This window comes from Hyperoodon ampullatus (genome assembly GCF_949752795.1).
Source record: "Hyperoodon ampullatus genome assembly, chromosome: 1".
NCBI classification, from domain to species: Eukaryota; Metazoa; Chordata; class Mammalia; order Artiodactyla; family Ziphiidae; genus Hyperoodon; species Hyperoodon ampullatus.
In genome coordinates this window covers 127600837-127668221 of record NC_136914.1, presented here as the reverse complement: position 1 = coordinate 127668221, position 67385 = coordinate 127600837, and the positions used below count along the sequence as shown (strand labels likewise).

Here is a 67385-nt window from a genome sequence, read left to right as displayed (position 1 = left end):
CTGGGTTCAAATCCCAGCTCCCCACTTAGAGGCTGTGGGGTTTGGGGTGAGAAGGTTTATTTCTCGGAGCCCCAGTTTGGTCGCAGCTAAAGCGAGGCTGATAATCCCTGCATCTGGGTTGAAGTGAGGATTTGAGAAGCAGAGGGCTCAGCACGGTGCCAGGTCCAGGGCCAGTAGTGGCCTGTTTCCTATTAACGGTGCTTATTGCTACGGGAAGAGCTCCAGCAACCGCAGGCTACAGAACCCTGAACCAAAGTTTGAGTCACTCTGATCAAGTCGCTTAACCTCTCAGACCCTCAGTCTCTTCTGCATCTGTAACCAAAAACAAACCCTACCTCAAGGTTCTGAGCATGAAGAGAAACTGTGTGCCAGCACACAGTAGGCACGCAGAACAGGGTGGCCAGCCCCCCGTTTGTGGCCAAGGGCGAGGAGCAGGTGGCTGGAGGCCAGTGCTTGTCTGGCTTGGGCCCCAGGCCAACTGGGCTCCAGTCCAACTGGGCTCCAGTCCTTCTCTGTTCCTTTGGTGGCTGGGGCCCCGGGCAGCAAGGCCCCAATCTCCTCTTTCAGCAGAGTAGGCGTGAGATGGGCATGCGTCTAGCACACAGTAGGCACACAGCCCAGAAACCCTGCTGCCCCAGTTTTAGAAACAGTGTCTCCACTGGGTCCATCCAGTCACCTTCTCACTCAGGTTCACTGCACACTTACTGTGCACATGCTCAGTAACGACCGCGGGCCAGACGCAGGGCTGAGCCATGTGCAGAAGTGGGGCCAAGTGGCCCCTCCTGGAGGAGTCCCTGGGGCTGGGGATAAAAATCGCTCCTTGTTGGGGGGGGGGTCCCTGAAGACTCTCCCACCTACTTTCCCAAACAGAGAAGGAAAGCAACCTGCCCAGGGTCACACAGCACCCTTCCTGACTACGAGGCCCTGAAGCTCCCTGTCAGCACGCTGTCTCCACCCTTGGAGAACCAAGTCCAGGTTGGCCCCTAGCTTTTTTTTTTTGTGTGTGTGTGTTTTTTTTTTGTGGTACACAGGCCTCTCACTGTTGTGGCCTCTCCCGTTGCGGAGCACAGGCTCCGGACGCGCAGGCTCAGTGGCCATGGCTCACGGGCCCAGCCGCTCCGCGGCATGTGGGATCTTCCCGGACCGGGGCACGAACCCGTGTCCCCTGCATCGGCAGGCGGACTCTCAACCACTGCGCCACCAGGGAAGCCCTGGCCCCTAGCTTTGCATGAGGAAACTGAAGCTCAGAGAGGGAGAGTGACCATCTCAAGATGCACAGCATCTGTCATCTTCATCATCATGGTGGAGCCACAGCAACCCATCGCCTCCAAACAACGGGCGGGTGGGAGCTGCAAGGAGGTGGGTGTGTCTCGGCATGAAGCTGAATTCTCGGGCTGAGTTCTCAAGAGAAGGGGAAGCTTACCTCAGGGAGAAGGGAGCTCTCCATCAGCAGAAGGGTTCAAGCAGGCCACGGAAGGTCTTCCTCCTGAGCGGAGGAGAGGTGGGTCTAGGCAGCTCTGAGAGTCTTCAGGGGATGTAAGATGCCCCTTGGACTAGAGTCTGCACCATCCGTGATCCCACTGCATTTTGGGGGAGCTTGAGAGCAATCAGCTTGTGCTTCCTTGGATGTCCAGCGCCTGGCTGGGGAGGGGCTATCAGTCACAGGCTGTGTAGGTGGTGGGACCTGTCGGCAGTTGGGTGGGGGTCTGTTTGTGCAAGGTTAAGTCCAGGCTTTACCCCCCTCCAACCTGGTGTGACCTGGAGCACCCAGCAGAAGGCACCCTTCATGTGCCCTTCATATGCCAATGTGCTTTGAGCCTCATTTTTCTCATCTGTAAAGGGGGTATGTTCCTCATCAGACTGTTAATAAGATTAACAACAGCATAAACACCTAGCATTTTCTCCAAGGTTTAAGGTCACCAGGGTTGATGTGAAAATGTGAATGAAGACGATGATGTGCTTTCACCCAGAGGGAAGGCAGAATTCCATCTTTTTTTTTTTTTTTTTTTTTTGCTGTGCCGCATGGCGTGTGGGATCTTAGTTCCCTGACCAGGGGTGGAACCCGAGCCCCCCTGCATTGGGAGCGCAGAGTCTTAACCACTGGACCGCCAGGGAAGTCCCAACGCAGAATTCTAAAAGGGCCAGTATAATCTGAGTGAAACCAGGAATGTGATGGGATTTCACTCTCATAATTAGGTAATGTATGTGCAAAGGTGAAGACTTTGCAGATGTAATTAAGGTCTCTAATCAGTTGACTTTGAGTCACTCAAACAGGAATTACCCTGGGTGAGCCTGACCTAATCAGGTGAGCCTGACCTAATCAGGTGAGCCCTTTAGAAGAGGGTCCAGCCTTCCCTGCAGGGAGAGATTTGAAGCTGCAGAAATTCTCCTACAGGCTTGAAGAAGCAAACAGCCATGGAGTGAAATTCCTATAGAGGGGGCCACATGGCAAGGAGCTGAGTGGTCCCCGGCTGGCAGCCCTCAAGGGTATGGGGGCCTCTGCCCTGCGACCACAGGGAGCCGAATTTTGCCAACAACCACGTGGCTTTGAAGGGGCCTCTGATTCTCAGATGGGGTCACAGCCCAGCTGACACCTTGAATACAGTCTGCTGAGACCCTGAGCAGAGATCTCTGCCAACTCCTGACCACAGAAAGTGTGAGATAATAAATGGATGTGTTTTTAGCCACTACGTTTGTGATTATTTATTATAAAGCGCAGATAACAAATACCAAGGCCACGCCCCAGGTGTCCCTGCAGCCTGGAGCCCCACCTTGAAGGACCCATGTTCTGGCCTCCCCTCAGACCTCCATCCTCACCCTCCCACAACCCACCTGCCCATGCTCTCCAGCCTCTACAAGTCCATGTGTGAGGGCTTGAAGTTCAGCTTCTGCACCAGGAGTAAAGGAGGAGGCGGGGGGCCCGGGTGTCAGGACCCCAGGCTCTCAGCCACCCTCCAGCACAGCTGCAGCCCCCGGGGCAGCCTGGGCTTCAGGGCCTCCCTCATGGAGCACAGAGCAATCTTCTGGGGTGGGCCTGGATCCATGGGCATGAGGGGCTCTGAGGGGCATCCCTTACCCCCAGGCGCAGTCGCTTCTGGCGCAAGCATGGCCCTTGCTTGCCCAGGACTGTACTCAACAGGCCAGCCCCCTCCCCCAGCCAAAACCAAAATTTCACAATCTCTGTGGCTTCGGGCTGAGTTTGCCCTGTGTCCCAGGAAGGGGGAATGCAGGGTAGGGGCATCTCCAGGAAACGGGGGCTGTCCCTCCGGGAACACACAGACAGGGTGGGCTCCACGTCTCTGATGGATCCGGGTGCCCCATCTACAGGGTGAGGAGACCTCTCCAGGGACCTATCAATCTGGGGAGGCCGTGAGGCTAGGGGAGGGCGGGGCTGGGATTCCAGAGGAGTCAGAGGGAGGGAGAAACAGCTCTTACAACACTGGTATCTCAGGCTCCGGCAGGCTCGCCCCTCGGGGAGGGCAGTGGGAGAGGCAGGTCCCCTCACCAGGACTGGGACAGGCCCAGGATCAGGACCCCTTCTCCCCTCCACCCCGTGGGGCAGCCCCTGCCTGCATCGTGCATCCCGCCGTGAGCCGGCTGCTACCCAGGCGGCCGGGTAGCCTCCTTGAGGCCAGCAGGGAGGACCCCACAGAGCGCGGTCACAGCGCACACCACAGGCTTCGCTGCCCAGCACGAGCAGACACGCCTGTTCCCGACATGGCCTGGATCCGGGAGCCGAGAGCCGAGTGGGAGGATGGGCGGGCCTGGACGTCTGCTTTCCTGGACATGGCCAGAGGGCCCCACCTGGGACGGGGTGGCTGAGATGGAGAGGCCCCTGGGGACAGCCCTCTGTGTGCGGATGGGTCCTGGCTAGAAGGAGGCCAGGGCCTCCGTGAGCTCAGCTGCTCACCTCGTGGCCTTTCACAGGCCTTGATGTCTCACCCCAGTCTCCAGCCGACAGAGCAAAGGAAGACCCCCAGAGCCACCGCAGCGGGTGCAGGAAACGCATTGCATGTTCTTTTTAAAATTTTTTTTTATTAGTTTCTGCTTTATAACAAAGTGAATCAGTCATACATATACATCCGTTCCCACATCCCTTCCCTCATGCATCTCCCTCCCTCCCACCCTCCCCATCCCACCCCTCCAGGCGGTCACAAAGCACCGAGCTGATCTCCCCGTGCTCTGCGGCTGCTTCCCACTATCTATCTACCTCACGTTTGGTAGTGTATACATGTCCATGCCTCTCTTTCGCTTTGTCACAGCTTACACTTCCCCCTCCCCATATCCTCAAGTCCATTCTCAAGTAGGTCTGTGTCTTTGTTCCCGTTGTACCCCTAGGTTCTTCATGACATTTTTTTTTAATTCCATATATATGTGTTAGCATATGGTATTTGTCTTTCTCTTTCTGACTTACTTCACTCTGTATGACAGACTCTAGGTCTATCCACCTCATTACAAGTAGCTCAGTTTCGTTTCTTTTTATGGCTGAGTAATATTCCAGCATTGCATGTTCTTTCACCCAACCCGCGATAAATCCTCTCAGCAAATAAGAAGCAGACCCCCTCGACCTGAGAACGGTTTTCTACCATGTTTAGTGGAGCCTAACACGTGTTCCCCGTAAGTTCAAGGATGAGGCCAGGTGGCCTCCGCCACCACTTCTAGTCAATATCACTTTGAAGGTCCCAGAAAACGCAGCAAAGCAAGGAAAAAGAAATAGGTTCAAAGGTTGTTAAAGAAGAAACAAATGGCCATTATTCACCAATGATAATTGTTTACACAGAAAACCCCAGGCGAGTCTCAGACAGCTTTTAGGATTATTACGAAGCCAAGTTTCCTGGGAAAAGAGTGAACAAAAGTCAATTTCGTTCTTACAGACTAGCAACCATGAGTTAGGAAATGCCATTTGGAAAATCATACAGTTCAGAATCCTTGCCCTATAAGATCCAATGGTTTATTACAAAGTTACTTCATGGATACAGGGTAGTATTGGGACAGGGAGAAAGAAATAACTATGGAAAAAACCAAAAGCCTAGAATTGAACTACCCAGCATGTGGACATGGTATAAAGTGTGCAGATCTTCAGGGTGAAGTTAGATATTTTAGTTACCACCTAGGGACACTGAGTTGCCTACCTATGAAATGTTATCCCTACCTCACAGTCTCCTCAAATACCCATTCCTGACAGATTAAAAACCAAAATATGGAAAGAAGAAATGATGTGAACTTCTTAAAAACAAAACAAAAAAAAAGATTATTTTCATGAGCCAGGCTAAGGAAGAATGTCTCCAGCAAGACACAAATAGCACAAGAGGAAAAGATTGATGTTTGTTTACCATTAAAATTGTAAACCACTGTGCATAAAAAGACATCTCAGAAAAAAAAAAAAACAAGCTTGGAGAAGATGTTTGCAATGCATGTATCCAGAGCAGTGGTAACAATCTGTGTGTGTGTGTGTGTGTGTGCGCGCTATGTGTAATGCACATATATGTATATGCACATGTATATAATACATAATAATATATAACTATATACACATATAACTGTATATAAAGATAGATAATCTCAAAACATCATATATAACCAAACACACACACACACACACACACACACACACAGAGTCATTTTACATAAAGGGACAAAAATAGAAGCAGACAAACTATGGAAGCAGAAAGCAAATTGGCTAATAGCATTTGCAAAGCCTCAACCAGCAGTCCTGTCAATGAGCTCCAACCAGTGAGATACCCGCTCATCCCCGAGCACAGGAAGCACTGGCGAGGTCACGGACAGGGTAGTGTCTATACACTGCTGCTGAGATTAGGACAGGCACAGCCATTTCCAAGAGCAATATGGCACCTTCATATACAGCAAACCTCACACAGGCCCCAGGGACGCGTAGGATTGCACAGAAGCGCCTTCATGATGGTAAACGTGGCAGAAGGTAACGGACACAGTTCTTCCCTCCCCTCAAGAGATGGAGTCTCCTTCCCGCACACTGAATCCTGATTGGTCAGGGGAGTGGCTTTGGCCAGTGGGCATTAGCACGTGGGATGCAAGCAGAGGCTTGAAAAGCGCTGTGCACGGGGGCTTGGCTGCAATGACTCTTTCACGCGAGAAAGCTGAACTTCCTGCAGAGCAAAAGGCCACAAGGAGGAGGACCCAGGTACCCTCATCGATCGCTATCCCCGTGAGCAGGGCCATCCTAGATCATGCGATCATGCAGCTGCCAGCAGGCCACCGGGGCATGAGAGAGCTCAGCGGCCATCAGCCAGGCCAGCCCAGTCAGAGCTGCTCAGTGGCTCAGGGACACCTGAGCTACATAAAAGGGTCATTGTATAGACCCACTAAGTGTTGAGATGGCTTGTTACATTGCATCTGTCAGCAAAAGTTGACAGATACAATGAAAAACTGAAGACTTCATCAACATCCAATGGGAGAATTAAGTGCATCCTGATCTGTGCAGTGAGATGCCATCCAGCAGTGAAAGTGAAGGAATTAGGGCCATTATTAGATGAATCTCATAAATACTGATTAAATGAGAAGAACAAATTACACATGCTGTACACAGTCTGACATCACTGATATGAGGTTTGTTATCTTGAAACACTGGTTCAGGTGGTGCAAATCCTCCCATCCCGGCCAGTCTCCGGGGTTATGTCCTGCAGTCCAGAGCCTGTCCCTGCCCCGACGGCACTCCTCTCGCCCCCCGCTCTGCCCCATCTTGACTCAGCGGCACTTGACATGGAGCAGGCTTTGTTTTTAATCCCAGAAGGGCTTGGCTTGCATGGTTCAGAGCAAAGGCTAAAGGGATGAAAACAGTTTTACAATTATGAGCCTAGATTAACAGATGGGAAAAGGTGCCACAAAAAGCAGTTTCCTACGAAATTTGGATTAGGGCACCACAGACCTATCAGAATGACCAAAATCCAGACCACTGACAGCAGCAAATGCTGGTGAGGACGTGGAACAACAGTAACTCTCACTCACTGCTGGTGGGAATGCAAAATGGTGCAGCCACGTTGGAAGGCAGTTTGGCAGTTTCTTACAAAACTAAACATACTCTTAAAAACAGGCATAATCAATTCATAGTGATTATCCTTAGCACGTGGGGGACAGTTAGTGACTGAAAGGGACTCAAGGAAACTTCTGGGGTGCTGGTATTGTTAGGTGTTTTGATCAGGTTGCTGATTATACGAATGTGTTTGTGAAAATTCATCAAACCGCCTTGCTTACAATGTGTACACTTTTATGTATGAATGTTACAATTCATAATAACTAAAATGTGAAGGAAAAAAAAGTAAACATTAGACTTGATTGGACTATTCACAAGCCCAGTGTTTAAAAAAAAAAACACAAAACATATTCTTACTATTTGCTCCAGCAATCAAATGGTATTTACTCAAAGGACCTGAAATCTTATATCCCCACAAAAACCTGCAGACACATGTTTATAGTAGCTTTATTCATAATTGGCAACACTTGGAAGCCACCAAAATGTCCTTCAGTAGGTGATGGATAGATAGATAGCTACCATTCAGGGCTAAAAATAGGTGAGATATCAAGCCACTGAAAAACATGGTGGTGGTGGTGGGGACCTTAAATGCATATGACTAAGTGACAGAAGCCAATCTGAAAAGGCTACGGACTGTATGATTCCAACTATAGGACATCTGGAAAAGGCAAAAACTGTAGAAACAGTAAAAAGTCCAGTGGTTGCCCAGGGTGGTGGGTGGAGGGATGAAGAGGTGGCACATAGGAAGTTTTTAGGGCAATAAAACTACTCTGTGTGGAGCTTCCCTGGTGGCGCAGTGGTTGAGAGTCCGCCTGCCGATGCAGGGGACACGAGTTCGTGCCCCGGTCCGGGAAGATCCCACGTGCCGCGGAGCGGCTGGGCCCGTGAGCCATGGCCGCTGAGCCTGCGCGTCCGGAGCCTGTGCTCCGCAACGGGAGAGGCCACAACAGTGAGAGGCCCGTGTACCACAAAAAAAAAACACAAAACAAACAAACAAAAAAAAAACTACTCTGTGTGATCCTGTAAGGATGGACACAAGTCATTGTACATTTGTCCAAACCTATAGCGAGCCTAAGAGTGAACTCCGACGTAAACTGTGGCCTTTGGATGATGACGATGTATCAATGTAGCTCATTGACTGTGACAAAGGTACCACCCTGGCGGGGATGCTGACTCTGGGGAAGCTGAGCATTCTGGGGGGAGGAGGTATATGGGAACTCTCTGTGCCTTCCCCTCAATTTTTCCGTCTTTTTTAAAGTCTTTTTTTTAAAAATCGATAAAGGGTCCACTGAAGGCAGGCGGTGTGGTGGAGGTGTTGTGAATCAGAAGAGGGTGACAATTCCGAGGAACGCCCCACGCCCTGCCCTCTGCAAACTGAAACCCATCAAAGTCTCTTAGGGGAACTGGAGCAGGGGGGAGAGAGGAAGGTGGTCCAATGTGGCTCCCCGCGGTGCAGTGGCCATGGCTGGGATGATAGCCAGTCAGAGGGCCCCGGACCCCAGTTTGGGGGCCAGGAAGTGCTAAGAGGCCCCCTGAGGGGTGTGAATGGAGTGGGGGTCTCATGTCGGGTGACCTGGGCAGGAGAGTGGCCGCCAGCCGTGTGACATCCAGGACTGGGGTGTGGGTCTCCTCAGCAGCTGAGGTCCTCCCTGACAGTAGAGTCATCTAATAGCCCCCGAGAACTGAGGGGAAGGGGGAGATACCTCTCCAGGTGGCCAAGTTCAGATCCTAAGGCTGCCACGTTTAAAGCCGAGAGTAACACAGTCACGGGAATGGAGCATGGTCACTGCCCTGAGTTTCTCGTTCATTGGTTCAAAGTGGGGACCTGGCAACAGAATTGGTTAAAGCTGGGACTTCCCTGACGATCCTGGTTCAGACTCTGCGCTTCCACTGCAGGGGGCCCAGGTTCGATCCCTGGTTGGGGAACTAAGATCCCGCATGCCACGCGCTGTGCAGCCAAAAAAAAAAAATTGGTTAAAGCTCCCTGATGACTCTGAGAGCAGCCTGAGTGAGAACCTGGATCTTTTCAGCGCTCAGGGCCATGATTCCCACGTGGTGGGCTCAGAAGCATGAGGTCTGCCCTCCCCATACCCATACCTGCCAGCTTTGCCAGGGCCCATAGGTGACTTGGGAGTGCTCCAAGCGTTGGTTCAAAGCAAGCCCTTCTCCTCTGCAGGCTTCCAGTGCAGGGTGGGCCCTTCTGGAAAAATGCAGGGGACGGGGCAGGGGCACAAGGAAAACACACCAGGCGCGCACAGGAATCTGGACTGGTAGCCAGTCCTTCCTTGTAACTTTTCACTCATTTATTCAGGTATAAGAACCTATTAGTTTCCTGTGGCAGCTGTAACAAATGCCCACAAACTGGATGGGTTAGAACAACAGAATTGTATGCTCTCAGTTCTGGAGGTCAGAAGTTTGAAATCCAGGGTCAGCAGGGCCCCCCTCCAAAGGCTCCAGGGCAGAACGGCTCCTTGTCTGTTCCAGCACTGCTGGCTGCTGGCCTTCCTTGGCTGTGGCCATGTCATGCCAGCCTTCAAGGGCAGCATCTTCAAGTGACCCTGTTCCATCTTCACATCACCATCGGTCTACCTCCCTCCCATAAGGACACTTGTGAATGCATGCAGGGTCACCCAGATAAGCCAAGAGAATCCCCCATCTCAGGGTCCTTAAGTAACCACATTTGCCATATAAGGTCACAGAGTCCAAGGTTAGGGAGTGAGCATTTTAGAGGGCACCATCCTGCTGCCCACAGCCATCTAAGGCAACTCAAACCCTATCGATGGACATCCAGAGCCAGGTGAAGGAGATGGGGATGCGAGTGCAGTTTTCAACAGACCCTTGTCTGTGTGCACCCCCCTGCCAAGCGCCAGAGGGAAGTGGGCAGGGGCGGTGGTCCCCTCCACACCAGCAGCCTGGGACAGGCAGTCTGAGTGCCCCAGAGGGAGGGAAAGGGGGTGGCCTGGAGCCTGGGAATGCAGATCCTGTGTGGGCACCGCTGGCTCTGCAGGAACACAGGTGGGGGCTGGCAGGTTCCTCCAGGAAAGTGTAAGCCCTCCGGCTGCTGTGTGTGAGTCCCTTCTGCCCTTGAGGGCTGCTTTGTGCTGGGTCTGGGGTCTGGATTCTGAGATCTGGGTTTCTTTTCCTTTGAGAGATGTGTGTGTGTGTGTGTGTGTGTGTGTGTGTGAGAGAGAGAGAGAGAGAGAGAGACAGAGAGACAGAGAGACAGAGAGAGGCAGAGAGAGTGGTGGGGGGAAGGAGGAATTAGGGGGAGGGAGAGAATGCAGCCGAACAGTGTTCCCACCCAGGTCTGCCCGGCTCCATTGCCTTCCTTGAGGGCACTGACCTTGTCTCTAATTCAGGAAGCGGCAACCCCCAGAAATGCATGCCCACGTGGACAGACAGACCTCAGAACAGAGCTGTCAGGGGCGTCTGGCACTTTTGACAATCGCACCAGGCATATGAGAGACCATGTGGGACCTGTCCAAGGCATAGCCCAGAGCTCAGAGCTACCTACACCTGTGATCAACTTAACCCCCTTGGAGTCTTGGTTTTCTCATCTGCAAAATGGGGGTAATGATGTCGATTTCAGGGGTTACTGCAAGGATCATGTGAGGGTGTGTTTGTAAAGTACAAACCCTCAATAAATGGCACTGTTCTTATCTTTTTCTGGGAAAAGCATGTCAGGGATGACCCACATGCACTGGGCCATAATCCACCCATCACACCTCCTTTGCACATGCGTACTCCCTCCTCCACCTGGTGGGCTCCTACTCACCCTTCAGGACCCACTATGAATGGCCCCTTCCGTAAAGCCTTTCCCGGCTACAGGGCTTCCTCGCCAGGCCACCACTTTGCTCTCTACACCTCACTGTGCAGCAGTCTTCACACTAGACTGTCACCGCCTGCTTGCCCGCCGGGGTCCTGCTCACTATGGGGCCTGGGGTGGGTCCATCCACCGTCTTTGTCATGCCCAGCACGGGGCTGGTTCCCAGGAGGCTTAGCACAGGAAGGCATGGGCATGAGACCTCCTGACTGAAGGCAGGTCCGGGAGGAGTAAGCCTCCCATGAAGATGGTCAGGAAGCGGGCAGAAGTGTCACCAGGGGTTGGGGTTTGAGGGATCCTCTCAGTCTCCCTGGGACACGGCAGCAGGTTTGCCTTGCATGGCTGAGAAAGGGCTTTGAACCCAAGTAGAGGGAGATTCGGAGAATTCCTGCACAGAACAGAATGTTCTTTTCTCTTCTCAGAAATCCCTTAAGCGTCTCTTTCCCAGGCCATATTTTTCACCATGAGTTATTGTCATATATATTTTCCCACCGAAGGACGGGCCAGGCAGATTGTTGTTGGATTTCCTGCTGCAGAGACTTTGCCAGGCTACTTCTGTGAATTGCGTGTTTGACAAATGCACGTGTGGGAATTTCTGTTCTGAACTACGGCACATGTCCTGGCTGGATGGTTGGAGCCGTGGCTTTTTCAGGATGAAGCACCTGCAGAGACCGTATGACCCCAGCCGCTTCTGGAAGCTGAGGCCCAAGGAGGTGACGTGGGTTGGGAAGGACAGAATCCAGACCCAGCCTGTGGTTCCCAGCTACCCCCGACCTGCACCCTGGGTGGCGTGTCCTGGTAACCCTGGGGTGGTCAGCACATGGGGGTGGGCTTACCCTTATGGGAAGTGGGCTGGAGCTGGAGCCTGGATGGTGTCCAGTAGGGGCTGTGAATGTCACAGATCTCCCCTCATCACCTGTGTCAGTTTCAATGCTTTGCTTGTCCCCTTAATGGTTTATTTATTTAACTGTTGCATGAGGGCCCTTGGCCTACAGCTTGGGGAATAAAATGGCACTGCGATTCAGGGTAAAAAATTCATGGCAAGTATTATTTGCCTGTTGGTCAGGCTCAAAATGTAGCTATAATCTCAAGGAGGCTGGGAAGGCCCTGAGGACAGGTAGTGGGTTGAATAGCACCCCCCAAACTCAGGTCCACACGGAACCTCAGAAAGTGACCTTGTTTGGAACGCGGGTTTTTGCAGGTGTAATTAGTTAAGGACCTGGAGATGAGATCATCCTGCATGATGCAGATGGGCCCTACATCCAAAGACCAGTCCTTATAAGAGATAGAAGAGGTGGTGACAGATGTGGAGGTTGGGGTGACGTGGCCACAGCCCAGGAACTTCTGGAGCCTCCAGGAGCTGGAAGAGGCAGGAAGGATCCTCCCCTGGAGCCTTAGGAGGGAGCGGCCCTGCCAGGATCTTGATTTAGACTTCTGGCCTCCAGAACTGCGAAAGCAAACAAGTTCTAAGCCCCCAGTTCGTGATAGTTTGTCTTGGCAAACAGTGAGGGCGATAGCTGTGTCCATTCTACCTGGACTCTCGGGGCCGGTAAGCCCCGCCCTGGCTTCAGTAAAGGAGAACTAGGGCTGGTTGCCACCTGCTTCTTGCCCTGGTGGGGGGATACGGGAGGGTTGTCTGTGAAAATCCATCCAGCTGTCCCCCTAGGCCCTGTGCCCTTGGCCGCAGCGCGATGCTGCACTTCAGTGAGAAGACGTAAAACTGCTTCTCACTTCCCTGCAACTCACACGCTCCTCCTTGTCACACATGGGCCCTTCCCTCTTCTGAGCCTCAGTTTAAACACCAGCCACACGGGAAGAGAAACAACGGCCCCCCGCCCCAGGGTGTGGGAGACCAGAAGTCTGAACTCCAAGTTCAGCGAGTGGTGATTGGAACTTGGGGGGATGTTTGTCGACTGCCTCTCGTGGGCGCCCCCAAGCTCCGACAGCCTCTGACTCAAAGCCCAGCCTCCCCTACTCCCATGGGGGCTCTTTCAGTCCAGGGACATCCAGCCCGGTGTCCCCTGCACAGAATCACAACCTCCTGCAGATAGCAGGACCGGGGGAGGGCACTCTGGCCTAACCTCAGGTTGGAGAGACACCTGCCAGCTGTGGGCCGGGGGACCAGCCACTCCCCTTTGGACCCCGGGTTCTCATCTATAAAATGGTGATGGGAGAAGGGGTGAACACGTTTCAGAGCGACAGGAAGCGGGCGGGCTCCAAACAGTGTACCTGAGAGACCTGGGTCCCATCAGTGAGGTGAGGGGTTCACGGAGCCCCTGCCGGGTGGGTGCTGGGTCTGGGGTCCCCTTGGGGCCGCTGGGAGGAACGATGCAGCACATGCTGGGGGTAAAGGCAGATGCTTCTTCCTCGAGCCATCAGATGAGGCAGACAGAAAGCAGGAAGTGGGCGCAGAAAAGGGGCTGGGCATCCCGCCTGGGGACTAGGGAGGGTCCCACAACGGGGAAGCATTTAGGAGCCTGACTCTGTGTGACAGCCAATGTCTCCAGCTCTCAATGCTGTCTATGCGTCCCCAGGATGCCATGTGTGGATGGGTGAGTGCGCATGAGGCAGCAGCAGGTAGAGGGACGGCCAGGGCAATTCCAGGAAGAGCCACGCCGGGGCCAGGGCCAGGGCCTGGGACCAGGGCTGCAGGGATGGCCCAGCAAGCAGCCGCCAGGTGGGAGGGTTTTGAGGTGAGCAGCTGCCGGCCAGACCCCAGGCGTCATCCCCGAGCACAGGCGGCTCTCCGGCCTTCCGTGCTGGACACCCTCCCCGTCACCTTCCGAGGACACTCCTCAGGCAGCAGGAGCTGGGCTGCAGGGGTACCGTGCGCAGCAAATATTCTTTTAGAGATAAGACTCCAGGATGGCCAAGGTGCACCAAGACGGGCCCTCCTGCTGGAGGAGGGATGAACCAGTAGAACCTTTCTAGAAAGCAAGTTGGCTTTCAGTGCCAAGTCTTAAAGGAGTTTATATCCGTGACCCCGTGACTACTCCTACAGGACTTCCCTCCAAAGACACCATCACGATGCCTGCAAACATTCACGCCCGGGACATTCACGTGCGAGGAGGCGGGGTTGACTGAACAGATGACAGCACCCACCCGGCTGGGTGACACGTGGCCACCTAAAGCATGCTTTTGAGAAGGTTTAACGAAGGGGAAAGTGGCCGCTCTGTGATGTGAGCCGATAAACGTGACGCACAGCCACGATGGGAGCATCCACTACGCACACCCTGCACTTCACTGACCCGGGCTTCCCCAGCGCCCCTTTGTCTTCCCTATATCCACCCTACGTCTGGGGGAGAAGACCCCTTCAGGGCTGCCAGCTGGCTTCCGGCTGGGCTCAGCTTCCGGGAGAGTGGGGGAGGGACAGGGATCCCCAGATCTCCCCCAGCTCCGGCCAGGGGACCCCAGAGCTTGGGAACCCCCTTCCTTCCTCTGCTGCCAGGGGTGGAGTTGGCTTCGTGCACTGTTGCAGCTTTTCTGTGCCTCCATTGCTGTCCCATGACCAGTGCCTGTTATTCATCACCTGTTTGAAATGCCGAGACTGGTGTCTGTTTTCCCAGGAGGATTTTTTTAACATTTTATTTTGAAATAATTATTGATTTGCAAGAAGTTGCAAACATAGTACAGAGAGGTCCCATGTACCCTTCACCCAGCTGATTGCATCTTATGTAACAACGGCACAGAAACTGGTGTTAGAAGGTGTGTGTATGTGTGTGTCTGTGACACTTTATCATGCAACCACCTTGCAGTCAAGACACAGAGCTAGTCCTCACCCACGGCCATTTCCCTACGTCACACCCTCCTCACCAGCCCTAAACCCCTGCACCCACGAATCTGCTCTTCGTCTCTGTGATTTTGTCCTTCCAAGAGGTTTACATAAATGGATCACACAGTATGTGAAGCTGTGACACAGACTTTTTCCCTCCACCTGATGTCTTGGAGGCCACCCAAGTTGTGTTTGTCAGTGGGTCCCTCCTTTGTGTTGGGAGTGGCGTCCACGGTGTGGATGGGATGGACGGACACACACGGTTGACTTAGCCATTCATGTAAGTCGTCGCTTTGGGCCACTACCCAGAAAGCGGCTCTGAAGGATTATGTGCAGGTTTTGTGTGAACACGAGTCTTCATTTCTCTGGGATGAACACCCAGGAATGTGATAGCTGAGTCCTACGTATAGGTTTAGCTTAGGTTTCTTTTTTTTTTTTTAAGAAACTGCCAGATTATTTTCCAGAGTGGCTGCAACACTTTACACGTCCTGACAAGATTTTGAGCGAGGTGCACGCCTCGGAGAAAAGCACAAACATGATTGTTATCTCTGGTTACCATCGTCAACTATAATGTTTACTCCTTATGTGTATATTTCTGTATCTTCCAAATTGTATGAAATACACACGTATTTTGTAATATACATTTGGTCGTCAGAAAAAAGTACATTCTGTGAAAATTACTGGATAAAATGAGAAATTTTTCATGAAACCCTGTTTTTTAAAATGAAGATACTACAAAGTCTGTCAGTAAGATCTAAATTACATAACAAACTCACACACACATACATGCCTCAAGACTCAAGGCCAGAGGGCAACACCCCACCTGTCAACCAGGGTCCACCCTGACTGCTGGGGTTGGAGTCAGTATTCATTTCCTGGACCTGCCATAACAAAGTACCATAAATGTGGCGACTTAAAAAGATAGAAATTGATTCTCTTACTGCTTCAGAGGCCAGAAGTCCAAATAAAGGAGTCTACAGGGCCGGGCTCTGTCAAGAGGCTCTCGGAAGGGGCCCGCCCCCTCCATCTTCTGGGGGCTCCAGGTTTTCCTGGGTTGTGGCCCCATCACTCCAATCTCTGCCTCCCTCTGTGTGGACATCTCCTCCTCCTCCTCTGTGTGTGTGTTTCTTACAAAGACGCTCGTCACTGGATTTAGGGCCATCCCAGATAACCCAGGGTGAGCTCATCTCAAGACCCTTAGCTCAATTACATCTGTGAAGACACTATTTCCTTTTTTTTCTTTTTCTTTTTTTTTGACTTAGTTTTTGGCCCCATCAAATGGCATGCGGGATCTTAGTTCCCCGACCAGGGATCAAACCCGCGCCCCCTGCATTGGAAGTGCAGAGTCTTAACCACTGGACCACCAGGGAAGTCCTGACCCTATCTCCAAATAAGGAAGTTCACTGTCACAGGGTCTGTTGTTTTTTTTCTTTTTAATTTTTATTTTATATTGGAGTATAGTTGAATAACAACGTTGTATTAGTTTCAGGTGTACAGCAAAGTGATTCAGTTATACACACACATGTATCTATTCTTTTTCAAATTCTTTTCCCAGTTAGATTATTACAGAATATTGAGCAGAGTTCCCTGTGCTATACAGTAGATCCTCGTCCGTTATCTACTTTATATATAGTAGTGTGTGTATGTCAATCCCAAACTCAATTTATTCCTACCGGTCTGGGGGTTAAGACTTGGCTATACCTTTTTCAGGGCCACCATCCAACCTACTATGATGGGGTAGCTTTAAAAACTGTCTGCCCTGGTGTCACAGTGGTTAAGAATCCGCCTGCCAACGCAGGGGACACGGGTTCCATCCCTGGTCCGGCGGGATCCCATGTGACTTGGAGCAACTAAGCACATGTGTCACAACTACTGAGCCCGTGTACCACAACTGCTGAGCCTGCACTCTAGAGCCCACGAGCCACAACTACTGAAGCCCTTGTGCCTAGAGCCCCTGCTCGGCAACAAGAGAAGCCACCACAATGAGAAGCCCACGCACCGCAACCAAGAGTAGCCCCCACTCGCCGCAACTAGAGAAAGCCCACACGTAGCAACGAAGACTCAACGCAGCCAAACATATATATGTACATATATCAATAAATAAATTAAAAAAAATATTTTAAAAAACCAGTCTGCCTATTCTTTGCTACTTTCTAAATGATCCACAATAATATTTTATTATTAGAAGCACCAGTAGGAATTACAATACTATAAGAAATGAGTTGCACAATAATAACAGTTACTTTTCCCAACTTGAGAGAGAGACAGAAACAGAGAGACAGTTGAGAAGGATGGATAACAGAGGGCCAGACCCTCCCGGGTGTGCAGACATGCCCGTCCCCCCCTACCCCCGGCCCTCCCCGCCCATGGCAGAGGGCTGGACACTGCCTGAGTGAGTGGCTGTGTCGGCGTGCCCAGGTGACATCATCACACAGGCATTTCCCCAGCGTGCAGGAACAGAGCGGGGGCCCCGTGGCCCGAGAGGACGGGGACATGGCGGGGTAATGCAGGTTGTCGGGGAGCAGCAGATGGAAGGCCGTGAGCGTGTTTACTGAGCACTGTCCGGGCAGCACTCTGGGGAGGTCACCCTTGACCCCACTGGGGAAGGTCAGCATAGTCACCCCTGCTTTACAGGTGAGGACACAGCATCTCAGACAGTTGGATCGTTGCTCACAGCTGAGAGCTGGGGAGTGGCGAGCTGTGACTTGCACAGAGCACGTGGTCTCAAGGACAATTTCCAATGCAGACTCTGGCCAAATGCAGACTGGAAACTTGTCCCTTGGCCTGTCCCGGTGGTGTACGCAGCGGTGCTCAATAAATGTTCCTGGACCTACCTCCTCGAGGGCAGGGCTCATGTCTATTTTGTTCCTGTGCAGCCAGCGGCCGGCCTGAGGGGGAAGGACCCCTTGGGGGTGGTGGCTGAAGGGGCAGGAGCTGTAAGGCTCTGAGCCGGGAGTCCACGTCCCCACTGTGCAGCTCACTCGCGCTCTGATTTGGGCGCAGTTCATGCCCTCCCTGGGCCTCAGTTTCCCCACTTGTACAGTCCGGGTGGGTGCTTTCTGAGACCCTGCCAAGCTCTGCTCTTCTGGTCTGTGATAGCAAAGGGAAAAGCAAGTTTTTGTCCCAGGGAAACTGACCAGCACTGCGCTCTCAGCATCCTGGCCCCTGCCCAGACCCTGCTGGAGGCCATGGGCCTCCCCGCTTCTCCTCCTCCCCTCCGGAATGAGTCCCAGGACAGGAAGTCTGGGAAGAACTCTCTTCCTGGTCCTGGGAATGCACCTTGGGGACCAGGACTGTCTGCCGGGCGGGACAGTGGCTAGAATGTAGACACCAACACACACCCAGGCAGAGCATGCCCACACACACTGCACCCAGCACACACACCCTGCACACGCACACACACGTACACACATATGCATGCATCAGCACACATAGGTGGGCACCTGCACACCCAAAGCAATACACACATCACATCAACACATACACACACGTGCACACACACACATTGCACATACCTATACATGTGCACACATGTGTGCATACACACATCTCCATGAAACAACTATTAAAAGTTATACCCTCTATAGGCGTCAATGGAGAGAAAGGCAGTAAGTCAGAAAGAGAAAAATAAATATCGTATATTTATGCATATATGTGGAATCTAGAAAAATGGTACAGATGAACCGGTTTGCAGGGCAGAAATAGAGACACAGATGTAGAAAACAAACCTATGGACACCAAGGAGGGAAAGCGGGGGTGTGGGGTATGGGGGGCGTGAATTGGGGGATTTGGATTGACATGGATACACTAACTAATATGCATAAAGTAGGTAACTAATGAGAACCCGCTGTATAGTACAGGGAGCTCACTTCACTTCTCTGTACAGTAGAAACTAACACAACCTTGTAAAACAACTATACCCCAATTAAAAAAAAAAAAATCACCAGGGTCCCTCCACCATGGTGCACATGTTAGATAACTTCCTTCCAGATTTTGATAGAAAGATGTATAGGCATACATCCTGTCTAAGTTTTACCAAAATGGCATCATAGGGCCCCTCTGGGGTGTGACCTCTTTTGTCACCCTAGGAGGTAAAGTGACACTTTCCACTTGCTCTGAGTGGAAGCCTGCATACCAGTGCCGTGCCCCATGGCACACCATCCCTCAGACCCCCTGCCACGTGGCGTTAAGTCACGCCTGGTTTTCAGTGTCATAAATAGCGCCGTGGGAAGTATCACAGCTCAGAATTTGTGCAAAGTCTTAACTGTTCATGTCCTCGGGATACATTCCTAGGAGCCTGTTGTGAGCAGCATTTCGCCTGTACAAGAATCCGTCCCTGTCCATCTGTCTGTCCAGGTGTCCCCGTCCCCCAAAGACACCCTGCACAGGTTCAGGACACAGTGGGCACTCCCAGATGAAGCGGGCGCTCCACTTGGAGGGAAAGCAGTGTGGGCAGAGGCCTGAGGGTGAGCACTGCCAGTCAAAATCTCCCTAGGTGGCGCAGAGGTGACAGACATGGGATGGCGGGGGCTGACTCCATCATAGCATGAGGCCCTTTATTACCAGTAAACGAGGGTTGGGTCTTTTCAATTTTGGTAAAATAGATATAATATAAAACTCACCTTTTAGATCATTTTTAGGTATACAGTTCAGTAGCATTAAGTAATGCATAATGTTGTGCAAACATCACCACCATCCATCTCCAGACAGATATGTCACTGCAGGGAGCCTGGCCAAGCTGGGAGGCAGAGAATTGGGGGCTGCAGGGCCCCAGGAGAGGGAGAGGAGGGGCCTGAGCTACACCCTGAGGAGGCCCTGGAGCCCAGTCCACGCACTGGAGCGCCAGGCCTGGAGCGGGAGAGGGGGAAGGGGTGCGGGCAGGGGGCATGCCTCGGAGGTGAGGTCACCCAGGATGGCTGGGCCAGAGCAGGAGCCCAAGTGCTGTGTCTGCACAAAGTCAGGGAGGGCTGGGGGGTGATCGGAGCTGGCCTAGCGCTGGGGCCTAGCGCTGGGGCCTCACAGGGGACAGGGAACCTCGGGCCCTGAGGCTGAAGCTCCAGGCCCATCCTGCAGGGAAATTATAGGGGCCCCCGGCCGCGCGCAGGATGGGAACAGCCTGGCAGGCTTTGCACGGACCGTATCCCCACAGGGTGCTAAGGTTGAAGGGGCATCGTGTCTGCAGCTCAAAGTGCCACAAAAGTGCCGAGCCCAATGCTGGACACCACTGGGACGCAGCCTGGATGGGCACGATCCTCGCTCAGCCCTGCCTCGCCCCTCCTGGCCACACAGCGGCCAGTGCCACCCTTCAAGGACATACCTCAGCTAACCCTCCAGCCCCTGTCCCCCAGGAGCCCTGCTTGGAATCTTCGGCCAGAGCCCACCTCTCCATCCCTGCCCACACTCTGGCCACAGAGAGCCTCCTTCAGGCTTCTCCAGGGGGTGGGACATTCCAGCTATGCTGGTGGGGACGTCCACGCCACCATCAGTGCCCTCTGGCTGGGCCTGGGAGGCAGGAGCTGCGTCCAGTCCCAGGCAGCACGGCCCTGGCCATGGGCACTCTGCACAGAGTCTGGATCCTGGGAAGCACCTGGTGCCCCCGTGCTATGAGCAGCACCTCCGTCTCTCTGCACCTAGACTCCCTCGCTGGACACACTTACTACTAACAGCCACCTGGCAGCTCACAGGCAGAGCGTCGCCAGGTGGGAAGGCAGGTGTGTACGGTGGGGCGGGGCAGTGTCCCTGCCTGTCTGCCCAGCTGGTGGGGAGACACGCTGCAGACAGTGACACGAGCCTGCCACGGGGAGGGCGAAGAGGCTGCCTGGGTCCCAGTGCCGGGGTCAGCACCTCTGTCCCACCCCTGTAAGCTGCAAGCCTCGAGGGCAGCGTTGCTAATGAACCAGTGTCCCCAGGGCGCTGCAGAAATGCTGTGGATTCTTCCTGGTTTCAGATGTCAACCCTGCCCCTTCCTGGGCTGGGTTCTCAGCCTCACCTCAGGCTGGACACTCAGACAGTCTGACCTCTCACCTCAGCCTGCCTTCGGTCGGGTTCCCCAGAAGCAGACCTGAGCCTTTGCTCACTGTGTTGTGGATATGCAGGGGGTGCCCCTGTGCTTAGGACACGCACGCCGAGGAATTGAAGGTAAAGAGGTGTCATGTCTGCAACTCGCCCTCAAATATTCCAGGAGAAAATCTGTGCGAGAGACAGAGACAGAGAGATAGAGAGAGACAGAGGTAGAGAGACAAAGAGAGACAGAGACAGAGAGCAAAGAGGAGAGAAAAGGCTTTGCGAGGACTCCTTGAGGAATGGACACTAAGATCAGAGCCGCCCAAGGAAGGGAGAGGAAAAGCCCCAGGACGATGACTGACTCCAGAAAACGGGAAAGGTTAGGCCTGGTCGTCTCCAGGGGCTCTGGGACTCAGAACTGTTGCAGAGGGGCACGTGAGCAGGACAGGCGATGGGCAAAGTGCTGTATAACAGAGTGGGGAAGGGGAGGGGGTGTCAAGACCACTCAGTGGGGAGAGTATAGTCTTTTAAACAAATGGTGCTTGGACCACGGCATCCCACATGTGAATGAATGAAGCTGGGTCCCTACTTCACACCATATACGGAAATTAACTCAAAATCGATCGTAGTCCTAAATGGAAGAGCCAAGGCTATAAAACTCTTAGAAGAAAATGAAGGAATAAATCTTTGTGACCTTGGGTTACAAAGGCTTCTTAGATATGTGAGGGTTAGGCAGAGGCTTCTTAGATATGTCACCAAAAGCACAAGCAACAAAAGAGAAAATAGACAAATTGGACTCCATGTTAAAATTAAACTCTGGTGCTTCAAAGGATACCAGTGAAAAGACAACTCACAGGATGGGAGAACATATTTGCAAATTATATATTTCATAAAGGGATTTTATCCAGAATATATAAAGAACTCTTATAACTCAATAATAAAAAGGTATGTAACCCAGTTTAAAGATGGGCAAATAATCTGAATAGACATTTCTCCAAAGAAAATATTCAAATGGCCAATAAGCACACGAAAAGATGCTCAACATTAGGGAAATGCAAATCCAAACCACAAGGGGATACCACCTCATCTATAGTAGGATAGCTATGTTAATTTTTTAAAAGACAGAAAATAAAAGGTATTGGCAAGGATGTGGAGAAATCAGAGCCTCACTGCCGATGGGAACGTGAAATGGTGCAGTCACTTTGGAAAACAGTTCCTCAAATGGTTAAACACAGAATTACCATATGACTCAGCAATCCCACTCCTAGGTATGTACCCAAGAGAACTGCAAACTTATGGCCACACAAATTTACATATGAAAGTTCACAGTGTTTTCCATAATGGAAACAACCCAAACATCCATTAATGGATAACAATGGGTTACAAATGGACATTCAATATGTGGTATATTCACACAATGGAACATTACTTAGCCATAAAAAGGAATGAAGTGCTGATACATGCAACAACATGGTTGAACCTTGAAAATATGATGTTCAGTGAAAGAAGCCAGTCACAACAGGACCACGTGCTGTATGATTCCATTTATATGAAATGTCCAGAATAGGCAAATCCATAGAGACAGAAAATAGATGAGCAGTTACCAGGGGCTGGGTGAAGGGGAAATGGAGAGTGACAGCTGATGGATACAGGGTTTCTTTTTAGGGTGATGGAAATGTTCTAAAATTAATTGTTGTGATGGTTGTGCATACTTGTGAATATATTGAAAAACCACTGAATCGTACTCTAAAAGGGTGAATTGTATGGCATGTGAATTATATCCCGATGAAGTTGTTATATTTGTTTTAAAACCAAGGGTGGGGGGGAAATTCTATGGCAGTCCAGTGGTTAGGACTCAGTGGTTTCACTGCCGTGGCCCAGGTTCAATCCCTGGTCGGGGAACTAAGATCCCACAAGCCACATGGCACAGCCAGAATAAATAGATAAATAAAATCAAACCAAGGGGGATTGTTAGAAACTGAGATTTCGGAGGTGGAGAAGTTTCTGGTGATATAAGAGCCGGGAGCAAGGAGGGCTGGAGGAGGAATTCCCTGAGGTGAGGAGTCCTGGGAACAGGTCACCGGATGTGCTGTCACACAGTCACTCGGTGGGGATGGGGACTGACATCCGGGGTTTGGGAGAGAGGGGAGGGGTGGGCTCGAGCCAGGGGAGTGGATGAGAGTCAAAGAGATGATGGGTGGGTGAGGGGCGTGTGTTCAGGCTGGAAACCGTCATCCACAGGGCTGGGAGTTGTGGGGTACATTTAGTCCTGAGGAACTTAGAGGAGGCGGTACCCAGGCTGAGAGGTGGGGACAAGGGCCCTGGTTCTTTGCCACCTGTTCAGCTGGTTACCTGGTGGCAGCTGAGAGCGATACAGTGCACAGGAGGGTGAGAGCCAAGTGTGTCCTTTTTTTAAAAAAATAAATCTACTTATTTTTATTTTTGTTTATTTTTGGCTGCGTTGGGTCTTCGTTGCTGTGTGCGGGCTTTCTCTAGTTGCGGCGAGCGGGGGCTACTTTTTGTTGTGGTGTACGGGCTTCTTATTGCGGTGGCTTCTCTTATTGTGGAGCACGGGCTGTAGACACGTGGGCTTCAGTAGTTGTGGTGCGTGGGCTCAGTAGTCGTGGCTCACGGGCTCTAGAGCGCAGGCTCAGTAGTTGTGGCGCATGGGCTTCGTTGCTCCATGGCATGTGGGATCTTCCCAGACCAGAGTTTGAACCCATGTCCCCTGCATTGGCAGGCGGATTCTTAACCACTGCGCCACCAGGGAAGCTCAGTGTGCCCATTTTAAGGAGGAGGAAACTGAGGGTCAGAGAGGTGAAAGAGCACTGACACAGTCACACAGCAGGACGTGGCAGAGCCTAGAACTTGAGCTTGGAGCCCCCTGCATCCTGGAGCTGGCTCATGGCTATACCATGCGCTGCCTCCCAAAGTACCAGGCGTAGGCCATGCCCATGCCCCCTGCAGGGATACTCAGAGCCAGCTAGCGATGCTCCCCTGACATGTGCAGTCCAGAGAGTGCCAGTGGACTTGGCAGGCTGGCTACGCGTGGTGGGGTCCACAGGGTGGGGAGCCTCATGGCCTCCCTGGTTCTGGATGTCCAGTGTGGCCAGGCTCTGGGCTCCAGCACACATGCAGTGCCTGGGGACTGCCTAGGGGCAGAGAAGGGCATGGGCTCTGGAGTCAGACCCAAGTTCAAATCCTAGCCTTCGGTGAGACTCGGTGATCTCTTGGTCTCAGGTCCTCACCTGCACAAAGGGAACCTTGTCATGGGGGCATAAAAGAGACAGTGCCCAGCAATGGCAGGTACTCTGTAAGTGGCAGGTGCATAACCCCCACCACTTGGCTGAGCTCTCTTCTTGAATCTATGTTTATTGTCAGGGTCTGGCTGGGCACAGCCCCTGTACAACAATCTAAGTTGCAGGTAACTGCAGGAAACTCAAATCAAGCTGACTTCAACATTACAGAGTATTTACTGGATCAATCGACTGATAGTTTAGAAACAACAGCTTCAGGCATGGCATGATCCAGGCTCAAGACCAGCTTGCTTTCTCTCCTTTTCTCAGTTCCACTCCTCAGTTAGTTCCATTTCAAGGCAGACTGTCCCCTCAAGGTCATCAGATGGCTTCCAGTCCCACTTTTCCTGGTTCCCACGCTGAGGGAAAGTGTGTAGAAGGAAACGTTTCTTCCTAACAGTGTCAGCGAATGGTACCTTATGTGGATTGGCTCTCGTTGGGTAAAGGACCGACCCCTGAACCAATCACCATGGAAGGGCGTTGGGATATGCTGACAAGCTCAGCCGATCAGGGCTCACCCTTGAATGGCACTGGGTTCAGACCCACCTGAGTTTCATGATGGAGGACAGGAAACCAGGCTCCAGTTGATTGGGAAAATGGGAAGTGGTTCTCAAAAAGCACCAGGATCTGCCTCCAGAGCTTATACTGTCACAGGGTGGGTGCTGGGAGGTCTGCCCTGGGTCCAGGCTGAGAGGCTGAGGTAGCCGCGGGGAGCCTGGCCTGGCAGGAGAAACATGGGTGTGAGGTTCTGCCAGGTCAAGGAACAAAGGGGAGTGGGCTGCCCTGGAGGGTGTGTGGGAGGGGCTCCCATCCCTGAGGGGGTGCAAGCCCATCAGAAAGACGCTCAGTGGGGACTCTAGACTCTTGTGGGACTCCCTCTGGCCCGGAGCAGCTCATCTTTCTGATTGTGTGACCTCAGTCTCCAACTGGCCACCCACAAACCAGGGCCTAGCTGTGTGGCCCGCCGGTCAGCACCCAGGTCTGCCGTGCCTGGCTGTGTGGCCCTGGGTGAGTCACTTCACTTCACTAGGCCTGAAACATGGGGATGGTTAAGAGTTTCTGCACAGGGACCCCCCGGGGGTTAAACCACACATGGGCACAGAGCGTGGTGGGAACGGGTTTCACGTTAGGACCGTTGACGGGGCGGGGAGGGGGTGGTGCCTAAGGAGCACCTGTGTCCCATTAGCAGCGTGAAAGCTTAGAGCAGAGCCCCAGAGGGCCAGCAGGCGGCCTCCTTGCCCTCAGTTCTGAAATGCTTCCTCTTTGGCTCACCTTCAGTCTAGCAGCCCGCTGGGACCGTGTGGACACAGCTCAGGGGTCCCGGAGAGCAGTGTGGCCCAGGGGAGAGGGGAAAGGGGCGCCAGATCCCTGCCCATCACTCCCAACAAGTCTGCCCATCCTGACACCCTGGATGGCCAGAGTGACTGTTTCTGGGCATCAACTTGCCCCCCAGCTCCGGCGAGGATGGAGAAGGGCCTCAGGGGCTGAAAGAAAGGCTGGCGGCTCCTCAGAGGAGGGACAGAGGCCCAGCAGCCTCCAGGACAGCTGCTCCGTTGGCTGGGGGTTGAGCCGGCTGTCCAGGGAGGGCTGTCTTGCTGGAAAGGACAGACAGGATGTATCCTCCCAGGAGTGGGGTGAGCCACTCTGGTCCAGGGGGAGGTTCACGTCCAACTCCTGTCAATGTTGAGGTGGGGCAGGGTGATTTCCAAGAAGGGCTTGGGCTGCAGACAGTCAAACCTGAGAATTGTTGTCTTAAAAGAAGGGAAAAGGACCAAGCCCTGCTGGCCCGGCAGCTCTGATTTCATCATTTCAATCAGCCAGGACCCCTTTAAGACGTCTGCCCACTCCTTCCTATCAGCTTTCCTTGCCTGGCCCTCATGCAGCTCTGCTGGTTCCAGACCAGCTTTTGTAGGAGAGGCACGTTGCCTGGGTTCCAATCCCAATTCTGTAGCTCCCTTGCTCGCTGTGTGACCTTGGGCAAGTTATTGAACCTCTGTGCCCTGCTCTTTTCATCTGTGAAACGGGCATGTCAATGGGAGGATGTGGTGAGGACCAGACACAGATGCTTTGTGCTGTTACGTAGTAGAGGCTCAATCATGTGACCTTTTGTTAACAATTAGCCTGGCATCTCTGCAACCCACCTCCCCTTCTTGGGCCTCAGTTTTCCCTTCTATAAAATGGGCATGGAACAGAAGTGTGGTGCTGGGGTAAGAGCATGAACTTTGGGGTCAGACCCAACTATTTTCTAACTCTGGGTCCATTGCCTAATGGCTTTGGGGTCTTGGGAAAGCCACTGAACCTCTCCTAGCTTGGTTTTCTGCTCCCATGAGGTGGGTGTAACTAGCGCCCGCCTTGTGGTACTTAAAGAAACTCCCCGAGACAGGGCAGAGCTGAGTCAGTAGGTGGGGCCCAGGAGTGGCTGTCTCCAGGGCTGGGATTTGGCCCCAAGGACTGCCTCCCCTCCTCCAGGCTGTTGTCCCCTCCAGCGGCTTCCCTTGACTTGCTCCCTCTGTCCCCTCAGAGTTAACAACACACTTACTCAGCCTTCACCTCCTGTATTCATTTTCTGTGCCGCAAAACAAATCACCACAAACCTAGTGGCTGGAAACAACGCACAGGTATTGTCTCATGGTATCTGTGGGGCAAGACTGGCACAACTTGGCTGGTCCTCGCTCAGGGTCTCACACAGTGTTGGCTGCCTGCAACCCCGACTAGAGGCCCAGCAGGGAAGACATCTTCAGGCCCTTCAGGCTGTTGGCAGAATTCATTTCCTTGCGGTTGTAGGACTGAGGTCCCCACTGTCTTGTGGGCTGTCAGCTGGGGACCACTCAGCTCCTAGAGGTCACCCCATGTCCTTGCCTTGTGGCCCCCTCCATGGGTCCCTCACACTTCCAATCTCTCTACACTTTGAGCCTCTGCCTTCAGGAAGGGCCCAGGCCCTTTTAAGGTCTCACCTGATTAGGCCAGGCCCACCCATACTCAAGGGACATATGAAGGGTGTGTACACCGGGGTCAGGAACCTTGGGGGCCATCCTACAGCCCTACCTACTGCCTCTGTTGGTCCTTAGGAACCCCAGGAGGAAGTTTCCTTCTTTTCATTCTCTAGATAGATAGAAAACTGAGGCCCAAGGTCACAAGGGAACTAATAGAGAAGCAACGTGATGACCAGCCTTTGATGTTTACAGCCTTCTTTTTTTTTCTTTATTATTATTATTATTTAAAATTTTCTTTACTCTTATTTTTGTTTTTTGGCTGCGTTGGGTCTTCAATCTTCAATCTTCATTGAAGCGCGCAAGCTCAGTAGTTGTGGTGAATGGGCTTAGTTACCCCATGGCGTGTGGGATCTCAGTTCCCCCACCAGGGATCGAACCCACAACCCCTGCATTGGAAGGCGGACTCTTTACCCCTGGACCACCAGGGAAGTCCCTGCAGTCTTCTTCTGTAGATAAGGGAACTGATGTTTTCTCCACAGTCTCCTGGGGTCCAGCAAAGTCCAGAGGTGGGAATTACAGGAGCAGCACTTAGCTCAATCGAAGGAAGAACATTCTAACAATGGGAAGGATTGCTTTGATGGATAGTGAGCTCCCTGTCACTAGAGGTGTGCAAGCAGAGTGTCCACCTCTGTGAAGGGAATGCCCAGATCTGCTGGTCTCAGTCACTGTGCAGCTTCTTTCAGCTCAGTCTCTGAGACTTACCTTCCTGCCTCCTGGGACTGTCATCTGGCTGGAAAATGCTGAGCCCAGCAGGGGGTGATCATAGCTGGACTGCAGGCAGCTCCTGCCTCTGCTGCCTTCGTGATTGGGTCAGGGATGGATGTGAGAACCATCATAAGACACGCTGAGACTTTTGCTGGGACTGCAGGGGAAGAGGCCCCTTAGAGGATGTGAGTCTGGTTCTGCTGGCAGCCATCCCGCAACCCCTAGAGCCTGAGAATGAAACCAGTGCCACGGGGAGCACATCCCAGATGGGCCGGAGGACACTGTGAGTTCCTGAATCAGGCCATACCTGACGTTAGGTCACCTTGCACCTACCAGGAAGGTGCACCAATAAGCCCTCTTTTGCTGAAGCCAGTTGGAGTGGGGCTTTCTGTCGCTTACCCGCAAACAACTTGGGGCCAAGGCATCACCTTGCACCTGGATCTCAGCAGAATCCCCCGCCAGGTCCCTTACTTTTTGCACACCCCCTTCTGGCCAATCCAGGCCCTCATGTAGCCAGAGCAAGCTGTCTCAGAACAGCTGACCATGTTGTGCTGCTACTTTTCCTCCTCCAGGGGTCCCCACTGCCCTAGGGAGAAGGCCTGCCTTCCCTAACCCTGCTGGCCCCCTTTGCACCCCTGAACCCTCTCCTGGGGTTCCCTGTCTTCCTGCTCTGTCCAGCAGACCCCTCCCCAGCATTCAGAGCCCACTCAGGGAAGGCCCTCCTTTCACCTGGGCCCCAGAGTGGCCCCCGTCCAGCCCCCAGGCTTCCCTCTGTCCCAGCATCCTCCGTGCGTGCTGTCATGGTGTGGTTGCCCTGAGACAGTGCAGCGAACTGGCTGTGGGCATGCGCTCTGGAGCCATACACCCTGGGTCCATATCTTGCTCTGTTTCGGGCAGGCTCTGTGCCTTTGGCCACCTTACCCCACCTCTCTGTGCCTTGGCTGCCCCACCTGCAAAATGGGGATTATAGTAGCACCTATTCCCCAGGGTCCCCAGAGCAGTCCTGAGTGCTAGCTGGTGTCTGCCCCTCCCCCTCTGCCCCTGGAGGCCAGGGGCCAGGGAGGACACAGGGGTGAGGAGGGAACTCTCTCTCTCAGAGAAACTCACCTCCTCCAAGTGTGGTAAGGGCCAAGGGGCTGGGGGCTGAAGACAGAGTGGGTCCCACCCACCCTGACCCCCTCCCCACCCTAACCCTGTGCAGGGGGCCCACCCTCTGAGTCACCCACTAACACGGGCTGACGAGACTTACTGCACGCTGAGGTGTGGTCGGGATGCGAAGTCCTCAAAGTGACCTAAGTCATGACCTCATCCAATGTGAAGCCTTAGACAAAGTTCAGGTCAAAGGGTAGAGGCTTCCCAGAGCTTGGAGAGCTCGACCCGTGGACCAAGGCCCGGCCGGCTATCCAACTCTGTGTAGAGAGGGAGGCCTGGGGTGGAGGTCCCCCAGGGCTCCCGCCTGGATGGACTCAATTCCGTTCCGATCAGTGTAAGTAACCTTGGCCAACGCCCAGCCTGGCCAGCACTGGGGAGGTGAGACACTGTCCCTCTCTGCGAGGGGCTGACATCTGGAGCAGAGTCAGGCACGACCCAGATGGTGATCATGAGGCAGAGTCTGCAGGGAGCACGACTGCCCTCCGCCCACTGCTCGCTGCTCTGCCGGTGCTCAGGGATGTGCCAGGCAACCCCACCGGTCTCCCCGCCTGGGTCCTTGGGTGCCAGGCTATGGGGAGAATGCCTTGGTCCCCTGGGCTATGTTTTGTTAGAGGGTCCCAGAGCAGAGTGTCTGGGGCCCTCGTTGACATGGTTCTGACGGCCTTCAGTCCTCATGGCCCGCTCCCCTCTTCTGGAACCTTCTCGCCCTGCTGTGTTGTGTGCCAAGGGTCACATGGGCTGACCCAGCCCGTGCACTGAAAGGTTTGTGGAGCTCTTTCCCTGCGGTATAGTGTGTTACATGGGGAAGGCGTTCTCATGAGCGAGCGAGGCAAGTTCTCATCAAGTTCAGTATCACATGCTCCTGTTCCTGAATGAGGTTCTAGGACGTTCCACCAAGCTTGGGCACTTACTGCAGAGCTCCCCTGCTCCCCCTGGGCCAGTCTGAATCCCACCTGCTGAGGAATGGAGCTTCTTGCAGGATCCCTAGTCTGGCTTGACCCTCATTCCCAATGAGAGCTATTTTCTGGGGAGCCACACGGGACCGGTGGTGGAAGGTGTCAGGCCATCCTGCAGAATCCTTTCTGAGGCTCCCTGGGGACAACTCTTTCCCCTTAGTAGTGAGAAGTCAGGCTGCTTTGGAGTAATGGCTTCTTTCTGCAACATGGACATCACGTTTCCATCTTTGCCTTGGCTACCAGGAAGCTGGGAGCCAAATTTATGGGCATGCCCTAAAAAATAGCATCTGTGACAAGAATTTGTATATTAGCTCCGCCTCTGGCTTCCCATTATTTTTCTATCACTCTTTTTTGCTTTACTTGATTTCTCTTCCTTCCTTTTTACCTTGTTCTTGTTTGTAAAAGGCCTTAAGTACCAACGGTGGGGGGTAAGGGGGAGTAAATATAAATGAATGAATAATAAGTAAGAAGAGCCTCCACCTTCCTTGAAGCACCACCTGGGAGCATCCTAGGCCTCTGAAGACATTCACCCACAGGCGGGGAGACTCAGATCCAGCGGGAGGGGCTCCTGCAGCAGGCGTGGAGGCCACTGAAGGTGCCCTGGTTTGCACCCAGAGGCAGGATGGAGTGGGAGCAGCAGGGGGCGCTGCTCCCTCCGTCTCCCCGGCAGCTGCACTAACACCTGGAAACAGATTCCCTTTTTACCGACAGAGCACTTCTGGGCCTGGGGCCAGCCATGCTCACTGCAGCCTCTGTGAGAGGGGCCTGCCTATTTCAGGCAAAAACAAAGGCAACCCCAGGGACTGCACCCCAGTTTCAGAGGGGAGAAGGGAAGCGACGGATGGGTCCTTTCACTTTGGGCCTCAGTTTCCCCATCTGTACAAGGGGAATAAATATCCCCTTTGCCAGACAGTTGTAAAGGTCAAACCAGGTGACCGTTGGGGGCAGTGTGGTCTTGAGGGAAGAGCGTGGACTGAGTCCCAGGCTGTCACACACTGTGACCCGTGCATCCCAGAGCCTCCTTCAAGGATCGTGATACCCACCTCCCAGGGCAGCCGTGAATATGGCATCAAATCATGTAAGCAGAGCACCTGAACAGCCGTAGGGCCCAAGAACAGCAGGCGTTGTCCCGTGTAAACTGTAGAGGGCTGTGAGAGCTCTGTTCTGCAGCTGTGGCCAGCCCAGGACCTCTCTGAGACTCAGTTTCCCCACCTGTAGATAAAAGGTTTAGAAGAAATGAGCTCTCGGTCCTACCCAGGTCTCTGTTTTTGTGTGCACTGGAGCACCCCAGCAGGGTTGGGTGTCTGGCATGCCGAGGCCCCCCAAGGAGCCTACTCTGTGTCATGGTGCCCCAGGACATTCTGGGCCCATGGGCCACTCCCTCTGCCCCTCAGGCCTGCACCCTCCCTAGAGGAGAGACAAACCAGGAGCCCTGGCCAGGGTTGGGAGAGGCCCAGACCAGCCCTGTGGTCCCCCACCCCTGGCATTCTGGGTTATTCCAAGGAAGGCCTGAAATTCTCCACATCTTCAAAGCAAAATGCATTTCCAGTTTTTCGAGGCAGAAGTGCATATCCCATTGCCCTTTGTCAAAGGGCCTTTTAGAAAGGGAAGACCCAGGCTCCTGTGGCCCGTTCTCCTGCTGACCTTCAACCCTACGCTCACGGCCACCGCCTCTCAGGGCCCCCAGCTCCCCTTCTGTACCCCAACCTGAGCCACTTCCTCCAGCGTACCTGTCTGATGGGCCACATCCCGTCTGACCTCTCAGCAGTGCCCAGTCCTTCAAGGACGCCAAGGCCCTCAGGGACCAGACACAGTCCCTCCCCCCCGCCCCCAGCTCCCTCTCCCTCCTCTGAGCCAGAGGTTCCTAACCTGGGTGTCTGAAAACTTGGATGAAAAAAAAAATCTTTATTTTCACCATCCCCTCCCCTGAAGCCCAGCATATCCTTCCATGGTGAAGCAGGCCCAAGCCACAGGGCCCCTGTGACCCTGTCACCGAGAGGAACACAGGTATTTCCCCCCATGCTTCAGCGGCTGCAGGCACCTCTAGACCCCCTTGTGCTCTGAAATCTGGCCGGGTGTCCCACTGCTGGCCAGATCTTATTTACAGGGTTCACAGAGAAACCATGTACATACCGTGGATTTATATGTTTAAATAACTGGATTAATAAGAGCATTGCTGTGCAGCTTGTTTTATGCATTTAAAAGACATCATTCCGAGCAGGGCTCTCCAGACTTCAGCAGGCAGCTGAAGGGCCTGCCAGAGAGGTTACAGACCCCTAACTCCAGGGTCTGCAACCTGAGGGCTTTCGCTGCCGAATGGGTCGCCACTCTGACTTGCCTTTGTTTCTGGACCCTTGGCCCAGGTGGGGCAGAGCTCCTGGCTTGACCCCGCCAGCCCCCAGACCCATGACCGCATCCAGACCCTGCACCCTCTTATTTATTTATTTGGCTGCGCCAGGTCTTAGCTACGGCATGCAGGATCTTTAGTTACGGCATGCAGGATCTTTAGTTGCGGCATAGGGGATTTGGTTCCCTGACCAGGGATAGAACCCGGGCCCCCCGCATTGGGAACGCAGAGCCTTAACCACTGGACCACCAGGGAAGTCCCAGACCCTACACCCTCTTGAAGCTCACCTCCAAAGGAGGGTTCTGCCCTCTCCTCGGATCACCTCAGCCCTTGTCACGCTGATGACATCATGGTCACCAGGCTCTGGGCCCTCGGGCAGGGCCTGGGTCTGAAGTGGCTTTTCAGAGACCGTGGGTGGAATAATCAGGAGGATGGAGCAGCCTCCCGGTCCCGTGGGCCAACTGCGTGCCACGCGCAAAGTGCTTGCGGACATTCCTCCACCATCCACTGTGTGGGACTCTCCCTACATCCTATGAGGCAGCAAGTGCTATTCCTTCCCCTTTCGTGGAGAGGAAACTGAGGCACAGAGCTGTAAGACAACTGCCAGGGCCACAGAGCACCGAGAGCCGGGCTGCCACCAGACAGGCCCTGTCCAGAGCCTGGGGGAGCACATCCTCCAAGCTCTAAAGACTGAGGACAATGGGGTGGGGGCGGCACCTCCTGAAGGTTTGTCCCCAGCGGAGGTGGGGAGCCAGGAGGGGGTGACATCCATCCCTCCCACCAACGTGGATTGGTCGGGGCCTGTCCTGAGGGCTTCCTGGCTGAGGAGGCCCGTGGGGCGGGGGAGAGGGAGGGGAGGCAGGCGGGGAGGAGGAGCCCGGACGGCACATTTCTAGGAGGGGGAGGGGAGGGCGAGTAGCTGAGGTCACTGGAACTCAGTCATGAACTCGGCTAGCTCAGGGATCCCCAGGGGTGCCGGAGGCCCGCACACTGGTGGCTCCTCCTCCCCAAGGCCCCTAGCCGGGGGCGGGGTCACAGAATATCCATCACACCGGTTTCCCAGAGCAGGCAGGCCCAGCTTTCGGCCGCGGGTGGGTCCAGGCCCGGAAGGCCGGGCGGGGGCGGTTGGGCCGGGGCGGAGCTGGCGGAGGGGCCGGGCCGCCCCCTTCCAGCGAGGGCGGGCGGGAGGCCGGCGCCTTTAAACGCGGCGGGGCCGGCTACCCACCACCGTCTGCCCAGAGGGAGCGGGCGCCTCCCCAGTGCCCCGCGTTCTCCGCGCCCCGGGCATGTCTCTGCGGTCCCGGCGCCCGCCCGCCTGAGCCGCCGGCGCGTGTGGCCGCGCTCCCGCCCGCGTTCCCTCCGTCGGCGCCCGGAGCAGCGGCCTCGGTGCGCCCCTGGCCGGTCCCCCGCGCTGCCGCCCGCCGCGGGCCCGTCCGCCATGCAGGCGCGGGGGCTGCTCCTGGCCGCCCTGGTCGCGCTGGCGCTGGCCCGGGAGCCCCTGGCCACGTCGTGCCCCGCGCGCTGCGACGTGTCGCGGTGCCCGAGTCCCCGCTGTCCTGGCGGCTACGTGCCCGACCTCTGCAACTGCTGCCTGGTGTGCGCCGCCGTCGAGGGCGAGCCGTGCGGCCGCGCCGTAGACTCGCCGTGCGGGGAGAGCCTGGAGTGTGTGCGCGGCGTGTGTCGGTGTCGCTGGGCGCACGCCGTGTGCGGCACCGACGGGCACACCTACGCCAACGTGTGCGCGCTGCAGGCGGCCAGCCGCCGCGCGCTGCAGCTCTCCGGGACGCCCGTGCGCCAGCTGCAGAAAGGCGCCTGCCCATCGGGTAAGCGCTCGGTCGGGCTGCTCCGCTAGCACTGCGGGGGGTGGAATGAAGCAGTCTCCTGGGGAAACAGGCTCAGAGCCAGGGCGGAGCCTCAAGGTCCACACTCCCCGGGCACAAGTGATGGTTTCTTTGAGAAATCATCCAACCAGCCTTCTGGTCTTCCAGGTGGGGAAACTGAGGCTGGGAGAGGTAAAATGCTGTCCCCAAGGGCACAGAAGTAGTCAACAGTGAAACCCGGTGCTCTACTAGCCACCCCGAGGGGCCTGGTCTAGCTCTACATCTCTCCAGCCTCTGGCCTCATCAAAACTTACCCATATTGTGTCTCATTTCCCTTGGTCCCCATATCCCTCCCTGCCTGGGTGTTGGATGCAAAGCCATCTTTCCTGGCCTTAAATATCCAGTCTGGATATTCAAGAGACGCCAATTGAGTGACATGTGGTGTTTCCTTTCTTGTTTTGCACTGTGCTTAAAACGCATGTCACCTGAGGGCTGTTTAGGAATGGGGAGCGGGCTTGTGGAGCCTCTGGACTGCTTGGAGCTCCGTGGGGACCGGCCGTCGGGGTAGGAAATTTCTCAGTCCCGTCAAACCTTAGAACAGCCTCCCCTAACCTGGACTTGGCTCTGGGTTGCTTCTTGCCACACAGGTTGACCCTGTGGAAGAAAATGCTGGAAAACCCTGCTGTGCCCTTATTTGTTTGGGGTACCTCTTAGGAATGCAGGCTCCGGCGTCGGTTCCGCAGGTGCTCTGAGTGCAGCAACCTGCGCTGGGCCCGGAGTTCACGGTGATGGAGTTGTCAGGCCCCGTTGTGTGCCCTCAGCCCGCAGCTGCCCACCAGGAGATGCTGACCACCAGAACAGGCTCTGCCGTGGGGAGCACGGCTGCCTGGAGTGCCCGGAAACCTTCAGGGGTGAGGGGCATCTAAGCTGAATCTCCCAAGGATGGGGACACGTCTTCCAGGTAGCGGAAGGGATAGGCTTTCTGGGAAGAGAAGACAGCATGAACCACCACGTGGAGGCACGTGCATGGTGAGCCACGTAGCGCAGAGCAATTGTTGTGCAGGGGATGCGTGTGTGTGCGCGTGCGTGCATAGGCTTGTGAGAGACACCCAAGGCTGGGCGGCTTGGCTGGGACAGGACCACAAGTGGCCCATAAATGTCATGTTTTAGGCTTCGTCCTGTAGGCTAGGCTTCATCCTGTAGGCCAGGCTTCCTGAATCATGTCTGGGATTCTGAAAATAAGTGTCCTGTGGCCCCAAAAGTTTGGGAAAGTAAACGCCAGCCCTGCAATGGGGATTCGCACTCCGCTTGAGTCTATCAGAGCTTCTGAGAAAACCTACAGCAAGGAAAAAAAAAAAAAACAGAAAATGATAAAACCCAGGGTTTTCCAAGAGAACTTCAACAGAGCTCTTTCCTGGCAGAACACACGTGACCTCCTCCTGGCACACCGGGGTTCCGGGGAGCCCGGTTTGGGAAGCGTTATGTGGGATTAGCCATGATTATACGGGAGAACCATTGAAAGGTTTTAAGAGAAGTGAGGGTGATGAGGTTAGTCTTGTGTTTGGACTGTGCCCAGGAGACTGGGAGCATGGTGCCACTCGATGTCATGGAGATGGGCGTTATCATTTCTTGAGCACCCACTGCACCTTCTGACTTGGGGCTCGGAACCAGCCACCTAGTGGGTCTGGGAGGCGGAGGGCTCAGGGTGGGCCTGGTGCCTGCCCACTGCAGCTCGGTGGTATCTGTGGGCCCTTTCCAGTGCCAGCTCTCCCAAGTAGTGGATGCTGTTAGAATCAGGCTCCAGGGTGCCAGGGGTCAGCAGGGAGGTTGGAGGTGGTCTAGGCATTTTGAAACCTTTATTCTTGACTGAGGGAGTCCACGCCTGTGAAGCACCTTCTCTGTGTGTCCCGCTGGCCGTGGGCTGGTAACAAGGCCCCTGTAATGAGGCAGACCCCATCTGTGTCCTGGAGAAACTGACAGTGGGGGAAACACAGGAGGGTGAGAAGAGGACAGTAGCTCAGTGACCACAGACAGACGTCTGTCCAGCACCTGGGCTCAGTAGGTGCTGTGGAATGAAAGGCTGGCCCACGTGGTGGGTGTCCCTCCTTGCATACCTCCAGTGATAATGGGTTCACTACCTATCCATGGAGCTCTTGTGTACTCCCATGTCTGTGCTAGGCAGATACTACACGGTGTGGGTGAATATCTATCAATGGGAGAGTAAAACCCAGAGAACTGTGTGCAGAGGGTCTGCGTAGAGCAGAGGTGTCCCTTTTCACAGCCTCTCTGCCTACAGCTGCAGACGAATAGGCCTTCAAGCATGCAGTTAAATCAGAATCTCAAGCCCTGGGCGGTTCACAACGTGGCATTTAATCATCAGCTTTTATTGTTCAGCCTCAGTGCAGGTGCCAACAGAGTCTATCGGCTCTATTTATTTAAGCGCTTTGTTGGCTTTCGATTTTTAATCCTCTTAGCAGCTTCCTGGGGCCTTGTGGGTCTCAGAATTCTGCATTCAGGACTCATCAGGCATCCCCACTCCTCTCACTCCCCCTGCCCAGACAGCAGGGCTGAACTGCAGCATCTGGTTGCTCCTGAGGACTCGTGAAGAGCCAGGAGTCCAGCCAAGAGGAGCTTAAGGCCCGGGGTGCTGTGCAGCTGTCCTTTTCCCTCCAGGGCTTGGCCTGGGAAGCACCCTCGCCCTCCACACTCACTGAGCTGGTCTGGAGGTGTACTGGGATCCCACAGCACCCGGTCCAGTCTGTCTTCCCAGGCCTCTCCCCTTCCCGTGCACCTCCACACGGTGGCCTGAGGGGGCGGGTATGAGACGCACATCTCCCCAGCCCAAAGCCCTGCTGTGACTCTGGGACCACTGCCTTTGGGACCAAGCAGGACTTCTGATGCAGCCTGCAGGCTCAGTACGTCCTGACCTCTGCAGCCTGCCCACCGTCACCACCACCAGCTGAGTCCTTGTGAAATCCCTGATCATCTGTGTTGTGAGGGACAGATGACAATGTGTGGAACTCAGGGGAGGGAGAACCCCCTCCATCTCCGGGATAGGGAGAGACATAGATCAGGGAGGGCTTCCTGGAGGAGGTGGCATCTAAACAGCCATGGAGAGGTTGATGCAAAGAGAGCCTGTGCTGAGGAGGACAGCAGGAAATGCTGAGCATAAGCTGGTGCCAGATGGAGGAGCTGTGAGGGTGACCCATCTTTAGGAGGTGAGGGACCCCTGAAGGCTTATGGGTAACAGGTGTGCAGAGTGGGTACAGGGGCCCAGCTAGTGCGAGTCTGGTGCCCTGAGGAGGAAGAACTGATGAGGCCTGAGCTAGGGGGACAGCCGAGGGGGACAGGCTCCAGAGGCATTAGTATCTCATGACTGATGGGGGTAGAGGGTCAGGGTGGGTGGCGGGGCCTCTCCTGGAGCAGCGGGTTCGGAGAGTTGTGATCAGGTTCTGGCGGGGGGCTCTGTCGTGGAGGGTGTCTAGTGGGGCACGGGGTTCCATGACAAGAACCTGGCTGATGAGTGGCCCTGTCCGTGTGTTGGTGGCAGTATTGCTCTGTTTGTGTCATTGAGAAGGGGTGGCCTAGGTTTGGGACAGGGTAGCAGGCTCATCACCTCTCCAGGCTTTGGGGGCCCCGCCATGACCTGTGAGGCCTGTGGAGCTCCACCCCCGCCCAGCCCAAATCCAGGTCCGTCCTTGCCTTCAAGTCCACATCTGAGGGGACCCAGCAGAGACACCCAGCCGCTTTTGGGATGAACTGCCCTGACTTGGTCACACTGCGAGCATTGTGCTGGGTGAGCTGGAGCAAGGGTGTGCCAGACTCAACTCACTGGCTGTGTCCACCTGGCCTGACATGTACCTCTCAGCTGCCGGGAGCTCTGGGGAAAATGAGGCCAAGCAGAGATTCACTTGGCCTCCTTGGAAGCCTGGGGTTCGTGCAAACTGGATGACGGAGTAGCCGGCGGCTGACCGAGTGAGCCGGTGTGTCCTGCCAGAGGGTCTGAAAGCGGCCTCCTCCTGGGCCTGCTCTGAGGGTGAGAAGCCATCAGGTTTTACCAGGGTCAAGGGCGAGACCTTGTGCTCTGGGCTAAACACACATCGTGTCTGGGTGTTTTTGTCACGGCCGTTTAGAAGAAAAGACTCATCAAGGTGTAGTGGGCTACCCGAGGTCACCAGGTGGGGAGGGACAGCTGTGCTGAACCCGGGTCCTCCTGACTGTGCATCTAGTGCCCTATACCCCGGGCAGGCCTCCAGCACCTTGAGGAAGTGGCCTCCCTGCTTGGTTTTGATAAGGGTGTTGAATAAACAGGTTGGAAAGAGAAAAAAATCACAGGCCCCTTGTCCTCAGTGTAGCAAAGATGTGGCCAGGACGTGTGGGTGTGTGCGCATCCCAAACTTAGTGCCCGGTCTGGTGCAGAGGGTAGCAGTACACAACCTGCCCAGCTGTATTCTCTAGACCCTCTAGCAAATGATGGGCAGAGCCACAACCGAGACCCAGTTCTGTTCCCGGCTGCTCAGGGGTGAGTCCCAGCTCTACCACTTCCCGTGGAGAGACGCTGCAAATCTGAGCTCTCCATGCCTCAGTTTCTTCATCTGTGAAATGGGGACAACAGATCCTCCTCACTGGGTCATTGACAATCGATAAGATAATGAATTTCAAGTGCTTTGCACGATGTAAGCGTTAATTAATAGGCGTTAGTGGGAATAAACCTAAATGTTGACAAGTGGACGTATCTGACATAAGTGGAGTTTGTGAGAGGAAGGTGGGGCAGTGGAGGACGGGAAGGATCTGGAGGGCAGTGTTTGTGGAGCGGCTGCCACGTGCCAGGCCCTGCCCACGGGGGTTCCACTGGCCTCGTTCAGTACCCACGTCACAGCTGAGGAGCCTGAACCCAGAGGAGTCAGCTGATGGACCAGTCAGGGCAGGGAGGGCTTCCTGTAAGAGGAGGACCAGGGGCTGACCCCACCTTGGCTTCCGTGGTTTGGGCGGCCCTGTGGGCAGCCCGGAGTCCTGCCTGGCCTGTGGGGCCCCTTTGACAAAGCACAAATGAGCTGATAGCCGAGCCCTCTCCTCCACAGGGTTGGCTGCAGCCCCAGTGGGATTCACAGCCAGAAAAGCCAGGCTGGCCCTAAGCTGAGGACCGGCCAAGGCTGGGCTCTCCTGGGGGCGGGACAGCCAGTCACCCTGGCTGAGGACCAGCACGGGGAGAGAGACGTGCCGGGGGTCAGGGGTCTGGGACCTGGCTGCGGGCCTTGGCGGGTCTCCTGACCTCTCTGAGCCTTTTTCCTCACCTGTAAAATGGGTGAAGATTCCTGCCCTGCAGAACTGCTGTGAGAACTCCCTGCTATCATAAGTGCCTGGAACCCAGGCTGGCGTGGCCCACGGAGAGGGAGGCCCGGCTGCAGCCCTCAGCCCTGGGTTCCGGAGACGGGAGCCTGGGGGTCGCAGACAGCAGCATCGCCCCCCGGGAGCTGTAGCCACTGTCTTTGGCTGGGGGGAGACAGTTCAATCGGGGACAGGCATGTTTTCAAGAAAAAGAAAAACACAGGCAGGGAGCCGTCCTGGGAACTAATCAGACCCGGAAGGCGGCTCTTGGGACTTCAAAGCCTGCCCCTTGTTGGTGGTGAGTGGGGCCTGGGGTGGGGGCGAAAGGCTGTGGAGGAGCCCCTGGTAATTGCCCTGCTCCCCTGCTGCTCTCCACTCACCACTGTGGGTCAAGGGCGCCCAGCCCACGGGGACAGTCTCAAAGGACAGGTCTGGGAGGGGTCACCAGGTGCCTTGGGCCCCAGACGAGTGAACTCGGTCACTGAGCCCACTGAATCAGGGCAGGCTCCCCAGGGGAGGTGTGTTGGCCTGGGCCTGGCGGTGATGAGGGAGGGACTGATTACAAAGGTTTGGGGGGGCACTTCAGAGCACACATGCTTGGGGAACCAGAGCCGAGGGTACCGGGTCGGGGGCGTGCGGCAGTAGCAAGGCTACAGATGTAAATGGGACCTGGACACCCAGGTCCTTGAGCCCTGCTGAGAGATTGCCATCTGGCCTGCAGGCTGTAGTCAGCGTTGTGGACAGATGGGCGCAGCCTGGGACCTTGTGGGCACCTGTGGATGGCCCCTCCATTCCCAGCTCTTACCTAACTACTGGGTGATGGGGGAGGGCGGTGTCTTCTGATTGCAGGAGGCAATAGAAGAAGGGGGCAGTGAGGGCTTCCCTGGTGGCTCAGTGGTTGAGAGTCCGCCTGCCGATGCAGGGGACACGGGTTCGTGCCCCGGTCCGGGAAGATCCCACATGCCGCGGAGTGGCTGGGCCCGTGAGCCATGGCCGCTGGGCCTGCGTGTCCGGAGCCTGTGCTCCACAACGGGAGAGGCCACAACAGTGAGAGGCCCGCGTATAGCGAAAAAAAAAAAAAAAAAAGAAGGGGCTGTGACCTCAGAGTTAGAGGAAAGAACTGGGTCTCAGTCCTGGCTCTGCCCATTGTGTGCTGGACGGGTGATGCATACGGTTGTACAGGTTGTGCACTGCACAATTCCAAGGGAGGTAGTCACGCTGTGATGCTTGTTAAGAATGGTCTTGGAGTTGTGCAGTACACAACCCGTGCAGCAGTGTCAGTGGCCCTGTGGGGTGTCTGGGCCAGTCACTGTCCCACCCTGGGCCTCGATTTCCCCATCCATCCCATGGCAGTTGTGACTGTCCAGAGCTGGCACATCATAGGTCCTCTTTCAGGGTCTGCTGCTGTGCCGGAAGCCCTGACACGCCGAAATGTGGGAGGTGGAGCCCCGGGCCCCACCTGGCTCCCTGCCAGCCCTTCTCCCCGTCCCTTTCCGCCCTGGCTGTGCCCCTTCCTCTTGCGGGAGGGCGCCACCGCTGGACACCTGGCCTTGTTTGCTTTGCTCTGTGTCAAGTTCTTCCTGACTAGAACTTCCAAAGCCTGTGGATTACAGCTTATTTTTGAAAACAAACAAAAAAATGCTAACAGCTGAATCTGGTCAAGACTGACTGTTGACTTCAGAACTTTGGCTCCAGGACAGTGTGAGGGCGGGGATGGGGGTTGTCAAAACCCCCAAATAAACAGAGTCTGCCTCCCAGCCGTGGGGCCCAAGGTTTTCATGTGGAAAGAGGCAGTGGGAACCACGTCTTCCCTTCCCACTGATTCATGGGATGATTCATCTGTGTGTGGGGAGGAGGACCAGGAAGCAGGCCCTGCCCGCCTCCCACCTCCTCCCCGCCACCCACCTCGCCAGCTTAAAGGGACAGGGCCTGGCAGGGCCTGTGTCACTAGCCGGCTGACCCAGGAGCTCCGCAGGGGAGCCCCAGGCCGTGGGGTCAGGGTGGGCGCGGGCTCTGAAGTCCATGGGACCTGGGGCTAGCTCCAGGCCTGTCTCCACCCGAAACCATCTTTGTCTCCGGCCTGTTTCCTGGGACACACTGACGCTGCTCTTGTGAGGCTCCTGCCCCCAAAACCTGGTTAACAGGCTGAACAATGTTCTTTGTGGTGGTGTTTGCAGACCTACTGTGTGCTGGGCCGGATGGGGTCAAGCAGATCATCCTCGTCCTTGGGTTAGGGTTAGGGTTAGACCCTCCCTCCCGTGCCCCCTCTCAAGGGCTGCCTTGGGGGCTCACGTATGCTGGTTACAGCTGGGCTATCGGGGGATCCGGACATGTGTGTGTCCCAGAGGAGCTGGTGCCTGGGTGGGAGGTGAGCCCAGCCCGGCTTCTCCTTGGAGCTTCCACAGCCCGCCAGTCACCAGGGCCCTGCAGGGGATGGTGGGAAACACAGCCTGGCCTCCCGCTGTCTCACACCCCAGCCCAGCTCACAGCCCGTCCAGGCCTTCCTCTCTCCCTTCTGTTTCTTTCTATACCTAACTTGCTTATGGGAGAACATTTGGAAAATCCACAAAAGAAAACAAAATCACTCATAACTTTACCTCTGCCCCCCGAATATCCACCATGAAATATTCTGATGTGTTTCCCGCCAGCCTTTGGCCTGTGAATACTTTACAGAGGGTTTTTGTTTTTAAATCCTCACATGAAATTGAGTGTCGCCTATTTAAGTGATCTCTGGAGAGGCCACGTTGGAAAGAAAAGCATTTAGAGGGAGGCCGCTGTGCTGTCCAGATCTGCGGGTGGCCAGGTCAGCTCCTCGGCTGCTTGGGCAGCTCGGGGCGCTCAGCCCGCGGGACCTGGGCTGGGTCAGCCAGGGGCTGGACAGACGCGCCTAAAGCTTTGGAGACACTGAGATCTGGGATCGAGTCACGTGGCAATGCAGCCTCTTCTGATCAGATGTTTTCACCCCTCCTCTGTCTTATTCACACTGGGCCCAGTTTGGAGTCGGCCGAATCCACCCATAGCTGCCCTCGTGCGTGATGCTGTGTCTTTGCATCTCTGTTCCCCTCCCGATGTGCTTTTCCAGGCCTGGATTAGGGGTGCCACTGGACTCCCCCATCTCACCCTGGCCCTCCCCTTGTCCCGTCACTGGTCACACGGTGCTGTGCCTGGCTGGTCACTGTCCTGTCCCCAGCACTGAGCACACACACGGAAGGCACTCAGCATCCCTATGAGAGCGAGTGTGGTGGGTGAGGCATTATTCTGGGAGCCCCAAGGAGGGCTGGAAGAAGATTGCCAGGGGGGCTGCCTGGAGGAGGCAAGATTTGAGCTGCACCCAGGACAGGCCAGAGCATCGTGATAGGGAAAACTGGGGAGCGGTCCACGTGGGAATGGTGGATGATGGAGCAGAGACGGGGGGTAAGTGGCCCCCACGGTTTACAGAGCAGGGAGGGGTGACACCTGGCCTCACCCGCCTGGGCTTGCCTGTTCCAGCATGGCATCGTGGGCACGAGGCTTGGCCAGAGTATATCCTGGCCTGGTGCTGAGTCCTCCCCACTGCCTGGGGTCCTCCGGGACCTTGGTGATGTGGGGATTGCCTGGCAGGGGAGCTTTCTTGTCAGAGATCAGAACCTGGAAGGGGCAACAAGGTTGGTGGCTGGCTTCCTTCCCTGTGCCTTTAAGATAGAGCATGAATACAGGTTCCCAGTGCCCTTGGGATTGGGCAGGCAGAGCTAGGCTCGGGCCCCACGGGCTAGCTGACGAGTAGCTTCTCCTCCAGAGTTTCAGGGACTGTTGGCTATCCACGTGGAAATAAACGTGCCTGGCACCTACGTTTGCTCGGGGAGGCAGAGCCGTGGCCCGGCATGGGCCTTGCCCACAGACACAACCTCTGAATCTTAGACGCCACCCCTCCACTGGGCTTTGCCTCTGGGAGGAGGGCTCTGGGCACAGTGGTCCCTGGCGGCCGCAGTTTGATCATCAGGGAGCCACGAGGTGGCCGGCAGTGGGCCACGTCTCCCAGCCAGTCTCCAGCCACCCCGGATAGGCGGCCTTTGATTCAGGCTGACCGCAGGGGGCTGGGCCCGCCGTGACCGGTGCCCACAGGCTGGTTGAGAGGCAGACATCACAGGATCCGTGGGGTGGACCCTGCTCGCCTCCCCGGACCGAGGAACCCAAGGCAAGCTTTCCTCTGGGCCCCAGGTCCCAGCTCAGGCTTAATTCACAGTCAGGGCCTTGGGGGGCCACGGTGGGGAAGGGAGGGCCCTAAGGAAGGGAGCCCTGCAGCCCCTGTCCAGAGCCTGGTTCTCCTCGAACTGAGCCTCAAGTTTCCCCACCTTTAGGATGGAGCTGATGACCCCTGCCCTGGCTGCCCCCCTGGACAGCTGGGGAGATGAGTCGGGCTGTGGATGGGACTGCATTTGTCCACGATGTTTATGAGGCAGCGACTGTGGGCTTGCACCCTGCGCCTGTGCTGCACCCAGCCTGCTCCCTCCCGTCCCTTTGGAGAACCAGGAAAACCAGATTTTCTCTAGATCCTGATGCTCAGTCACTTCCCAGAGACCATCAAGAGACACGAGCTGCAAAGCTGGACCTTACAGGCCAAGCCCTCTTTGTTCACCAACATCAGGGAGCAGGGTGGGTGGTGGGCTCCCCCCTTCCCCTCCCACCCCTGCCGAGGCAGGGAGCATTACAGTTTGCAAGTCACAGCCTATTCCCACAGCTCCCTGAGGGATGGGGGTGGAGAGGCACCTTTGGTCTCACATTTCAGGTGAGGTGTCGAGGCCCAGAGAGGGTAAATGATTTGCCTACAGCCACACAGCTGGAGCTCAGTGGTGCTCAGCCCAGTACTCATTTCAGGCCCTGGGAGCCCTTACAAGCAGAGCTGAGCAGCGTGGGTTCCAGACAGCGCCGGTCTCTGGCGGGGACCTGGGAGACCCCAGCACGTGCCCGAACAGGGAGACCAAAGGGGTGTGGGCCTTGTGCCACCCACACATCTCAGGCCTGTGGTCCTGGCGAGCAGCAGCTCCACTGCTGACGGCAGCAGAAATCTGAGCCGGCAAATGTTCCAGGGAAGGTCGTGAGCTGCCTGGCAAGCCAGCCTGGGGCCTGGCTAAGTTAGACACAGATCAGGGTCGGGGAGGGGGAGGGGGCGGGGGTGCCCTGGCAACTCAGACAGGGGCAGCCGACCTGGCCCAGATGGGGGCCACACCATGGCCAGGAGCGGACAGCTCAGAAGGGACCACCCAGGGGCTTCTGCTGTAACCTGTCCAGCCACTGCACTAGCCCAAGGCCTGGAGGGACAGGCCAGAGCTGGCAAGGGGAAGGGTCAATTTCCTCACGCCAGGACATTGCTGTATCTGAGAGAAAGGGCCAGGGCCCAGGGGGACTAGCCCAGATCCAACCTGAGCGTCACGTCAGTGCTGTGTGGCCCAGGGCAAGTGTTATGAACTCTCCGAGCCTCCTGGCCGGCCTGGCGATGTGAGGTGAGGAAGCTCAGCATTAACCATCCTTGGGGCAAGTGAGCCCCCCTTCCCAAATGTCTGGGCCTCACTAAAGCACCTGGTTCTTCCTGCCAGTGCAGGTCTCCACCAGCTGACCAGCCCGCGGTACAAATTCAACTTCATCGCTGATGTGGTGGAGAAGATCGCGCCGGCCGTGGTCCACATAGAGCTCTTCCTGAGGTACGTGGAGCCCCGCTCACCCCTCCAAGGTCTCCCCTGCATCTGCTGGGCCCAAAGTAGACTCAATCCTAGCATTGGGGGACAGTAGAAACCAGAGTGGGCGTGGGGTCCGGTGGGCCTCGCTCAGACTGCCGGGCTGCTGTTGCCCTTGCGGGGGTTGCCCCCTCCCTGACTCTGACCTCCTCACCTAAGGAGACAGAAAGCACCTCTCAGGTGACCGGGCTGTGGAACGAGCAGGTGCAAGGTCGGGGGTTGCTCAGGTGTCACAGGGACACTGCAAATCGCTGGGTCCCGTGGAATCCTGGGGTCCAGTCCCAAATTGACTTATACCCCACAAAGAGAAGACGTGGAGAGCATGACTTTTGTCAAATTTAAAGTGTTTCTTCCATCGAGTTTCCTAACCTTTTGGCCAGTAGCGTCCCAGATGAGACACACAGGGTCAGAACCCCACTCCATCCTGTTGGGATCGGAGGCAGCCAGGCCCCTGTGTGCCACGCTGCCCAAGGGGTCGGTCACTGAGGCCTCGACCACGACCCCAGGGCCTTGCTTGACTTCACAGCACTCTCCCCAAGTGGTGGAGGCCGGCCGGTGTCATTATGCCCACCTGAGGCACAGAGGACCAGGTGGCCCTGGGGGTTCCCAGGAGTGGGCAGAATTGCTCGCACCCTGACTCCTGGCCCCAGCACAGGGCCCCCTGCTCGCCGTCGGTGGAGCTTGAGTAGTGGGAGACCTTGTCACTGGGCAGGACTGCCCCCCATCTCTGGAGGGCAGGGACCGTGCTCACCACTGAGGGCTCCATGCGGGGCGGGGCGGGGGAGACTAATGGTGTGAGCTCAGCAGTGTCCTCAGACGCCTGCTGTGTGCCCATCGCCACACGGGCTGCCTTTCCTACAGTTCCTATGCTGCTCCAAACAGCCCTGCTGTGTGCCCGCCTCCTAAAGGAGAGACCAGGACCAGGCAGCCTGTCCCTTAGCGCTCACTGACAGCCTATGCACCTTCCCATGAATCCATAAGGCGGACTCCCACGTTCCCATTTTCTGGATGTGGAAACAGAGGCCCGGGGAACTGCCCCAGGCTCAGAGCTTCAGAGCTGCCCCAAGTCTCTTGGACCTCAGAGCTGAGCCCATCCCCCTGCGATATGCTGACCCCTCACTGTCCTTTCCATGGGCCCCAGACCCTGAGACGTGTCATTAAGGAAATGACAACTGGACATGTGAGTGGCATGTCCCTGGCCTTGCAGGTGGCTTGGAGGGGGCAGCGTCTTTCCAGAAGGCCCCAGGCATCAGACCTCCAAACCAGCAGGGCAGGCGGTGATGCCATTTCCACGTCAGCCTTGGAGGCTGATGTCCGCGTGGTGAGGCCAAGGCGGGCGAGATCCCAGACACCAGAAAATGATCCTCCAGCACAGGAGCCTCTGGCTGTGACCCTGGAGGTGGAGAGGAGGCCCTGGGCTGCCTGGGGCCCTTCTGCAGACACTCGACAAATCCTACACATGGCAGCCCCACGGGGCTCAGGTGCGGCTGCCACTCAGGGGCCCACATGGAACTAGGCGAGGGCAGAAGCTGGTTGCTGGCGTGAGTGGACAGATGCTCTGGTCACCCTGCAGAGGGGCCAAGTGACCAGGCTGCCTGGTTCAGACCCCTGCTGTGCCCTTTTCCTGCCTGACCCGGGCAGCTGGTTCATGTCACTGGTCCTGTTTCCCCACCTGCGAACTGGAGGCCTACCTACCTTGTAGGACAGCTGTGAGCGCGAAATGACTTGGTCCCTGGCTCAGAGGGAGCTCTTGGTGACATTAGCCGTCCCTGGTCCTGCTGATGGTGAGGTGGTGTTTCTGCACCTCCTAGAGACCCACTCCCCGGAGACTTCCCTGCCATCCCTGCTCCTTCCCTCCCATCCCTGCTCCTTCCCTCCCGTTGTCTCTCCCAAGCAGCCTCAGGCCCTGATGATCTGCTCAATCCAGGCCCTGCACTGGGGTCCCAGAGGTGACCGACCCCCCTCCCGGGGTAGGTCCCAGGCTGTGTCGGGCATCCTGGGAGCTGAGGTTGCTACTCAGAGGGCTCCAGCCGTGGCGGGGTGTTGTCCCCCACCAGAGAATACTGACTCGGGCCCCATGCCAGCTGCATCACCTGTTCCATCCCATTTTACGGAGGCAGATGCGAAGGCCGGTGTCCCTGCCCTGCCACGTCCAGGGCTCGCCCTGTAGGCGCGTGGCGTGGAATTCACGGAACGGAGCCTCGCCAGCTCTGTTCCTCACGCCATCTGGGGCTTCAGGGTAGGCAGCAGTGGGGAGGCGCCAGAGGAAGGTGGGAGCACGCTCCCCTCAGTGTTTAGACCCTCTCTCTGCGCAGCCAGAGATCTGGGACACTGACATTCCCTGGAGACCTGCTGTGTGACAGTCCACGGAAGCCCGGTGCACATCCCTGCATCTTCCCTATGCCAGGAGCAGCCCTGCTTGTTGACCAACTGCCTGCAGGCCCCTGGCTTAGTGGAGCCGGTGTTGTTAGTGGAGCCGGTGTTGTTAGCCCATTTCCTAGATGGGGAGACTGAGGCTCAGAGGGGTCGGCCTCCTGCCCACAGTCAGGCAGATGTACGTGGGGACTGGACTTGAGGTTAGAATCCTGGTCTGTCTGGCTCCAGGGCAGGAAGTGCCTGCTGTATCGTCATGGGTCTGACATTCACGGGCTTCCTGACTCATCCTCGCAGATGGCAAGTTACAGATCATGGGCCCCTCTTTGTGGCTGTGAAATGGGTCTAGACTTACTGACCTGGCTGAGGCCACAGCCAGGAGGTGGCACAGCTGGGATTCGACCCTGGGCCTGGTGGACGCCAAGCCCAGGCACAGGCTCTGCTCCTTTCCCCCCGGCCCACTGCAGCGGCCGACCCCCACCCCAGTCCTTAACCCCCCCGCTGCTCGCCTCCCCGCAGACACCCTCTGTTTGGCCGCAACGTGCCCCTGTCCAGTGGCTCAGGCTTCATCATGTCGGAGGCTGGCTTGATCGTCACCAACGCCCACGTGGTGTCCAGCACCAACACCGTCTCGGGCCGGCAGCAGCTCAAGGTGCAGCTGCAGAATGGTGACACCTACGAGGCCACCATCAAAGACATCGACAAGAAGTCGGACATCGCCACCATCAAGATCCACCCCAAGGTGAGTGGGCGGCGGGGGAGGGGGGAGCCCTTCCTGGACCCCGGGGCTCTGAGACGCGCTGGCCCAGCCCTCCCGTTGGACACTAGGAGGAACTGAGACCCCCAGGGACCGGCGATGTGTCCCCAGTCTTGGGTCTAGTCAGACTAGAACCCGGGCGTCCGGACATCACCCTGCGCTTCCCCTGAGCCGCCCATGCAGGGCAGAGCAGGCTCTGTGCTGCCTATAGCCACTCCCACACGGAGGGTCTCCGAGGCCCAGGACACTTCCGTTGTCCCCCCCGGACCCATTCCTGGGGATGCCGCTGTCCCTGTGGGGGTGACAGAGGCCAGTGGGGAGCACTTGGGATACTTGTCCCCCTCCATGCCCCCACTTGCACACCGGCACCCCAGCTGAGCAGGCAGACCTACCCCAGGGCCACAGTGCTCCTCCGTGACTACCACGGGCCATTTCTTGGAGGCCAGCCTGTGCACACCCCCCAATCCCCACCATAGCCCTTGACGGGAGGGACGCCAGTGTCCGGCTATTTCAGAGGGGAAACTGAGGCCTGGGGAGTCAGGTGATTGCCCGAGGTCAGTCTAACCAAGGGCAGGTTGGGCCCACTCGGCTAAGTTCTAGACTCCCTCCAGTGAGCTTCTGGTCGTCCAGCGCTGTGGTCACGACTCTGTGGGCCACTGCGGGCTCACCTACGGTGACCTGTGCCCTGTCTATGCCATGAGGTCCCTGAGGGCCGGGCCCATCTGGGCTGGCGAGTCCAGCTTGGCTGAGTCTGAACCTGGCTTCTGCTCTTTCTGAATAAAGTTGCCAGCACTTGAGATGATCGGTCTTTTGCAAGGAGGTGTCCTCTTGCCCCATCACGGGAGAGGAGGTTTAGTGGCTCCACGCCACTATCCTAACGGAGTCCCTTGCCCACTTTTGAGCCCTTTCCCCGTAGTTACTGAGTCTGGGAACACCACCTCCATTTTAAAGACGAGAAAACTGGGGCTGGAGGAGGAGGGATGTACTCAAGGACAGAGGCTGGCGCACGTTTTCTGTGAAGCGCCAGGTAGTATATGATTATACTTCGCGGGCCCTGTGGTCTCTGTAGCAACTGCTCTGCACTGGACTGGGAAAATAGCCACAGGCCAGATGGCTGGGCTGTGGTCCAAGAAAAGATTATTTACAGAAGAGGCTGCTGGATTGGGCTGGATTTGCCCAAGGACCGCTGTGGGGAGGGGCAGAGCTGGATTAGACCCCAGGTCTGGCCGTCTCTGGGTCTCTCCCCTTCCAGGCACTGGAATCCCAGGGGGGGCAGGGGTGCACCCCAGCGGCCACCTGGGGCCAAAGATGCCAGGAGAGTCAGTAAGACCCAGGTGCCCTGGTGCCCAGAGATGCCCAGCGCCTGCAGCGGTTCTCCTGACAGCAGGTCTGCCTCTTAGCCTCTGAGCCCTGCATGTGGCATCAAACCAAGCTTTGGGGAAAGCTGCCGACCCGCGTTGTCCCTCTGGGTCCTCACCCCGATTGCAGCGCCCGGTTCCTCCACCTGGGACCCTTTGTGCCACTTACTGAGGCTTTGCCGTCCAGCAGCACAGAAGGTGGCGCGTCGAGACCCCACGTCTCCCACGTGGGCACAGCCGCTTGGTGTCTCCCTAACCCACCCGGAGGTCCCCTCACTCCGTTTACAGGCGTTTACCTTTCCACCTTTATCGAGAGCTGCTATGAAAAACAGGGAAAAATTCTTATTTGATGTGGTGGCACTGCCTAAAAAGGGGAAACTCCTGACATGGGAGCAGAGAGCAGAGGCCAGATGGAACCCACAGCGCTGAGGGTGCACAGTGCGGGATCCTGCCCCCTGACTTCCAGAGTTAGCCGAAGGCCCTCTGATCTGAGCGTGGCCATCTCCCGGGCTTTTCTTCCTTTTTCCATTGTGTAGTTTATTTTTTTGTGTGTGTGTGTGGTACGCGGGCCTCTCACTGTTGTGGCCTCTCCCGTTGCGGAGCACAGGCTCCGGATGCACAGGCTCAGCAGCCATGGCTCACGGGCCCAGCCGCTCCGCGGCATATGGGATCCTCCCAGACCGGGGCACGAACCCGTATCCCCTGCATCGGCAGGCGGACTCTCAACCACTGCGCCACCAGGGAGGCCCCATTGTGTAGTTTAGAAGCTTTACTCTGCTGCACAATTAGCACATGGATTTCATGTTATTTAGTTCACCTGGAAGTTTGCTTCCTGTAGTTGCCTCTGTCACTGACACACCATTGGTGGGGAAATGCCAGCACCTTGTAGAGAAGACTTTTATTTGGAAATAAGAACAGACCCACAGGAAGCTGCAGAAGTGGTGCTGAGGGGTCCCACATGCCGGGTGACATCTGACACGAGGGGTGCAATATCAAAACCAGGAAACCCTCCAAGTTCACGGGCATCTCCTCCTCTGAGCTTGCTCCCTGCAGCTTCCAGAACATGGAGACAAATAAGGCACGGCCCCTCTCAGAGCTCCCAGTCCAGCTGCGGAGTCAGACAGACAGACAGACAGACAGGCTCCGCTGGCTCCAGGAGAAAACAGGAGAGGAGAGTGCAGGTGTCCTCAGTGTGCAGGGGCGGGATGGGGATGCAGAACGTGGTTAAGTCGCTTTATCTGTCTGGCCTCAGCTTCCCTGTGTGTCTGTGTTGGGAGATCAGGCTGAGCTGCATCGGATTCCAAAACCAGTGTCGCGGGTCCCCACTGGGCTCCAGCGCTCGCGCAGACCCCATTTCACACATCAGTGTGTGCATTTTCCGGGTGCTGCTGTCCATGGCTTTTGTCGGATTTTCAGAGGGATCTGGGACCACTGAACCACTGGGCTCAGTGACCTCGGAGGCCGTGCCCGGCTCGACCCTCTGTGCGGACCCCTGAGGGAGACCTGTGGTCACTGGGGGGCTGAGCCTCTGCTCTGTGAACGCCAGCCCCGGGTCTTGTGGCCACCACGGGGCAGCCACACTTGCCTTGGTCTACAGTCATGACGGCTCTGTCCAGCTGCTCCAGGGACCACCCTGCCGGGGGCCTGGACGTGATCTGGCTCTGGTCCCACCAAAGGCCGACAGCTAAGCCTCCCTCCCCGTGTCCTCCCCACCTCCCCCAGAAAAAGCTCCCGGCGCTGTCGCTGGGCCACTCGGCAGACCTGCGGCCCGGCGAGTTTGTGGTGGCCATCGGTAGCCCCTTCGCCCTGCAGAATACCGTGACCACGGGCATCGTCAGCACGGCCCAGCGGGACGGCCGGGAGCTGGGCCTCCGGGACTCGGACATGGACTATATCCAGACGGACGCCATCATCAACGTGAGCATCCACCATGGCCACGGGGCTCTGTCCCCAGAGCCCTCTCCATCACTGGACGCATCCAGTGGCTAGAAAGTTCTTTCTTTAGATTAAGTGGAGCTCTGACTCCCTGTGACTTCTACCCATGGGTGCCAGGCTGGCCCTGGGAGTTAGAGGCTGCTACCCTGACCCAGGACAGCCCTTCAGGGATGTAGAGGCATAGCCAAGGCCCCTGAAATATCTTTGCCCAAATGCACACCCCGGTCAACATTGATTATTACTATTATTGCTATTATTACTATTATGTTGGGTGGCACCTTTTGCATTCACAAAGCACTTTGACGCCCGGCACCTGCCTCTCTGGCTTTGCCGTGGTTCAGACCCTCTTCTGGAAGCGTTAGTCTTTGAGAGACTCCTCGAGGCTGGTGGGATGAGAAATGGTGCCCCATCCTGCACCCGCCTGGTGCAGCCCCTCCTGTGGATGTGAGGCTGGAGGGAGCCCATGAGGTCTGTGCAGACAGCACTGGGCAGGTCAGACCCTGATGATCAGATGGCCGTGCACTTGGCCTCTGTGGGCCTCAGTTTTCTTATCTATGAAATGTGGGACAGTGACGAGGCAAGGCCTTTCGACGTTGTCCGGGGGTGACATTCAATTACATGTTTCTGTGCTGGTTGGAATGGTAGTTGGAAGAAAAATCTCAGGAACCCTCGGGGTCGGGGGGCTCAGGGCACAGCTAATGTTGAATTTCTTCCTCCTGCAGTATGGGAACTCCGGGGGACCGCTGGTGAACCTGGTAAGTGTCCCCTAGAGCAGGGGCCTCGAGTTTTCGGGGGCTCTGCTCACATGGCGGGTGGGGCACAGCCTTGAGGCAGGCGTGGGACCCAGAACACAGTCAACAGCCTGGAGGCCCAGGAGGAGGATATGACCCCGAGCATGTGCTGCCCTGTGCCCCCAGGGGAGCTGGTGCTGTCAGAGGAGTGAGGGACACCCCGAGAACAGCAGCCCAGGCCGGGGCTGTGTGCCTGTGGTGGACCTGCGGCAGGGGACACAGGTTGGGGACGAGTCACCCCCTCTGGGTCCCCCTGTTGTCATGTTGACAGGAGACGAGATGGGCATGTCATCACGCACCTCGGCACCCAGGCTCCCTGGGTTTGGTCCCTGCGTCTGGGCCGCGTAAGGATAGACCAGGCCAGCTGAGGTCCAGCCCTCTCTAAGACACAGATGCCTGTTCCCCCAGTGCCAGATCTCAGGGGAATGCCTTAGCCTTGCCATTCAGGCAGTACTCGGGAGGGGGTCCCATCCAAGGAGGGGGTCAGGCAGGGACACACCCAAGCACAGTGTGAGGAGCAGGGAGGGCTCCAGAGGGACACCGGGCCGGGGGACCTGGCAGCTGACGTGGGATCAGGGAGGGCTTCCTGGAGACGAGATCATCTCATCTGGGCTGTGGAGATGGAGGGTTTGGGTGGATGGGGACGTGCAGGAGAAAGATATTCCAGGGAGAGGGCAGAGCACGGGCACGGGGTGGAGGCGTACAGGCAGGTGTCGCTGCTGGAGCAACAGGTGGGAAACAGTGCAAGGAGGCTGGTGCACCCTGTCCTGACACGGAGGGTGCGTCTCCCCGTGCCCTGACAAGCCCTAGGCTCTTCCAGCAGTGCTGAGGCCATAGCGCTGGTGTTCAAGAAAGCTCGAGTGGGAGGACCTTAGGCCGGAGGTCAGGAGGCCACGCCCTGTGGTCCAGGCGGAGGGGGATGGGCATACAGGGCCGATGAGGGACTCTCTGTCCCTGGATCCTCTCCTCGCCTGGTCCTCCCACCTCACGGCTCCTGGGGAACAGGTGGGGATGGGCACTTGGAGGACCAGGCAGGCGAAGCATGCCTTTGTCCAAAGCTCTGCGGCAGGTTCCAGAGGAGACCCCTGGTGACCAGGCCAGGCCTTGGCCTGGGTGTTGTGTGCAGGTGTCACCCCCGAGGTGAACGGGAGAGCCAGGGCAGGGGTGCCTGCCAGGCTGAGAGAGGGGCTAGGTCCAGGAGAGAGGCCTCAGGCTGCAGATCCAGCCAAGCTGCACCAGCCTCGTGGCGGGCAGGGCAGGGCAGGGCAGGGTGGGAGCCCAGCTCCAAAGGGACAGAAAGGAGGGGGGGATGCTGGGGGCGGCCCTGGGCCCACTTGCCCCACCCTGCTTCTAGAAGGAGGGGATGGGGGGCGTCTCACAGTCCTCATCACGTCCCTCTTGGCTCCGGCCCCTCAGAATGCTGCCTGGGGGTGTCCTCAGTCGGCGGGCTCTGCTTCTCAGGGGCAGACTGCAAGCTTCCCCGGCCGACACTCTCCAGCGATGGGGGCAGGGTCAGCTTTGGAGGCAAATGGCGGGAGAGGTGGGGGTCCCTGACCCAGGTGTGAACCCCAGAGCACCTTTTCAGAGCTTCTCAGGGAGGGTGCTGATGGCCAGGGTCCCCTCTGGGAGCCGAGCCGCGGACACGCTGCTCTGCCGCTGAGGGCAGAGGTCGCTTGGGCTCCCCGAGTGACCACCCGCTCTGATCACCTGCCCAGGACGGTGAGGTCATTGGCATCAACACGCTCAAGGTTGCGGCCGGCATCTCCTTTGCCATCCCCTCAGACCGCATCACGCGCTTTCTCACGGAGTTCCAGGACAAGCACGGCAAAGGTACGGAGCTCCAACGTGGAGGCAGGGAGGCTGTCCCGGGGCTGAGCCCACAACCTCCAGCTGGGCCATGTGATCCTGCGGTGCTGTGTGCCCACGCTCACTCCTGACCCAGTCCTGAGACCCCCGCCCCGGGATACCTCAGCCTCTTTCAGGTCTTCCACTTCATGGCCACGTTCACCCCTACCCCTCCAGGCTGGCCCCTCTGGCTGGGGATCATCAACCTCACCTCCCACCTCCGGGGTTTGGCCCCTGGGCTTCACTTGTCTGGGCTGCTCCATAGTTGTCAGAACCCAGTGCTTCCTTCCTTCCATCTACTCACCCAACCACCCACCCATCTGCCCATCCACCCACCCATCCCTTCACCCACCAACACACCCATCCCTTCACCCACCCACCCACCCCATCCAATCATCCATTCTTCTGCCCACCCACCCATCCATGCACCCACTCATACATCCATTCATCCATCCATCCACTCATCCCTTCATCCATCTATCCTTCCTTTCTTCCTTCCTTTTCCTTCTTTCTTTCCTTCCATCCCTCCTTCCTTCTGTTCATCCATCCACCCATTCACCCTTCCTTCCTTCTACCTATCCACCTGCCCATCCACGAGTCCTCCCTCTTTCAGCCCTCTGGCCATGCAGACTGCCAGGCAGCATAGCCTCTCCTCCTGGGGAGCAGAGCCCGAGGTCCTGATCCTTGGACATTACCCTCTTCTCATCCTCCATCTCCTACACCCATCCACATAGGCATGTCCAGCCCACCCTGCCTGCTTCCAGATGGCCACTAGCATCCATTTGGGAGAGACCTTGACAAGGCCAGGTGACTGTTCCCTGTCCCTGGTAAGGACAGGCCAGCTGCTTTCCCAAAGTCGGTAGTCACGGCCACTCTCCAGAGGAGAGCCACGTTTCTGATCTCAGGACCTTTCCTGGCGGCCTCCACCTTCCCACCATTCTCTTCACCTGAGCAACTTCTCCTTCTGCCCAATTTGTCTCCCATGACCCCTCGTGGCCAGCACCCAGACCTGACTCAGCCCTACTGCTCACACCTTCACATTGCTCCCTGTCTCCTCCCAGCCCCTTCGCCAGCAGTCCACTGAGGGCAGGAGGACTTCTTCATGCTTGCCCCATCCTGCACGCCCCCACCAGCCAAGTATACAGACTCTAGTACAGCCCAGACCAGGGCTAAGAGGACTGGTCCCATGAAGAACTGCAGTTGAGGACCCCGTTTGGTTCATCCATGTCCCTTATGTGAAGACAGCCTGAAGCCAGGGCACAGCTGGTCTTCCCTAAAGAAGCTGAAGGCTTCTGTTGGCCAGGGGATCATCTCACCTCTTGAGCCCTTTTCTCCTTGGCTGCTAGGAAGCTCAGAACTTGATCCAGGGCTGCACCTTCATACCACACTTGGTTTTTTTCTCTAATAACCAAGTTTTCCAGTTAAATTTTCCTCTGCTCCAGGGGTACGTTTGACTTTGGCCACCTTCCTGGAAATCAGTGGGGCTGTACTTGGCACAGGTTGAGCTGTGAGGTGACTGATTTGTTGGAAATGGGGTGATAACATCCTCTTCTTTTTTCTCTCTTCCTCTGTTGTTGTACAGGGACTGTCCCATCCTTTGTTGTACGGGGACTGTCCCCATCAGCACTGACCTCACCCCAGGCCCCAGGGAACACTCGTCCTCTGTCCCCAGAGCTGTCACCTCCCTGAGGACATGTGGACTAATGAAAGAGCCCAACAAATTTTAGCTGAATGACTGAATTTATAATTTTAAAGCCTTCTGAAATTGACTGATGTTCACTTTTAGTTTTTTTTTTTAAATAAAAATACCAAATCATCCAAACCCAGTTAATCTAAATTTCTTTAAGACTAGCCATCTTTTTATTATAGTGAGGAGATGTTAGTTAAGGTGCACTTCTTGTTTCCATCTAGGGGTTGGAGGGCAGAGGCCTCCGGGGGACTTTCAAGGTAAGAGTGGCCCCAGGAGTGTCTGGGGGTTCAGCCAGCCTTAGGACTAACATGTACCCACAGCGGGTGATTGAGTTAGTGGGCTGGGCCATCCTAGGTGTCCACCCAGAAGGTGCTCAGATAGTACACAGACTTATGCCCAGGACTGAGGAGCAGAAAAACAATGGTTCAGCTCAACTCCGAGTCATGTGTGACCCTGGACTATTCCTGTCCTTCCTGGAAGCCTCAGAGAGTTGGAGAGGGAGGAAAGGGAAGAGGGCCAGTTATGTTTACACATAAGTCTAACCCTGATCACACTCGCCACTGTCATTCAACATGGTCTAGGAAGTCCTAGCCATAATAATTAAATAAAAAAAAATAAGAGGAATCTAATGGCAGAGGAAAAAGGAAAACTGTCACTCTGTAGATGACATGATACTCTATATAGAAAATGCTGAAGGCGACACCCAAAAACAAATAGAACCTGTCATAAAACTCAGTTAAGTTTCAGGATACAACATTAATCTACAGAGTCCATTTCGGGGAGACAAGAGTCGATGCCGGAGACCAGATAGGGGCCCACAGCAGCCTTTCTGGTGGCCAGGCTCGGGGGTGGCAGGTGTGGGGTGAGGGCTGGTTGGGTCCGGGATCTATTTTGAACTTGGAGCCAATAGGACCCACTGGACCGTGGGGTGTCAACTATAAACCAACACGGCGAAGGCCTGAGCAAGCGGGAGTGAGGGGCATTTCCTGGGATGGGGGCCCTGGGGCAAATCAGAGGTTAGTCTTGATGCTGAGAAGCCCAGATGTGAGCATCACTCTCGTGTCTGTTTGTTTGTTGAAGTGAGAGTCAGTTCATGTGGCGTACAGTTGACCATGTGAAAATGTACCCTTGGGTGCATTTCTCCTTCCCCGGAGAGCATCCGCCCCCTTCAGGCAATCACTTCCCCTCCCCACCCGCACTGTTGTTTTGTTACCGTCTTTGATGTACTTGCCTCACTTTGGATCAGCGTGGTTCTGTGACATGTTTAGAAAGAAACAGGGCACCCAGCCTCCCTCCAAGCCTTGTTTCCAGCATCGGACACGCATCACATAGGTGATTTTCCAATAAGGACGGGAAGACGAAGGGTTGCAGTTATGATTCTGTTTCTGGAGAGCTGCGAGTGGGCGGGGCCCGCTGCTCCAGGGTCGGTGGAGGGTGAGGAATCTCCTGCCCCAGGAGATCTAACAGGACAGCCACTGGCCTCAGGTGACCCTGGGCTACGCTTCTCGAAGCTGCGGGTTTCTTCCTCTCTGGTAAGCATGACCTTGGGACTGTGAGCGAAGCTGACCAGTGGCCAGTACTCATGCCGGGAGCAGGATGGAGGGCTGAGGCCTCTGTGCCCGGGCCCCACCCCTTTCCTCTGAGGACCTCATCCAGTCTTGTGGATTTAAGTGCCATCTAGAGAGTGACTCCCCCAAATTTACATCTCCAGCCTGACCCTCTCCCCAAACCCTAGACTCAGATGTACAACTGCTTGTCACCCCCCCCACACACACACAATCTGTGCGTCCCCATCACCATTGCCCTTCTCAGTTACGGCAGCTCCATCCTTCCAGATTTTCCACCTGCATCCAATCCATCAGCCAGCCCCGCTGGCCCTACCTTGGGGATCTGTCCGTCCCCTACTGCCCTCTTACCATCTCCAGATCCACCCCCCCAAGCCAGCCACCAGGGACACTCACCTCCTCTCTGCTCTTCTATCCCTGCCTTTGCCCCCCACAGACTCTTCCCACTGCCAGAGGAGCTTCTTTCAAAATTTAAGGCAGACTGTGGTGTGTCTCTGTGCAAACCCTCCCCAGGCTCCACCTCACTGGGAGTAAAACCCAAAGCCCACCAGATCGATGGGGTCAGGGCTCCCACGTGCTCTGACCTCATCTCCCATAGGGTTCCACCCTCTGGGACATCCATCAATCTTCCTTGGTGAAATGTCTGTTGACATAATTTGCCCATTTTTAAAATTGGAGTTGTCCGTGTTCTTAAGTTTTGAGAGTTCTTTATACATTCTGGATAGGATCCCTTTGTCAGATAAATGAATGGCAAATATTTTCTCCTGGTGGCTTGTTTTTTCATTCTCTTAAGAGCAGAAGTTTTGTAAATTTTGATGAAGTCTAATTTACCAATTTTTGTAAATGGATTGTGAGTCTAGTGTTATATCAAAGAAATCTTTGCTAACCAAAGGTCCAGGAAGGTTTTCTCTTACATTTTCTTCCAAAAGTTTTACTTTGTGAGGTTTTAGACTTAGGACTATTATGTGCGTTGGATTAATTTTTTAAAATAGTGCCAAATATGAATCAAGTTATTTTTTCTTTTCTTGCTTTGGATATTCAGTTGTTCCAGCATCATTTGTTGAAAAGGCTGCCCTTCTTTACTGAATCAACTTTGTGCCTGTGTCAAAAACAAGATGAGTATATTCTGTTCCACTTGTCTTTTTGTCCCTCTTTATACCAACATTACTGTCCTCTTTACTGTAGCTTTACAATGAGTCTTGAAGTCAGTCTTCCCGCAGGTCTTCCTTTTCAAAGTTGCTTTGGTTCTTCTAAATCCTCTGCATTTCCGTACAAATTTTAGAATCAGCTAGTCAATTCTACCCCCCCAAAAAAACCCTGCTGGTATTTTGATTGGGATGTGCTGAATCTATAGATTGATTTGGGGAAAATTGTCATTTTACCTATATTAAATCTTCTGGCCCCTAAACAGAGATACCTCCTCACTATTTAGGTCTTCTCTGATTTCTCTCAGCAGAGTCTTCTAGTTTTCGGAGCACAGGTTTTACACATCTTTCATCAGATTTATTCCTAAGTATTTTGTAATTTTGATGCTATTCAAAATTATTCTTCTATATTTCAATGTCTGATTGTTTGTTACTAGAATACGCAAATAAAATTGATTTTTGTATGTTGATCATAAGAGATCCTGCAACTTTGATAACTCACTGATTAGTTCTTTTTAGTAGATTCCATCAGGTTTTCTAAATAGATGATTATGCAGTCTGTGAATAAAGACAGTTTTACTTCTTCCTTTCCAATCTGAATGCTTTTTTTTATTGCCTGGCTAGACCCTTCTATAAAAATATTGAATAAAAGTAGTGAGAGTGGACATCCTTGCCTCCTAACTGGTGTTAGGGAGAAATCTTCAGTTTTTCACCATTAAGTATGATGTTAACTAAAGGCTTTTCATAGATGTTCATTATCAGGTTGAAAAAGATCCCTTTTATTTGTAGTTGTTACTAGGAGTAGATGTGAGATTTTGTCAGATGCTTTTTCTGCATCTTTTGAGATGCTAGTTTTCCTTTTTAGTCTGTTAATATGGTAAATTTCATTGGTTGGTTTTTAAATATTAAACCGTCCTTGCATTCCTGGAATAAACCTCACTTAGTCATGACGTATTATCCTTTTTATATGTTGTTGGATTTGATATGCTGAAAACATTTAAAGATTTTTTTCTCATATATCTTCATGAAGGATATTGATGTAGTTTTCTTTTCTGGTTTTAGTACTGGGATAATGAGTTGAGAAGTTGTTTAGGAAAAAAACTCCCTCTGTCAGTCTCTTCTGCTCTCAATTTTCTACTGTGATATTATTTCACTTCTAGCACATCTGGTCAGCAGTGTGCGGGGTTTCCCCACGCCAAGCTGGGTGCCTTACAATTTAACTCAATTCTGACACCGTCTACCTGAAGATAGCATCAGACCCCACAAGTTAAGGGCTCAGTCCTACAAGACTGCCCCCCTACCCTGCTTTCAGATGCCAATTGCACACCTGTGACTATAAATCGGAATTACCCATGATGCCCTTCTCGGGTTGGATCATTTGCTAGAGCAGGAAAACTGTTTACTCACTAGATGACCAATTTATTATGAAAGGATATGTCTGAGGAACAGCCTGATGAAAGAGATGAATAGGGCAAGGTATGGGGGAGGGGTATGGAGTCCTTGCTCTCTGGGTGCACTTTTCTCCCTGCATCTCCACATAGCCACCAACCCAGAAGCTCTTTGAACCCATCTTTTTGGGGTTTTATGGAGGCTCCATGACATAGGCATGATTGAATAAATCATTGGCCGTTGGCAATTGATTCAACCTCTAGCTCCTCTCCCCTCCCCAGAGTCAGGGTAGGGAAGGCTGGGGCTGAAATTTCCGATCCTCTAATTGCATGGTTGTTTCCTCTGGCAACCAGCCCCCATCCTTAGGAGCTTTCCAAAAGTCACCTCATTAACATAAAGTCAAGTGTGATTGAAAGGGACTTGTTATGAGTAACAGAAACCCAATTCACCTTTATTGTTCTGGAACTATTTCAGGAACTGAGAGAAAAGATGGCCCCTGTAGCCCTAATCACTTTAGGAACTTCCAGAAGTTTTAGGAGCTATGTGTTAGGAACTCTGGGCAAAGACCAAAATATATATTTCTTATCATAAGTCACAATGTCACAGAAGTACCATTTTCCATTTTCTAGAGCCACTTGTGTAGAATTGATATGATAGCTTCCTTAAACATTAGTTAGAATTCTCTTGTGAGACCATCTGGGTCTGAAGTTTCTTTGCGGAAAGATTTTTAACTACAATCTCAATTTCTTTAATAGATATAGGGCTATTGAGGTTATCTATTTCTTCTTGAGTGAACTTGGTAGTTGGGAAATTTCAAGAAATTTGTCCAATTTACCTAAGTTGTCAAATTTATTGACATCGAGTTGTTCATATTAGTCTCTTATTATCCTCTTATTACGTGTAGAATGTGTAGTGATGTCACCTCTCCCATTCCTGATATTGATCATTGTGTCTTTTCTCTTGTTTTCCTAATCAGTCTGGCTAAAAACTTATCAATTTTATTGATCTCAAGGAATCAACTTTTGGTTTTCATTTATTTTCTCCACTATTTCTGTTTTCTATTTCTTTGATTTCTACTCTTTATATAATTTCTTTTCTTCTGCCTGTATTAGATTTCATTTGATCTTCTTTTTCTAGTTTTTAAGGAGAAAGCTGAAGTTATTGATTTGATATCTTTCTTTTTTTCTAATATTCGTACTTTAGTACTATTAATTTCCCTCTAAGTACCACTTTACCTACATCCCAAAAAGTTTGGTACATTGTATTTTTATTTTTATTCAGTTTAAAATACTTTCTAATTTCCTTTTTGATTTATCTTTAAAGATGGGTTATTTAGGGCATCCCTGGTGGTGCAGTGGTTGAGAGTCCACCTGCCGATGCAGGGGACACAGGTTCGTGCCCCGGTCCGGGAAGATCCCACATGCTGCGGAACGGCTAAGCCCGTGAGCCATGGCCACTGAGCCTGTGCGTCCGGAGCCTGTGCTCCGCAACGGGAGAGGCCACAACAGTGAGAGGCCCGCATACCGAAAAAAAAAAAAAAAGATGGGTTATTTAGAAATATATATTTGGTTTCTAAGTTATTGGGAATCTTGTAGATACCTTTCTATTAGTGATTTCTAGTTTAATTCCATTGTGGCCAGAGAGCATATTTTTATGATATGACATTTTAAAAATGTACTGAAACTTATTTATGGTTTAAAATATGTAAATTCTATTTCTGGGTCTAAGTCACAGGCTGGAGCAGCTGGGGGCATAGAGGTACCATCTTAGCCTATTATGTGTATAGTGCTCCAACCAGAGGGCCTGCCACATGGTTAGAGCTCACTGGGTATTATCAATTAATATATTATTTATGGAGAAGGCTGGGGAAGGTGAGAAGGCTGGGGAAGGTGACTAGTTCAGACCAGAGTAAGGTGAGTTTGGGGAACCTGTGGGATGGAGGCTGGAGAGAAGATCCCCACTGTCTGCTGGGGTTTGGATGTGGGGCTTAGCAGGAGAGCAGATGTCAGAGCTGAGGTGGTTGGATGGTGCCTGAGAGGGTGAGGATGGGCACGAAGCCACAAGATTAGAGCCAGGACGTCTCCCAGCTCCTCAAGAGCAGCCAAGTGGAGAGAGGTAACTCTAGGCGCCTGATCACAAGGGGGCTGGGCTGGTCCAAGCAAGGTGGCTCCTGCTGCCCTTCTACTACTGCTGTAGGGGGTGGGGGAATTCTACCCCTGCCTGGCTCCTTGGCGGGGACAGAGGCTTTCATGGTGGCTCTAACCAAGTCCCGACATGCTCGGTTTCTAGACTGGAAGAAGCGCTTCATTGGCATACGGATGCGGACCATCACACCAAGGTGAGTGCTGAAGGACGCTGCCCCCTGCCACCCCTCCATTCTCATCCCTCACCTCGAGCTTCCTCCCAGACCCTGGCCCCGACATGCCCGGCCACCTGCAGGTGCTCCAGCAGACCAGACACACTCAGGCTTCCGAGCCTTTGCTCAGGCCGTTCCCTCTGCCTGGAATGCCTTTCCCCCTTTGCCTGATAGGTTCCTTTGGCTTCCGTAGGACTCCATTCAGGTGCCCCTCCTCCAGGAAGCCTCCCAGATTAGTTTCCTGTGGCGTCTTAACAAATTACCACAAACTTGGTGGCTTAAGACAATAGAAATTCATTCTCTCACAGTTCTGGAAGCCCACAGTCCAAAATCAAGGTGTCAGCAGGGCTGCATTTCCCCCTGGATGCTCCAGGGGAGGATCCTTCCTTGTACCTCCCAGCTTCTGGTGGTTCCAGGTGTTTCTTGGATTGTAGTTGCATCACTGCAAGCTCTGCTTTTCTCATCGCATGGCATCTTCTTCCTGTGTGTCTGTGTCCAATCTCCCTCTTATTTCTCTTATTAAAACACCAGCCATTGGATTAAGGGCCCACCCTAAGTCAGGCTGATCTCATCTAGAGATTCTTAACCAACCACGTCTGCAAAGACCCTATTTCCAAACAAGGTCACGTTCTGAGGCCCTAGGTGGACATCAATTTTGGGGGTGCAAGGGACACTATTCTACCTCCCCAGGCTACTCGAATGGGGGGAGGTGCCTCCTCTTCACTTGCAAAGCTGTGCTTCCCTCGCCAGCATTGCATTGGTCCCATGGTGTCAGAATTGCCCATCCTCCACCTTGACCATGAGCTCCTTGGGGGCAGGGACTGGGTCCTGCTCATCTGTCTGCTCCCCACCCCTCCCAGAACTCGGTCTACAGCAGAGTGGGTGCCTGGAAATACTAAGTGAGTGAAATAGAGAAGGGGGTGGGGAAGAGGAGGGAGAGGGAGGAAGGAAAGGAAGTTGAAGGGAAGAAAATGCAACGTCAAGTCCAAGGTTTGAAGAAGGAAGAGGTCCTGCACTGGGGAGCTCTGGGAAGAGATAAGCTCACCTGACTGACCCTCCCACCCACTCAGTCCCTAAAATGACCTTCCTGTTTCAGCAACTGTTCACCTAGGGAATAAGTCTGAAAGCAATTTGGAATTAAGACCAATATGCCAATTTATCTTCTGAAGGTGTTCTTTCTCTCTCCCTATCATCCATCCATTCATCCATCACACCATCCATCCAGTCTTCTGTCTCTCCACAGCATCATTCACCCATTGTCTGTTCATCCTCCTCTACCTTTCCTTCCTTCCTCATCCTTCCTCCTCCCATCCTCCCATCTATCTGTCCATCACCCTCCCCTCTTTACACTTCTAACCATCCACCTTCACCAAGGTTTCTCTTGAGGAGCCCATGTTGAGCAGTGGACACAGACAAGAATCAATGACAACCCAGAGTGGTCAGTGGCAGGACAGGGCAATGTGGGAGCCCAAAGGAGACGCCTGGTCTGGCCTGGGTGGTGGAGAGAAGGAAGAGTCAGTTTAGAGGCTCAGAAGAAGTGCCTTAACGGTGGAACTGCCTTTTCAGTTTGGTGGAGGAACTAAAGGCCAGCAACCCAGACTTCCCGGCGGTCAGCAGTGGAATTTACGTGCAAGAGGTTGTCCCAAATTCACCTTCTCAGAGGTAGGCTCCACCAGAGGAAGCAGGGAGACTGGGCAGGTGGGTACAGGGCCTGGGCTGGACTTCACTGATTTGCATGACCTTTAGATTCCTGGCAGCATGGCGCAATGTGGAGTGGCAGGTGGGATTCTGGCCAGTCCTCTGAGCCAGAGGCAGGCTGGAGAGGTGAAGGCCGTGCCCTTCCTTGGCCCAGAATGTCCTTTCCTTGCGTCTGGGGAGACAGAGTAGCAGAGGTCACCCTGAGCTGAGAACTCTGCGTCAGCCTGGCTCTCACCAGCCCAGTGGGCCAGCCTGGGTCTTTCTGGGCCAGTGTTCTCATCTACAAAATGGGCATGATTCAGCCTACTCTTCCTGTCCCATGAGACATTGTCAAGATCAAATGAGATAAAGCCTCGTTTTCTTGGAAACCATCAACTACTAGAGAAAGGTCAAATGTTGCAGCACTGTGAGCTGAGGCAGGCAGTGCGGTGGGTGGGGTCTGACGCACTTGCACGGCTGATGCTGTGCCCTAGACCAGCTCTGAGCAAGCGCCCGCCCCTCCTCTGCCTCAGGGCTCCATCTGTGCAGTGGGCGGGCTGCATCAGATCCTGCTTTTAACTGTAACCCTGGGAGCTGGAGGTGGTCCACACTGAGGTCTTGGGCTGCTGGAAGGGGTGAGGGCAGAGTGCGGAGTGGAGCCGGGCAGGTGGGCCCCCCAGCCCCTGTGGCCCCTTCAACCCAACAGGACCCACCTCTCCTTTCTGTTTTGTGTGCTGGGCTGGAAGACGCGGACCCCTTGTGTCCTTCCGCCGTGAACACAGCACACGTGCTCAGCCCGCAGCCGACCTGCAGTAAAAGTTGTTGAAATACCGATCCATGAAGCCAAAGAATAACCACCGCAACTCAAGCTCTTTATTCCGAGTTGCTGCACCCCAGTGATTCAGCAGACAGCAGTCACCAACAGCGGCCACACGCAGGGCACCCCAAGAGCCAGACAGGGGAGCTCGGTGGTGATGGTGGCTGCCGCTGACCAAGGCTGCATGTGAGCTGTGTGTTCCACATGCATCATCTCAGTTAATCCTCACTGCAGCCTGGGACACGCAGGCTGCTGCTCTCGCCCCATTGCTCAGGTGGGAAGACTAAGGCTTGGCAAAGTCACTCCTCCGAGGTCACACAGCCCACACGTGTGGATCTGGGCGCTATCACCCATGCATCTAACCACGGTGCCACCCTGCCCGCCCTCTGGGTGGAGGGGAAGGTCACAGTGAGTCAGGTGCAGAAAGGGGGGGCCAGCCCAGCTCGCTCTGTCTCTGGACCTCGTAATTTGCAAAGCATGTTCCCACATAGGGCTGTAGATGTGGAAACTGAGGCTCGAAGGGGCAGAGCACCTGGCCCAAGGCAGCCCAGCTAGGGAGGCGGCAGCCAGAGCATGACCCCAGCCCTTCTGATGTATAGAAGTAGGCCGACAAAGCGCTAGTCCGTCGTAGAACAGTGCTTTCCGTCTGGTGTGAGAGCCTTGCGGTCAGGGCCCTGTTCTTCTCTGTCGAAATGAATTTTCTTAATGTGCTGCTGTTAAAGCCCACTGTGCCCAGACCCGGGCCTGGGCCTCTCGGGGCGGTGCTGTGACCATGTGTCTCTCCTGTTGGCAGAGGGGGCATCCAAGATGGCGACATCATCGTCAAGGTCAACGGGCGCCCTCTGGCCGACTCGAGCGAGCTGCAGGAAGCCGTCCTGACCGAGTCCCCCCTGCTGCTGCAGGTGCGGCGGGGGAATGATGACCTGCTCTTCAGCATTGTGCCCGAGGTGGTCCTGTGAGGGTGGGACCCCCTCCCTCCATCGCCGACCGGAGCCTGCAGCCAGGACAGGGGCCAGCAGACGGGCTCCGCCCAGAGCCGCTGCCTCCCATGGGGTCAGGACAAAGGACCGAGGTCGGTCCTCAGCAGAGCCAGAGGCCTCCTCCCCGCCGTGCGGGGCCAGAGCCACGGGCTGGGCTTGGCCAGGGGTCCGCATCTCAGCCTTCTGGGAGTATTGGCTCCAGCATCACGGTGCCCCTGGGGGCAGTCCAATGTCCCCCCGCCCACCAAATGCTCCTGAGGGCCCTTCCAAGTTCCCAGATCTAGAAAACTCTTCTATTTTCCCGGAGGAAGTCCCATCCTCTCTCCCGCCTTCCTGCCTTTGCACCTGTTGATAGGATACCTCTCTCTGGAATGCCCGCTGCCCCTCCCCTCCCCTCACTGACTCTCACCTGTTCAGGTCTCAGCCCCCCAGCCTCCTCCTCTCCCAGGTGCGCCTCCCTGGCCTCCCACACCCAATAGCACAGCGCCCACCATGTTGAATGACCAGGGCTGTCTGCCCGGCCAATCTGCTCCCCTTGAGGAGTCAGGTGTGACGGGTCTGGCCCGGAGCTGGCACCGCGGGATGTCCCCTGGCTGTCCAGCCAATCCCTAGGGCTTGGCAATGAGGTCCGCCTTCCCAGGCGCAAGAGAAGCTGGCAGGGAGCAGAGCGTGTCTGACCCCCTGGAAGGCCGCCCGTCCTCTGAGAGAGGCCCCTGGGGTGGAGGGCAGAGGGCAGAGGAAGCTGGGACCTGCAGGGGGAGGGGAGGGGAGGACTGAGCCGGCTGCACCTCCCCTGGCTGTTCTGTGTGGAGCGGGACTCAACGGCATCGCCCAGGAGCAGGCAAGGTGCTCCCCTCTCCGTGGGGAGCCTGTTTCCAGGTGGCCCCGTGAGCTTCACTGTGCAGCCCGGTCCCCCATGTTGCTTGTACTGTATGTTTCTCTACTGTATGGGAATTAAAGTTTACAAGCACACGGTCCTGTGCCAGCAGGGGCGTCTGGGGCAGCCCACTCGCCGCTGTGCAGCTTCTCCTGACCCAGAGCTGACACATCAGTGGGCACGGAGACCCGGAGCCAACCTCCTGGAGCAACCAGGCATCGCCACGCCCCAGCCGCCCCACCACTCAGCCCTGGCTCCCCACTTACTCCCAGCCCCCCAGTCCCTGGCAAGACCCCTCCCTTCCCCATGCCGTGGCCTCTCCCCCCAGGCAGGAGGGTCCTGAGACCACCAACCTCCTGGCAGTTGGGCAGAGCCCTTGGAGAGGCACCTGGCTGGCAGCGGCGAGTCCACTGAGTGTGCAGTGTGTGCCCGGCTAGGCCGTGTGATAAAGGCTTCCCTGCATCTGTGCTGTGTCATGCTCACTGCAGACCACCCAGCAGCAGGGAATCAGGCAGAACAGGAGGGACAAAGCTCGCTGCCCCGGGACACTGCAGGGGCTGCCCAGGGATGGCGGGAGGTGTGAACTTGCCCAGGGCCAGCTCCGAGGGTCACAAGTGGGGTTGTGAGGGTGAGGGGCACCCATCAGGGCTGAGAGGGAGGGGTCCAGCCCTGTGTGCTGGACCACCGGCCCGGAAGGATCAAGGCCCCTTGGTTCCAAACCTCACAGAGCGGCAGGGTCTGCCGCCAGCCGGCCTCTGTGTGGCCGCGGCCACCTTCTGCCTCGGGGGTGGGGCGGGGGAATGACCTCAGACTGCAGACTGCAAGCTTTTCCGAGCTCCGAGAGCCTGGGGTTCAGTAGGTCCAGACTTAAATGACCCGCCACGGGGCGAATTTCAGGAGATGGTGTCAGACGGC

At 55.2% G+C, this 67385-nt stretch overlaps 1 protein-coding gene across 1 annotated transcript; it reads left to right on the top strand.

The window, feature by feature from the left end:
- Positions 1-33479: 33479 nt before the first annotated feature.
- HTRA3 (HtrA serine peptidase 3) lies at positions 33480-65572 on the top strand (the record flags this gene model as incomplete). Its single annotated transcript, XM_079703317.1, has 9 exons — positions 33480-33879; positions 44783-44882; positions 47808-48030; positions 51126-51320; positions 52061-52093; positions 53845-53959; positions 62053-62101; positions 63686-63781; positions 65407-65572. Exons 1-9 carry the CDS (start codon positions 33495-33497, stop codon positions 65570-65572), a joined length of 1362 nt encoding a protein of 453 aa, XP_079559443.1. The 5' UTR covers positions 33480-33494.
- Positions 65573-67385: the final 1813 nt, after the last annotated feature.